General features: G+C 39.6%; 1 protein-coding gene across 1 annotated transcript; it reads left to right on the top strand.

Moving 5' to 3' along the window:
- Positions 1–28864: 28864 nt before the first annotated feature.
- On the top strand, positions 28865–56362 carry COLEC10 (collectin subfamily member 10). The gene is made up of 6 exons (XM_060775817.2): positions 28865–29189; positions 41478–41549; positions 47223–47294; positions 49247–49300; positions 52645–52740; positions 55158–56362. The coding sequence occupies exons 1-6, from the start codon at positions 29051–29053 to the stop codon at positions 55547–55549; spliced, it is 825 nt and encodes a 274-aa protein (XP_060631800.2). The 5' UTR covers positions 28865–29050; the 3' UTR covers positions 55550–56362.
- Positions 56363–57785: the final 1423 nt, after the last annotated feature.

The raw sequence follows: 57785 nt of genomic DNA, 5'->3' as shown, positions 1-57785 counted from the left end.
CAGATTGAAAGTATCATAGTTTTGGAAAGGACCACAATGGGCATTAATTAACTCAGTTCATGTGTTGCCTTTCAACATAAAAGAAGGTGGGTAGCTTTTGACATTTTTCTCTGTTGTCATTCTAGATTTCTGTGAAGACTATGTGTAAGCTTTACTTTCTTCTTCCTTTGGTGAGATTACTTCCTTCTTCTTTCCCAAGCTAAACACATTCAGAGAACACATGAAAGCAGGATGGTGGATGCCAGAGCGCACGTGCACACATGGAAACCAAGTTTAGGGCTTCTGTATTTGAGTTAGGAACTCTGCTTCTAAACAATGTCCACCTAATCTTAAAGATGTCCAAACAGACCATACTACTGTTAATCAACTCTTACACTCAAGAAGTTCTTTCTAACGGAATCTCTTTTTAAAAAAAAATTGAATCCAAATCTGTTCTACCTTTGGAATAATTATCCATTGAATTAGTGTTTCTACTTTCTCCCAGTATGAGCCATTATGAAATAGACCTATTGAAATCCGTAAGGCCCTAGTGAAGCACGGCTCCCCATGTAGTTCATTGGGTCTTTTTCAAGTATGATTATGTTTGGATCCAACTTCACTGAGTGCAAGTCTTCCAGACACTTACAATCACTTTTTCTTATTATGGAGACCCGGAATGGAGCAATGCAGACTATGACTGCTCCTGATTTGGCATGCAGATGAAACGTCATACATGAGCAATCCTCTAAGCAAGTACTATCCAGACACTCTATACTTCTCATTTCCTTAAGTCAAGGAAGTCACCAATTTTTCTTTCAAATCACCTCCCTTTCCCAGCAGCCATAATGTGCATGACAAGCTACAATTAAATCCAAAATACAGGTGCATTTCCGGAAGGAGAAAGGAAACTAGGGAAATTTGACTCCACCAGCGTCAGCCCTCACACTCCCTTTGAACATTTTCCACCTGGCCACTTCTATCCTGGCAACCAGAGGTTCTGCCATAGCATCTCACAATTTGTATTCATTGGTTGGTTCCCACTCCGACTTTAAGGGACACCAGAAAGACATCATTATGGGATTTTCCACGCTGCTGTTGGCTATATTTAGTGATTGTGTGTAGTGAGTCAAAACATCCACCTGTATCTTCCACAAATAGACATTATAAATAGCCTTGACTGAAGTGACTAAATCCCAGCTTCTGTTCTCCACTTTTAGCCTGAATTCAAATAGTGTTTTAGTTCCAAGAAATGTAGGTTGAAAACTTTAGGTCAGGGGTGTGTGGAATTCTGGAAAATCTGCAGTTGTGACTCTTACTACCAGCTGTGGTGGGAAAGCCAACTTACAGTAATTTATTCATACTGTGATTATTTCTTTCCTTTGCACCTTCTCTTATCATATTTGCCTTTCCACAGAGATCATTGTGAGTACTCATTACAGTGTTGTTAGTAGAGCTAGATGGATATCTCAGTTTTGCATTGTTTTTAGACCAATTCTTTTGGTTGAACTTTGCAAATGTTGGTTGTTTTTTTCAAAATCAAACCCAGTGAAATTCTTGACCATATGCAAGAGCTAAATTAAATAGGTACAGCTGTTCACAGCATAGGTAAGACTATGCGGTATCTACTGTCCATCTTGCTATCAAAGATGAGGAGCAATTCAGATAAAAAAGAATAGATGTGGAATTCTTAACTTGGAAGCACAAACAAACATGATTGAAATTTTTTAAAGCTCTTGTTTTAAATTCCAAGTCCCTTATACTTGAGACAATCCCTCATTGTCCAAGTATGATGGCCTTCCAAGTGTAGTGTCTTGGTAGTGGATATGTAGTTGACTGTAGAGCTCTATTCTTGACCCATGTGGTCTTCCACAGTGAGGACATTGGTTTCCAGGTGGAAGGCAGTCTTGGTCAGGGTTGTCTTGACACGCCTACTTCTTGGCACGTTTCTCCCTTTTGCCCTCCATTCATGCCTCTTTGAATTCCGCAGCACTGCTGGTCATAGCTGGCCTCCAGCTAGAGCACTCAAGGGCCAGGGCTGCCCAGTTCTCAGTGTCTATGCCACAGTTTTAAAGATTAGCTTTAAACCCATCTTCAAATCTCTTTTCCTGTCCACCAACATTCTGTTTTCCATTCTTGAGTTGGAGGTATAGTAACAGCAGTAGCAGCAAATGGATCCCATTTGGTGAGATGATGAATCACTATGAATTTGAATTCAAAAAGTGTTATCCAAAATGTTGAATTTACTAGCTCCCATGCTAGTGGGAAGGTGCATTCACTCCAGATCTTAGATTTAACTTTAAAGGAACTGTCCAGGGTGCTGAACCCTTCCCTCCAATAGGCTCTGGATAACTCCTTTAAAGTTCAAGCTAAAACCAGGAATGGATTGGGTTGTTGTAGGATTTTTCGGGCTATAAGGCCATGTTCTAAAGGCATTTTCTCCTGATGTTCCACCTGCATCTATGGCAAGCATCTTCAGAGGTAGTTAGGATGCAACCTCTGAGGATGCTTGCCATAGATGCAGGTGAAATGTCAGGAGAAAATGCCTCTAGAACATGGCCATATAGCCCGAAAAAACCTACAACAACCCAGGAATGGATTCACAACTGGCATGGGTCCTGCTAACTGCCATTATTTTCTGAATCTTTACAAACATTCATTTTTTTTTTAAAAAAATGCAATTATTTTCCACTGGATTTATTAAAATATCTAAGTTTTAGAGAAAATCCCTGTCAAAAAATGAACAAAGTTAAATTTTCATGGACAACTGGTAGCCACAAGAGGGAGCCACATTTATTGTGCTTTTGACAGATGGTTCCTAATGCTATCACGACTGATTATTGCATAATTTCCCCCTTCTTTTCCTTTTTTGTGGTCTTTATTTTTTACCAAGAAAATAAGTAGTGCAAGAAGATGAGAGGATTATAAATCAAATATACTATCATCTTTTTCCTGCCTCCCAAAAACCCTGGAAAATGTCTTTGAATGAGGCACTTATAGAATAAAACCCTATCTGGAATTACTCTGAGACATATTCACAAATAACACAAGACAAATTAGAAACAATGTGTGTGGAACAGTCCTGTGATCTCATTCTTTTAACTTGTTCAAGCCCTTTAACTGGCTGGACTAAAAACTACATTTTATGTCATAATTTAAGCAACTCAGGACAAATGCAGGAGTCTTAGAAATGGAAGATGTGGATGATCAGCTACAGCATAAGTTCCATGGTTAAAACACTTTACATGGATGTATAATGGAGCCCAAATTTCTACATCAAGAGATGTATGTGTCTGGTGTAGCTAAGCCTCTTGACTGACCCGCACCCTGAACTCACCATATAAACAGTGCCCTCCATAACTTTGCCATTTTTGGATTGTCAGTAAATGAGGGATTCGGCAGGGATGCATTCATCTGTTTTCCTTCAGCTGAACAAAGTGTGACAGGCATCATCAATGACCTTCAGGGATTCTTGGGACATCCCTGGAAAAGACATTCTGGCAGTGCATCCAGATAAAGGAAAATAGCTGGATACATTGCCACTCTGTCTAATACATGGCTTGAAACTGTGACTAATTAAATATTTGTCTCTGAATCAGGTTTCTTTAGGGCTGTTTCCAAAATAATACTTGGTTATTTCTTTAAATCAATTACACAAGTGTTTTCATGTGGAAACATTTTGTGTGTATTAATAAAAGTTTAGGAAAGTTTTTTAGTCCCAGAATCCTTCAATCACCATGGCAAGTAACTTCCCCCAGGATATGGTTCCTATAAGAATAAAACTTCAGCTAGAATAGTCGAACAATTTGGAGAAAGGTAATCATGCCGGCTGAAGGATTCAGAGAATTATAGTCCAAAAAAGCAACTTAACTAATACCAGAGCTACAATATTTAGTTATCCATCCAGCTTTGTAGAGGGCTGGTGCAAGAAGAATTGGAGATTCAGGTTCTGTGAAATCTTGTAATATACATGTTACAATTCAACATGAAGAGTTAATGTGTCCTCTTATAGCTGAATGGCAATGCTTATTTGAGTTTCCCAGACCCTTTCACAGTGTAAATCAAGGAGGCTCTTGTTTCAAGGAGTCCACCATATCCTAAGAAGCAGGGGGCACTCCCATAAATCGCTGCACCAAGTACTAATTTACAGCCAGCTACCCTTGGGCTCCAGCATAGTTAGGTTCTTAGAAACACAGCAGCTATTATAATGGTGCCAGAAATGCCACTCAAACAGATGGGGAGGAAATAAAGAAGAATGAGTCTTGGCCAGTAAGGGCATTGAGGTGATTTTTCCACAGAGTGGTGTGGCCAAGAGCCCAGGGCAGACAATTCTATTCTTGCAAGAGGCATTCATTGATCTCTTATGAAGTGGTTTTGGTGTCGGCCTGAGGGTCCCACTTTAGCTATTCCCCTGAAAGATCCCCCCTCCACACACATGCACAGGAAGTGACACTGGACAACTGACTCATGTGGTCAGCCTCTGAATCACCAACAACTTTGCTTCCTGTAGCTCTGTTTTGGAATCCTTCAAGAATTCCCATATGCATGTTGAGAAGAAGCCAAGAGGGGGTGGAATGACAATTTGGAATGGCCATGGATTATGATTTTGGGTAACATGATTTTAATAGTGTTTTAAGGTTTGATATGTTTGTAATGATTGTTTTAATATACAGTATACATTTCTTTTATTATGTTTGTATGTTTACATGGCATTGAATCGTTGCCTATATGTAAGCCACCTTGAGTTCCTTACGGGGTTGAGAAAGATGGGGTATAAATAGGGCACACAAATAAATAAATAAATACAAATCTCAAAGGTGGAGCACACAGTGTAAGGCAGTGTAAGTCCCTCTCTTGAATCCCAGTCTATGTTGATTATTCTGATCCAGACAGATCAAAGATATAAGTCAAAGTGTCCTACCTGACACCCAGTCTTTGTGGACAATTCTGAGCTAAACACATCAATGGTATAAGGCAGCTTTCTATCTTGCCAACAGAGCTTGGGTTTTTTTTTTTTCATGAACTACCACTACCAGAATCTCCCAAATATTTTTTTAAAGGAACTTAGTTATGGGGAACAAAACATAAACAATGGTTCTGATAGTGAACTGAGAAAGTCCCAATGGCTTTGTCATAAGTTCACTGAGTGGCCTTCAGGGAACTGATATCTATATATAAAAATGCTGTGTGTTTTGAGTGACATCATAACTCAAAAACTTCTGGACTAATTGCCACCAAATTTGGCCACAAGACACCTACTAACCCAAGGAGTAACCATTACTCAAAAATTGATTTTGTTATTTGGAAGTTGTAGTTAACCTACGTTCAAAGAGCATTCTGAACTCCACCAATGATGGAATAGAACCTAACTTGGCACATACAGGACTCCCATGACCAACAGAAAACACTAGAAGGGACCTTGAGTTTTGGAGTTGTAGTTCACCTACATCCAGAGAGCACTGTGGACTCAAACTGTGAACGATCTAGACTAAACTTGGCACGAATACTCCATATGCCCAAATATGAACAAATATGGGGAAAATAGACCTTAGCATTTGGGAGTTGTAGTTACTGGGATTTATAGTAAACCTTCAATCAAAGAGCATTCTGAACCCCACCAGTGATAGAATTGGGCCAAACTTCCCACACAGAACCCCCATGACCAACAGAAAATAATGTGTTTTCTGGAGATCTTTGGCAACCCTTCTGACACCCCCTTGTGACCCCCCCCTCCCCCGGGTCCCGACCCCAGGGTTGAGAAATGCTGCCTTAAGGCCATCCAGTCCAACTCCCTTCACCAGGGCAAGAAAAAATTATCAAAGCTCTCCTGACAAAAAGCCATCCAGCCATACAGACAGACAGATAGATATGATTCACACATCCACACACATATATGTATATGACAGATATAGTATCATAGATTTGAAAGGGACCCCTAAAGAAGAAATTCCAAAAAGGGACATATAAGGAACACCATTTTACTATGCCACTGTATATTATGGCACTTGAGTATTCATGAAGTTCAATATCTATGTGTCATGGATGTGTCATTTTGGAACTAAACACCGTGGATACTAAGGGCTAACTGACAAACTGTTCAGGCTGTGGTTGGAAGACAGGTGGGCAAAATGTATTCCCCAGGGAATTAATAGAGGCATACTTTCTAGTTCAAGGGAAGTCACACTATATTCTGCATTGTTTAGGCATCATCTGGTATACTAATTAGCCATGAGCATAATGCCAGAGACGGCTTGACATGTGTATGGTTTTGCATCAGTGTGAAACTAACTTCATGGAAAAATGCAATAATCCCTTTTAAAGTGTTCTCTGTATTTTTGCTCAATTGTTCAATAGAACCTTCCTCTTCAGAATTGTATCTTATCAGAACTCTGAAGAATGATGACTGTAGAAATTAATATATTCAGAAGAAATCATTTGACATTTGAAATGTAGTTCTATTGCTCTTGTTATGAGCTGCATACCCTGAGCAATAGTTCCATCTCCAGTATCAGACTAAATTATTTTTGCATTCACAGTTTCCTGTTTTGTCTTATCTAGTTTTTCAGAAGCCGAAGGCACTTATAAAGGGAAAAATGAAACCACATGACTTAATGGAAAGTTTCAAGGTGAAATGGGTTTAAGAGTTCACTGATTTAGCCTTACTGGTTGCAGTACTGTGAACAGACAACAGTATGTGAAGTCGCTTGCTCTAAGTTTTTTGGGTTGTATGACCATGTTCCAGAAGCATTCTCTCCTGACGTTTCACCTGCATCTATGGCAGAAATCTTCAGAAGTTGTGGGGGTATGTGAAGAGGCCCTTTCAGTGAAGTCATTTCTATTATATCTCCCCCACCCACCAATCCAGCCTCCCAAAAAACCTGAAACTCAAGGCTGCTTACCAAACTTAAAACATTGATAGAAGCACATATAGATAGTAAGTGATTTTTTTTTACAAAAAGAGTAGAATAAACACAATTTAAAACAAAGTCAGGTACTGTTCCATTATCCATGCGGAGGCCACAAGGGGGCACTAGTGAGAGAAGGATAGTCCATTTTAAAGGGGCAGGAGGAGTAGAAGGTGGAGTTGAACCCTGTTTTTGCCAGTTATTCCCCCACCCTACTTCCCAAGTAAGCGTTGCTTCTATGATGGGGACTTGGATTGGGGGGGGGGGGAATAACAGAACCATCAATTGGTTCCAATAGGGTTGTCAGGTAAAATTAGGAGCAGGTACTGTAACTCACCTCTGGAATCAGAACATTCAGACATAGAGGAGTCAGATTGCCAGATATTTATGGCTCTAAATAACAGTGGACTCACTAATGCAAGGAGCTGGGAGATGAGGCAGTTGGGAGGTCCATTCTCTAGCATGAAATGGTAGATTTGAGGACTCACCCTTACCCTTTAAAGTTCATTTAAGACAGTGGTTCCAAACCTTTATTTTTACCAGGGACCACTTTGACCAGGGATCACTCTCCAACATTAATATCAAAATGGTTATGAATCAGTTTGTGGTCAACTTTAAATTCAATTTGATTATTTGGGGTGCTGATTCAGAAAATCGCATTGGTTAGACCACATCAACTCTAGTTTCTGATACAGAACATATGCCATCCAGTAGTTGCCATCTGCTCACCCACAAAAAACCATATTTAATAATCTAGAAATGATGTGGTAGTAGTAATCTTTCGTGGGTAGTCAGCTTCTTCCGTCTTAACATCCCTGTTGCCTCGGCACTGTGAGAGGGTTTCATGAGACCAGTTACTCTCATTGCTGCATGGTTTTGAGGCAATAGTAAGGCAACAAACCATATTTTTGTTCTTGTGGACATTGGTGCTCCATGAACCACAGGTTGGGAACCACTGATTTAAGAGATAAGGAGAAACTGTACAGATCCCAGCATCTGTTAAATAGGAGATGTAGATGCATTAGACAACTGGTGTTATGAGAAAGCTTCCTGGAAATTTCCCAGCACTTCCCTAATGTCTTTGTTGCTTGCAGCCATTCTACCTTGGTGACTGGCAGTACTCTCAACATTTTGTGGGATCCTGACCATGGACTGGCTATGAGTGAGACCTCTGCGTTTTACTCCCTGTTGACTTCATTTGTCTGGATTAATGACCTGCTGTAACAGTGTTTGAATCAATGATGACTTTTGTTTCTTCTTTTATCTTGCTGGACAGCCTGTGACTGAATTAATAACTTGCCTTTGACAATGCTTCTTGACAGTTCTTGCCTTACAGCCATCTTACTCCTGGATCACTTGCTGGCTGGAGCATAGGACAGCACTGCCCTTGTGTCTTTAATGGTTATGCAGAAGAGGGATTTCCAGCAGCTGTTACTTGCCTAATATTCCTTCTTCTACACAGCTCTTAAAGGTAGTTATTTACCTGGAAACCCTACCACAGAAAGAATAGTAAGAATGGAGCCATTGTACTACACTGGCCATTATAGGGAAAATATAATTCAAGAGAACTCTTCTGATTTCCTCAAAATTGTCATCTTTTGTCATTTTTCTTGTCAAGTGAATCCCCCTCATTTAGGACCCAATCACCCCCTACAATAATAGCATTATAATTCCAATTTAACTGCCCATGACGGCATCCTATAGAACTGGGGGCTTTGTAGTTTGGTGAGGTACTAGAGCTCTCCAGCACAGAATTCAAAATACCTCTCTCTAAACCTCAAACTTTTGAATTCCATAGGATGGAACCACAGCAGTTAAAGTGGAATCATACTGCTAGTGTGAACAGGTAGTGTGAATGGGTTTCAATCCCAATTCTAACTATTTTAAATGATTCATTCAAGAAAAATAAAATAAACACCCTGAATAATGTATTGTCAAAATTTTTCATGGTGGGAACCACAATGATGAAGCCACAATGATGAAGGCTCATTGAGACTGCAGTTCCCAGTATCTAAGAGTTTTCAGTTGAAACTACTGTATTTCTTTCCAGAGTAATGATAGTTAACTAGTTCTTAAGCATTAACTATCCACAGCTTTAAGGATATTCTGCATGAACAATTGGTTTTCTTTTTCTCATGCCACATCAAAGGCAAAACACCTTAGAATTAGCAACATTAGCATTCCTGTAGTCGCTAGTTGGTGTTGATGCTCACCTTCTGTTAAATTAAATTAAATTACTGTCTTGTAAGATATTCTATCATCTCTCACATATCTGAACAAAACAGGATTACCCGAAATAATGCTAAGACCAAGAAAAACATCACACAAAGAAAGATATACATGGACAGAACACAGAGAAGACCAGTGAACAGAAAAGACTGGTAGACATTTGGAATATATTTACCAGCAATCCCTTTTAATTAAAATTGTATCTTTTTCTGCAAACACTGCAAGTCTTCGGGAAAGAAAAGCCCCTTGTGCCAGCACACTTAATTAGCAACAGCTTATATAATACTGTTAAGCACTCCCTTCTGTGCAAGCAGTGAAAAATCCAAGGATAACACTCTGGGGTTTTGTTTCCTTTGGATGGGCACTTCAACAATGGTGTCTTCATCATATTTGTTTAATTCACAAATATATACAAGCAGAGTCTTGGGAAGTAGGCAGGAAACAAACAACTGATCTGGCAACAGTTCCAATCCCCTTTTCCCCCCAGCTATAGGACTCCTACCGATTTACTGTCTTCCTCCAAATTAGTTTAGTCCATCTAAACTCTCAGCACTTGCCCCAAGCCAAACTGGAACTGTTTATACTTGGCTCATGATCCTTCTATCTAATGGGCTATTGCATTTCCTAAGCTGAAGAAAGATTCCATGAAGACAATTAAGAGCTTTTCTCTCTTACACTCACACACACCCCTTAAGTTGCTAGGGTTTAAGGAAAGTTCTTTGCACATAGGGTGCAATGCCTTACTAAGGTCTGAAAATGCCCATAATCATTACGGCAGTTACAAATACATAACCCAGAGTTACATATTTGTGACCAGTTTATATACATGATCCATATGTAGATTACACATAGGGACCATGAAAATCTCCCAATCTCACTTAATGGAAAGCAGCCACTGTGAGTGACAGGGTTCTGTTTCCTGTCACTTGAGAACCTTATAATCCACACAAATGCGCAAGAAAATTAGAGTAAGCATCTGTTGAGGAAAGCAGTATTTCACGGAATTTTCCATATGGTGTGACTTCCCTTTTTGTGCACAGTTTCTAACCAAAAGTCATTTCCTATTAGCTATTCATCTCAATGATTTTATCTCTATGCTGGAATTACCCTCTTGGGTAGCTTTAGATTTTTTGCTCTCCAGAGCAGATGGAAAGAACAGTGTTGTAATATGTCCTGAAGGTCGGACTGTTGATGTTACTGTCATTAACAAAGATAGAAGAACTGGGCAGAGCTTGGCAAATTTGCTTTTTTGGACCATTGTCCAGTCAGCATGGCTACTGGCCTAGCCAGATGGCCAAAGATTGGTCAAAAGATATAATCTTCAATATTTCAAAGTTAAATACTTACATATTTGGGTTGGAGGTGTGCATTGAGAGACATTCCTCTAAAGCCTGTGTTTAAAAAACAAGGCTGGGAATTATGTGACCCTCTGGATGTTGTCAAGTTGCAACTCCCAGCATGTCTCATGGTGGGGATTCCAGTACATCTTAAGGGTTAAATGAATCCCACCCTGGCTGTAAGAGATGCTTATATTAACAAAAAATGAATCAGGATGTTCATGGTTGCTTGAACTGGAACACATACAGTTTTTCTTTTTTTTAAAAATTGTAAGGGTTGTTAGCATTTAAATGAAAACAGGCTTCAGTTATTACTGTAGGAATGTTGCATAACTTGGCAATGGAACCTGGAGAGGAGTAAGGAAAAAATAATGCAAGATCTATTCCTTAAATATGAAACTGTCACCACCACCATCCCAAAGCATAATTTTCCAAGTTTAGATTAATGGGAGCAAGGCCTAATTGAATAATATGTGAAACTGAGCAAGGTGACAACCCAACGTAGAAGTAAGTATTGACTGGCTTACTGCAATACTCTGTCTCTAGAGCTTCCTTGTAAAATTAATTTGGACTTTTCAACTGGGTAGAATGTGGCCATTGGAGCACTAATACAGTAGTAGGCAACTGTTGAGGGACAACAAGCTGAATTATCAAACCGCATTATGTGTGGATGGGGCCTGAGTCACAAGTGATCCATGACCTACACAATTCTCATCCCTGTACTAATGACTTTCTTTCAGTCTTTCTGCAGTTGCCCAACAACATTTATACAAAAATAAAGACACACTCTACAGTGGTTCTCAACTTGTGGGTCCGCAGATGTATTGGCCTTCAACTCCCAGAAATCCTAACAGCTGGTAAACTGGGTGGGATTTCTGAGAGTTGTAGGCCAAAACACCTGGGGACCCACAGGTTGAGAACCACTGCTCTATTGGGATATACATGTGTCTTTGTACATTGGAACAACAAATCAATGCAAGATTGTGCACTGAGCACTGTAATGTGCATTTCACCTTTTGTTTTTGCATATTTAGTTCTACAGTTTTGCAATTCATTAATGAGGAACTGTCACATAATGCCATCAGCTTGATGTAGGATGCTGGTCAAATGTTATTATTTAAATAGTAAAGTAATGCTAAATATATATAAAATCACATTTTTTTAAGTCAGTAACTAGATCTTTCAACAGTATATTTATTATATGCCCTGAAGATTTTTCTGACTTATCATGTTCATAAAATAAACCTATCAAGGGGTTTTCCTAACCAAATTTGTTCTGAGGGAGTTTGGGTTTGCCTTCCTCTAAAGTTCAGAGAATGTGACTTGCTCAAAGTCCCCAATGGTTTTGCATGTCTGAGCAAAGTTCAAACCCTGGCCTCCAGGGATGTAGTTTGTATTCAAACCAATACATCACACAGGCTTTTTGGAAAGTATATCTAAATTCAAAAAGGAAACAAACTAAAAGGCAATTAAATAAATTATTCACTGATCCAAAATTAAGAGAAATCATAGCATTAAAGAGTTGAAAAAGGCCACAAGAGCCATTTAGTCCAACACACTTCCATGCAAGTATACACAATTTAAGCACTCAAGTGAAGTGCCCATTCTACCCCTGTTTAAAGACTTCCAAAGATAGAGTGTGTACTCCCTTCCATGGAGAGTGCATCATTGCTTTTAAAAGGTTGTTTTATCCTACAGCAGATGAGTATAGCTTTGCATAAAATACAGAAAGACGGCTAAATTGATAAATGGTCTTCACCATATAAATGGTACAGAGAAAGGGTGATCGGTTACCTGAGGGCCCATAGTCTTTGAGTACAGTACTTGGATGACAACATCTAGGAAGACAATAATAATAATAAAAATGTCAGGAATCTAAGGAAAATAAGATTCATTTAGGTAAGATGAATACAAACTGTATAGGATTAGGACATTTCCAGTGTAACATTTCATTAAAATTCACATTACGGAAGCCATTTTTAAATTATACTAGCTTGGGTACCTGGCAGTGCCCAGGTTATTTGAAAAAGGCATTGTTCGATTTGGGCTGTTAGGTAATATCATTTAGTTAATTAGTAACACTATTTATTAGGGGGAAAGCTAGTCATTGATTTCATTTTTTATGAATGCTGTCATTAGAAAATGCATAATATGGGTGAATTATAGTTCCCAGAATCATGGGTCAATCCTCCCCAAACCAGACCTGTATGCACAGTTGGCCATGTTGGGTGTGTGCCAAGTTTGGTCCAGATCTATCATCGGCTGGGTTCAGTGCTCTCTGGAGAAAGGTGAACTACAGCTCCCATATGCCAAGGGCAGTCACCCCCAAATCCTAACAGTTGGCCATGTTGTGTCTGTGTGCCAAGTGTGGTCCAGATCCATCATCAGCTGGATTGAGTGCTGTCAGGATGCAGATGCACTACACCTCCCAAAATCAAGATCATTTTCCCCAAACCCCTGCAGATATTCACTTGGTCATGGGGCTTCTCTGTGCCAAGTTTTGTCTCAGTCCATTGTTAGACCCCTCCAGTCTGTTCAGTTGCTGATCAATTCCTCTGTGTTTGCTGTATGCCATATGAAAGGGTAGGAAAAGGTTAAGGGAGAGGCAGTGGGCAGGGTCATGCAAATTCCACTCAAGGAACCCTGTGATGCCTGCCTGTGGTGGAGGAAACATGTCAAATCTAGGATGAAATTCTCTCTGAATGAAAGCATTCTTTACGTGGTGGGCTGTAGTGTTTGGGGAGGACATTGGCAGCATTTGGGCTTCGTGTTCATGGTGCTCGCTGTAACCTGCAATGTCAGTTGAGGAAGTGCCTTTGGAGGCTTCTCAAGACTTGGAACTATAGCCTGTTTGTGGAGGTGGGAGGCTGTCTGTGTAAGTGGGCACCTCCGCCACATACACATTTTTCACTTTTATTATGTGTTAATAATAATAATTTAAGAAAAAGAAGAGAACAAACATTCCACTCAATTTGTCAAAAAGAAACTTTGATGTGGGAGGAGCTTCTTCTTCTTCTTCTTCTTCTTCTTCCTTGGCCCATGTTCTATGAATTTCCCAGAGTATTTCAATCGATGAAGATCAGATTCAGACATAAGAAAGATTCTTGCCCACATGTCAGTTCTAAGGATGATTTGGATTTTCCAAAGTGTAATTTGCAATTACACTTTCTTTTTCCAGTTAGTCAGTAATGCTGAAATAATAGCAGGGCAGGAGAAAGACCATGCCCACCATTCCGGCCAGGAACATTCATTTCATGCTGGGAAATCTGCCATTTTGGTAAAAGGATTAAGATGAAAATTGCATTCCTTGTTGCCTAGGATGTGATGCAGTGCTCCAAAATAAAAGGGTAGAAGGAACCATATTCCTTTACTCTGTGGGTGGGCTCCCATTTGGACTTCCACTCCAGGAAGCCCTAGTCCATATGGTACATGATTATGGAATAGCATATTGAATAGAAAGACAGGAACCTGATACACAGGAATCTGAAGTGGACCACTTTCCACCATTTTAGGTGAGTTGGGTAGACCCACAAATAAACAAACATGGGTGTTTCCATCACAACTAATTTGTGTTAACCCATTGTTTTAACTCAAGAAGACACTTCTTCCTTAGCTGAAAAACATCTATTTACTTTTCTTGTACTTCTATGAAGCAGTCAACTTCCTGGAATCTCCTCTTTACTCTCATGTTTATAGCAATGACACACCTCTTGTCATCTTTCTTCACGCACAACACCAGGCGAATCCTCTGTTCAACAACGAGAACTTTGTTTCAAGGATGAGGTGCAAAACTTAATTTGGAAGGAAAACTTTCCTGATGTAATCTTTAATATAAACTATGCTTTAATTCAAAACCTCAGAACAGCAAACCTTGGCTAGTGAAGTGAGTGTTTCCTCTCCACTAGTAAATTGAATATTCTAATGGATTTATCTGTTTGCTCCAAAAAAAACCCAGGGATTTTCTCAGAAATGCATATCTGAGCAATCAAATGTTCTTATCTGCTTCTTCTTATTGAGACAGGAGAAAACAACATCAGTTTAAAAGAGTCCAATGGCATCTTGGTAATTGGTATAGTTTAGTTCCCGGACCCCACTGTGGATACCAATAACCTATGGATGCTCAAGTCCCATTAGGTACAATGATGTTGCAAAATGGTTTCCCTTATACAGAATGGCAAAACCAAAGCCATGAATGGTTGAATCCTTGGATGCAGCATGTGGAGGGCCGACTGGAACCAATGCACATTTCAGTCAATTCATTTAAAAAATATTTGGATATATCTGATGGAGGAGACTGGTCTGTACCACAGTTTTAAATGCAGACACAATATCTCAGCCAGTGATTCTAGCAGATCCTTCCACAAGATGGTGTGACTGAATAATAATAATAATAATAATAATAATAATAATAATTATTTGAATTCTGCCCTATCTCCCCAAGGGTACTCAGAAAATGTCCTTTGAGCAACAGTCAACTAGTTTTGACTGTCTGAAGTAGATGTCCCCTTGAGAACTTCAGAGTACAAAAAGTATTATATGGGGGGAAAGTGATCCTAGAGGTAACCTCCATTGATCAATCATAAAACAAAATATATGAAATGCAAGACATAACTAAAGAAAAATGCACGCTATACGAAAGTGATATTTTGTGTCACTTCATGGAGATCCTCCTCCAAATGTTCTTGGTTACTACTATTTTGAAGATTGCAGAGAAGAAAGGACAGAAAAAGTTTTTACTTCCACACAGTCCAAAGTATGTCTTAATAGGAAGGGAGGAAGAGTTTGAATCTATTACTTCTTGAGTTGTATCCATGAAAGTATGGATTTATGTGTGCAAACATGCATGTGGAGGAGTCGCTCCAGGTTCTCCAGACAACATAGAACTGAAAAGCTTATGCTTTAAGCAGGAGGCTGTTACATCAAGTGGCTTGTGTTTTCTGGGGTTTCTCTAGGGTGGAGCTCAGAAGACAAATTTGGAATTCCCCTGCTCAAAATCGTAAACTGTCATGGATAGGTGCTTGCTCTCTCTCCCATCTGGGATAACAACTATTTTCATAGTACTTGACCTTTGTAACATGTTGACTTCTTGGCCTATGCTTCTGCATTTTCCATTGGGTCCAGTGCTTCTGACCTCACTGTCAATAAGAAGACTGCAAATACAAGAATTTTGTTGTTTAACAGTTTCATACAGACAGCTCTCTAGGGGCTTAACGTCTCATTAAAAGAATGAATTCTTTATTACTGGAAAGCAAACAAACATACCTTCGGCCAAACCAAGACATCATGCTGTAAATGGGAATTTCCCAGTGTTGGGCTTTCTAGTTAACATAACAGCTTGATGGGAGAGAAAAAATTGCATACGGGGAGGGAATGATGCTTGTTTTTTCTTTAACAACCACTTTTTGTCACCAAAATCTTCCATTTAACTGGGATACTTCCTAGTCCTGTAATGCAACAAAAACAGGAAATGCCCTTGCCTTCCATCATTTGGTGCAAAATGAATACAAAGTACAAAAGTACGAGTTTGTGTTCAGTTAATTCAGCAGGTGGAAGAGGAGACGAAGAGGCAGAATCTTGCCCTTTCCAAACAGATCCAGGCAAAAGGAAACTTCAGTGGTCTCTCCTAGCTTATGAGTTCTTCCTCATTATTAACTTTTCCTAGCTTGACCACATTCTGATATTTCACTGCACATGTCCTGACTTTTATCTGTGAAATGTTGAAGGGTATGCTATTCCTTTAGCTATGCTGTCAGTGTTGTTGTGGTTGTTTATTTGTTCAGTCGCTTCCAACTCTTTGTCACCTCATGAACCAGCCCATGCCAAAGCTCCCTGTTGGCTGTGGCCACCCTCAGTTCCTTCAAAGTTAAGCCAGTCACTTCAATGATACCATCCATCTTCAAGGATACCACCCCATCCTTCAGCTATACCATCTCTTTATGTAGTGGTCATTGAGTTGTGGTGACATGTAGTTCTCAAGAGGCATGCAAAGGGAGCATTTTGTTGACTGTGTATATATTTCCATCTATCTGCAGTAAAACCGATCAATAATACATATATTAAAAAGACATTTCCTTCAACATCTCCCCAACCATAGACTAATAGGACTGCTCATAGTAAATGGCGACAGCTAGCAGTGGTAGATGTACACCACATCTATTCTTTTCTGGCTCAGTTATTATCTTTGAAGCTTCAGCTTGCCTGAGTTTTATCCACAGCGAATGCCAACTGAAAGAAGCCTCAGTTCGTTTCGGATTCCAGTAACAACATGAGCACGATCTTTTAATTTTAAATTGCCATAAGGAAACCACTGAAATGTCTTATGATGGAAGATGATGTGCTCTTTACATTCTGCAGACTTACTTTGCTTTCACTCTAGATTTTGGTTAGGAGGCTCTGAGGTCCAACCATTTGTGCTTACTGTAGCAACTTCTTCCTTTTTAGTTGTTCCAAAGCTATTTGCATGGGTGGCTTTCCGTTTTCCACCGAGTCTCTAATGTGGTAAGACTACCAAGAGGTTGCCTGTTCTCAATAAACCCAGTACTCTTACACCACCCAATTTAGGGCCTTAAGAAAAAAAAACAGCTAAGAAGAAATGAAAACTGCATCCACCAGGGAATTGTCTTGTGCAAACCCATTTCAAACAAAGTTAGCTTGCCTTTATGGACCAATTATTAATTTGAAGAGGGTGTGTTCAGGTGTCAGTTAATATTGCTTGTGCAGAGCTAGTGAGGTCCAATATCTCAGACTCTGCCAGGCTGGACGGCCATCTGCTTTGAATGCCATTTTCCTGCTTCTTGGCGGGGGGTGGGGGGTGGACTGGATGGCCCATTAGGCCTCTTCCAACTCAATGATTCTATGATACTATGATTCAATATATTAATCTCGGTGCCTTGTCCACCTGCAATATGAAGATGACAATCCTTATTGTACATAAAACATTTTGAAAACTCTTAACCCAGGCATTCAACAAGCTCTTCTGCCACTCTACTCAGAAACAGGGATGGTTCCTTTTTTTAAATGAGTAAATACTGCACCTTATATTTGGCAAAAAGAGGAACCATCCCTTTGTCAGAGTAGAGAAGGAAAACATATTAGTCTGTACTGGGAGAAGCTAAAAGAAGCACAACCCTTCTACTCTCTCAATGCTCCTTTGAGGGAAGTTACCAAATGGCTGCCACCATTTTCCTGCCCAGGTATTCAAAAAGGCCAGAAGTGGTACTGCAGTAGAGAGTAAAGAGGGCCAGTGCTACTTTTAGTTTTTCTTGGGATGGATATTTCTCATCTTTCACCATTCTGTCTAGAGATGGGAATTGTTCCTTTTCTGATATGGGCCAAAAATGCAGGGCCTGTTGCACTTTTACCGGAGACATCCAAATGACACCTCCAGTAAAAGCGAAATAATTCAGAACAAAGCAAAATTTCCCACTTTGTTCTGAATTAGTTAGTCACCTGGTAAGACCTGGGTCTTGGGTAAGATCTGGGCCTTACCAGATGCAGGTCCTGTGTGTGGACTGGGCCCGGGGACTGTGTTATGCCCAATTCACAGAGCCATCTTGGTTTTTTGGGCCCCAAATGACCCTTAAAATTACAAGGATATGGGGGAAGGAAAAATGACCCCCCCCCCCCCCCCCAGTCTCCTGGCACGTCATTTCTACACACCAGGAGGACTCAAGGATTTTCTTAATAATGATAAGTCTGGTTTTTTTTAAAAAAATTAAGGGTAGTTTTTGGGTTCCTCTGGGTGTCTGGATGTTACCAGGATGGCATCTAGACACCCTACCTGGGACAAAAACCCATGACAAAATGGGTTTTATAAACCTGCCTTGGCGTGCATTTTACCCCTGTCTGGAAGTGCCCCTAGTCTACACTGCCATATAGTCCCGTTCAAAGCAGGTAAGGTGGAATTTATACAGCTGTGTAGAAGGGGCCTAAAGGAGTCAGAGCCACTTGGAAGCACAGAAATTGTTACCCAGAACATACACTATTTGTTTAAAAGTTATGGCAGGCTGACTCACCACACTCTTGAAGTTGTGTGCCAATTAAAAACACTATAATTTGGTCAAGCGGTAGCCTTTTCAGTGGTTATCATTTTCAGCCTGATGATTTGTTTTGATCTGGCAGTGAAAGTTTACCCAAATTGCACACAGCTACTAGTCATGCCTAAAGGGACAATGTCATCTTGATGCTGAGTTCTTTGTGCTATGATTCACATCACTGATTAACTCCAGTATCTGTCTAGGTCAAGAATTTGTCCTTGGGGTTGTTCCTAAAGAATTGAATATTAAAGTTTTAAAGAAGCAACATGTTATACCAGGATGAAGAACCTTGGACACATCTACATGGGCACTATACTCCAAAGTAAGTGAGAATCGGCTCTATGGCATTTATTTACATGACACAAAATATCTCACATCCAACATAGCACACAGTTGCTTGAGTTTGGAAAATGCTTTGGACCTTTCCTGAAGCTCCAAAGCAGTCTCACATTTCAGCACATTGATTCAGAACCGGCCCCACTGTTCATATCTGCTAGTTCTAACATCCCACTTTCCCCCACACTCTATGATACATGGAAAACAGTATGACATTTACCTGTGTCATATTATTATTGCTATAGTGCTGATCACCCCTGTCCTTTCCCTTTTCCCCTCTCTGTGCAGGTGCCTTAGCTTTCTTTGGTAAAGGTGTGCAAGGATGGCCAGGAGCGCTTTGGATTTCTGTGGCTGGTGCTATCAGTTAAGGATGGTCTTCCAGTGTGGCCAAACTGGGTTCAGTCTCAGTCAGTGTATACTCTGTCCCAATGTCAGTGTAGGCAGTGTAGCCACCCCTGAGGCCAATCTAGAGCACTGCCTCTCAGGGCTGGTCCTGCAGTAAGTGCTCAATTTAGATAGATTCAATCGCATGAACCTGGCAGTCCTGAGTTATGAGATAAGGGTGCAGGCTTGTGAGCTGATCCTATGAATGCTTGCTCAGAAATGGATTTTAGTGCACTCAGACACCTGAAGCCTATTGTTTATTCCCAAGTAAAATAGTAAACAAACATATATGCAAATCATTTTTATTCAATGAGTTTGCTGTAGCTGAGGTTAACAATAGGATTAAGGCCTCATGTTTGGGAACAAACCTAAGTACAGTAAATGTATGTTATATCATTACTACACATCTCATAGATATGTCTACAGCAAAGAGGAGATAGTCATGGCATATCCATGACTATCTCCTAGACTGATAGGAAAAAGAGAAGGAATGATATTTAGGTTTAGATTGTCATCTGGCTACAATATGCCAGATGCAACCCAGAGGCAATTTTGTCTGGCTTCCAGAATGTCAATCAAAATGTTAACAACTTATTCAATGAATCCAATCTCCCTTTCCCTCTCTCTCTCCCCCCCCCCCCCCTCATTTTTCTCACAAGGAAAAGTTTTATTTCCCAAAAACAAGTGGTAGATATATTTAGTTGTACATCTGTCTGCTTGCTTTTAATATGATAGATATGCATTCTGTAAATATATGAGAAATATTGCATTTTGCAATATGCCTTCTGTTAGTACCAATATGGCAGCTGCTGCTTTATAGAACTTGATCTAGTGATGGAACGTATTTTCAGAAATATCCATAAAATACATTTCTTGAAAGAGGGGAAATCCTGATGAGGGAAACCCTGGACTGATGGCTGCATCTATACTGGAGAGTTATTGTAGTCTGCTGCCACTTAAACTGCCATGGCTCAATGTTATGTATGTTATGGAGTTGGAGTCTCACACAGTCCTTAGACTTCTCTATCAAAGAATGCTAGTGCCTGACCAAACTATAACTTCCAGGATTCCACAGCACTGAGCCATGGTAGTTGAAGTGGTGTCAAGCTGCATTACTTACAGCATAGGTGCAACCTGGTGAAGATCTTTCCAGTTTGGAATATATATTATGTGAAAAAGTTGTGTGTGTATGTGTGTTTGTGCACAGACACCAACAGGATATTATTTTCTGGAAACGTAACATTGGTGGACAGGAAAAGAGATTTAAAGATGGGCTAATCTTAAAAACTGTGGCATAGACACCAAGAACTGGGAAGCCCTGGCCCTTGATTACTCTACCTGGAAGTCGGCTTTGACCAGCAGTGCTGCAGAATTTTTAAGAGGCACGAATGGAGGGTGAAAGGGAGAAATGTGCCAAGATGAATGTGTGTCAAGCAAGCCCTGACCGGGACCATCTTCCATCTGGAAACTGATGCTCTCATTGTGGGAAAACGTGCAGATCAAGAATAGGGCTCCACAGCCACCTACAGAGTCGCCCTAGGGCTGAGAACGGCGGTCAACAAATGCAGGAAATAAATGCAGACCCTCTGCTAATACACTACACTTGAGGACCATCATCCTTGGGATGATGGTCCACAAGGGATCGTCTAAGTAAGTAAGTTGTTTTCTGGAAATAAAGGGCGTTTTATTTCATAAAATGGCTGTTCCTTTTGCAAAACATCAACATTGAAATTCTGTGCAGAATAAAGCCAAATTCCAAATAGTTTTTGAAAACAACACAGTTTTTACAGAATTTATTGCAGGGGAGGAAATTCACAAATACTTCTTTTGAGAATTAAATCATTCATCTCTGTAGCTTGATATTCTACCCCTTGAAGGGTTGCTTTATTCCTTTTTGTGGAATAAAGACACATTGCTGTGAAAAGTGAAGCATGTATAAAGTTAAAACGAATTGATTTTGTTTTATGTCCAAGTTTTAGCAAAATCATCTAATTGCATTTGATTAATGTGAAGGCTGAATGTGATCATGAGGGGAAAGGGGGGTGGAGCAAAGGTGTTAAGAACAGTACTTAAAATAAATTAATAATTTAAAATGACAACTCATTTGGAAGACCAAAACATCAATTCAGTATCCGCAGGATGAATATACTTTTTCTATGCCCATATGTCAGTTGCAGATAATTAAAATGGGTCAGTCTAAAAATTCAAGAGTTGATCTGAAAGTGCAAATGATTTTGTTTCACATTTTGTGAATACACTAAACTGTTACCAAAATTAAGCAAACCTATCTGTGTTTATTTGTCCTCTTGATGCTTTTATTGGGTGGAGTAACGGCAACAAGATTTCCCAAAATCATTGAAGTCCAGAAAACATCAGAGTGAGTGGACAAAACAATGCATCAGCCCAAAGTAAGCAAGAATCAAAGAATAGACATAGAAACTAAAGTTTTCTGCTCTTACTTTGGGATCTCTTTGATAGATAATTTTTTGAATAGAAAAATAGGACCCAATACCAAGATGGAATTCAAATGTGAAACAAACTCCTACTCACATCTCCAAATTCTCTTCTTGCGCCTCAGCAGTCTTGTTAATGGCCTCATGAAATTGGAAGAGAGACATTTAAATTCAATTTAGTTGAGCCATAACTGCTATTTTGATATTGGGAAGAATAGGATAAAGACTTGAATTGCCTTTGGAATGACATCCAAGTGCTTAAGCATTCCACAGGATTTGTGACTGATTTATCAGTGATCACCAACAGACATATTTGGAGGCCAGATGATGCAGAAGTGACAGGATATGATGGTACCAAGGCTCTTTTCAGTAAAAATAGAGTTGAGAAACCAATGGCCCTTGAGGTGTTTGAGTCTATAACTCCCACCTTATCGAGTGGCTTTTGAAAGCTGAAAGTTTCTCCACCTCTGCAGCAATATATTTGTATACTGCAGCTTAAAGGGAATGTTAATAAATGATGGTTCCTGAGTTTACAAGTCTCGAATGCCTCGTCTTGCTGTAACACCTTGGAAAACTACCACAGAGGATAAAGATACACTTTGTCAAAGTGCCCAGTCCATATGAAAAAAAAAGTCCACATTAATGACACTGAGATGTGGAGGAAGCCAAGTGCTGTCCTGTGGTGGGTATCCCATTGCCCACACATGATGGGGAAAGACTGCGGGTTTCTGAGTCATGCAGTTGATCCTCTTTAGAGAAGAACACACACATACATACCCATTCAAGGAAATTCTTCCTGTGCTGACAAACCATCTTAAACTGTGCTTGTTTATGAAGCGTGCTAGATACCAGAAGTGGGCTCGCTTTTGAGCCACAATTGGTTGGGCTTGCTGGAGATTGCCAATCCAAATCCACCTCTAGTGGATACTGGCACCTTACAGGAATTGGTTGACCGCACTTGCCCAAAGACTTTGTACCAGGCTGTGTGCTAGCATCTCTATAACCACATATGGGCACTGCCTGGACCAAACAAGGAAGAGCTCTAAACTTGGAAATGTGGTTTAGCCTGCTTGGTTTTACACTACTATACATACATGGTCATTCATGGGTCACATTCAGCAACATATTTATGGTTTAATATGTACTTAATGGAGCAAAGTGGTCAGATCTACACCACAGGAGTACACTAGTTTCTTATAACCCAGAAGTGTGGGAGTCAGGGTTGTTTAACAAGCAATGTTACTACTCATCAAACCAAAACACCCACACTCTTTTGGGGAGGCCCCAACAGTTTGTGGGGAACTACTAAATCTAGAAGGAACCAACAAAACTGCCCTATGCAGTGAACCAAGGAGTCAGCAGCTTGGAACAAATGCTGGGAAATAAAAGAGTTGGTGAGTTTCAAAATGACTCTCAAAATGACTCTACCCAGACTGGCTGTTGATTCTCTGTGCCAGGCTTAGCGTTACTTAATCTGTGACTCATGGTTGACCTGATAGAACTGCCTGGTTTGATCTTTGTTTCTATCTTGACCCCTGGCCTTGACTTTTGATTGTTGCTCAACAAGTAGTTGCAGCCTAATTCTGAAGTAGTCTAGTATGAAATAACTGTATTTTATAGGACAACTGTGTTTGCGGAGTGTGGTATTTCCCAAGGTGTGGTCATAACCGCCATAGCTAGTGATGACTCTTACAGTTGGTCAGGTGTTCACCTGCCAAAAAGAAACAATGGGTTACTGAAAATGAGGAAAAAGAGGATATAAGTGTGCAGAATTTCAATGTATAGTGACAAATCTTGATACGGCTGACATAACTGAAATAGATACATAAATACAGCACACTTTATGGGGAATGTTATTACCAAGTGATAGATGTGCCTCTTTAGTTTATTGTCCAGGGCATAACTGTGGATAGTAACACCAGAGATTCTGCTTTTCCTTTCTGACATCAAAATGGAAGGAGAAAAAGACTCTAGCACTGCTTAAGGCCAACTGATATTTTAGCATGGGGTTTCTGGGATATCTATCCATTCTTCAGATGCTTTGAGTCATATTAAAGCCACATGTTTTCAAATATAGTAACATAGTTGTGGGACTACGATTGAATAATAGGGTACAAAAATATGCAAATCATTACTTGCATCATATCACAATTTGCATCTGAATCTGATTTTTCCTGTTTCTTTTGTTCCTTTTCATGCTACAACAGAATTAAAATGGCTGCTTCTTTGAAAACTTCTTGACACCTTTTTGTATCCTTAAAACAGCTTTAGATTGCACAATACAAAGTGCCTTTTTAATAGTTTGTTCACATGAGAAACACGGGAGGGAAAACAAAGATAGCTCTACATCAGTCTCTGCCTGAAATAAAAAGCCAAAATAGTCCGTGTGCATACTATTTTGGACCTTTAGGTCCTACTAATTGTGATTCTGCATATCACTGATCCAGATCTTGCATGGGTACCTGTGTTGATCCAACTATGGTGATACATTTTTTGAGCTCTCCAAAAGGCATCAATAACATCACACTCGCTTTCAAGGTTTCACAGCTTCTTTAGCATGCACAGATGTTAAAAGAGTACACAGAGGAAATGTTAATAACTATTGCCCCAAAGAAGAACACAAACTTGTAGGCATTTGTATAATTTTTTATCAACAAACAAATCCCAACAGGGTTTTTTTTATCACCACAAGGAAAGTGGACTTCTTCTTTTCCTATTGCCTTCTACTTAACCAAGTGGCTATGAAGCTAACAGGTTTTCATCTTCCAGTCAAGACCAGACCGTCTCATTTAAAAAGGGATAGCTCACAGCAAACTTAGCCCAACCAAGCTAAATTATGTTTATAACAACTAGGTTTAGAGGTGGCAGGAAAAGCTGAGGTGGGAAAGACAGATAATGCCATTGTCCTTGGTAATGACTAGCACTTGGACCCTGTAAGCCCTGACTCTACTGTTCCACTGATCACAATATCATTTCCTAGGGGGCTGGAAGGTATTTCAAATGAGTTATGGTCAAGTAGCGGGAGATGAGAAAAATATGCATTAAATGGACTTCTGCTGTATTTCACTCCAGACACATGCTCCTCATTTGTTGTGGAAGAAAAAAATCATTGTACTCATGGGACCTAACTGAATCTTCTTGGCTTCTAATCAAACAATGCATCTTTGCAAAACAGATTTGGCTTCTCCCATTTGGATTGCTTCTGCTATTGTTTCTCCTATGGACAGATTTTGTGATGGTTCAGTGGCATTTAGAGCTGCTACCAGTAAGTGGGGAGAAGGGACAGGGGGAAGAGAGAGAGGGAACCATGGAAAAAGAGTGGCGGGGGGGGGGGGGGGAGGTGATATGGAAAGGTTGGAGGAGGGAAAATCTGTTCCAAGTTGCCTGGGAGATTTGTGGAACTGTAGCCCAGAACAAGCTCCACATCTTGTGAGCTTTCCACACAACTGATCAAAGATGGTGTTATAAGCAAATAAATATTCCGAACAGGGAAATGGGGGTGACAGTTTTCTTTCTGATGTGGTCTCTTGGCATCTATAAACACCTGAATTTTAAATTCTGTGCTAACATTTCCTATGCACAGAAATTTGGAAGAAATGCCAAGAGAAAAACAAAGTTCTCAAGGTGCCTTTATTTAAATACTCATTTCAGTGAAGTCAACCATTCCTTCATGTGGGCAGAGTGTAAACAGAGTTTTTAAAAACATTGCATCCTTAATTGTTTTGTTTACAGCAACTTCCCCATCTCACATTTCTCTGATCCCATCATTTTTGACTAAACAGAAGTCAAGAAAGTCAGGCCAGGTGTCTGCACTGCCATTCTGGGGCATTTGCCAAGCCTAACCATTGCACCAGGGTCTATTTGGGCAGATGCCTTGCAGCCATTCCCAACTCAACTGGAAGATAATGGGTTTATTTATTTTACTTATTTTTCTAACTTATATGCCGCCACTCCCCTGGGGCTCGGAGCAGCTAGGGAAGATGGCCATAGAATATCATGCATGATTGTGGTGGAATGTGCATAGAGTATTCCCAGATATTAATGAAGTTTTCACCCATTAAATATTGGGTATATGTCACACCCTGCTTTTTAAAACAATTATTCCTCTCTGAAGCCATCAACATTCCCAGATCTCAGTACCTGGCACTTTTCTGATCCTGCATTCAAGGGAGAAGAATCTCAGGGCAAGACTTTAAATATTATCATTTTCTATCCTGTTGTTGGAATGGCATTTGAAGCTGTGGCTAATGCTTAATGTATCGTGCTAAATGATATCACCTACTCCTACACCCTTTGACATCCCATGAGACCATCTCTAGATCTTTGGCTTTGGCCCTGAGATCTCAGAGCCTGGGATGGTTAAAGTATCACACTAGAGGTTAAAGAGTAGGCAAAGGATATGCATCCCATTTGAAAACTACAAGCCCCAGAATTTTGCAGGAGGCAGTCACAGAATTTCAGATGAGATGCATACTCTTTACTGTCTACTCTTTCAGCTCTAGTTATAACACAACACAGTGGAGAAGTCTGATTCAAGCATTGGAGGAAGATTTAACTTTTATGTAGGGTTGCCATATCAGGGCTATTCTAGAACCTGCAATTTCAGGGCCACAACCTGTAACTGCATATATCTTCTTGTGATCAAAGGAAGGTGGCCCTGGTAATTTGATCAAGCAGGATATGCTACACCAACCACATTTGCAGAGAATACGCCATTCAAATGACAAACACCAGGTGTAACAAATGAGGAAAACATATATGCACACGTTTTGTCCTCTGTGAGTTTGCCCTAAGATTCTTCCCCATCATCCTGAGAGTTGAAGAAGGACCAGGTTCCAAGACATGGGCACTTTACTTCTTTATGCAAAAGGTATGTGTTTGTTCCTCATCTTGTCCATTGATTTAGGCAGCAAAATGCCCGGGACAGATATAGTTTTGCCCCTCAATATTATTTATTTATTTATTTGCTTTATTTCTATACCGCATTTTTCAGCCCTTAACAGGCGACTCAATGCGGTTTACATGGTACAATTATCAAACAGTGTCAGTGCAATTAAAACATAACAATGCAACAAACAGGATCAACAGCATCAATCCACAACAGTTAACAATCAACAAGACAGATCAACAAAACAGACATAACATAATGCCTCAGTTGAAATCAGATCCGTTCTCAATTGAGATGGCAAACTTTCTAGATATTGTTGGACTCCATTCTCAGCAGCTCTCACTGACAAGGAGTTATAATTCAACAACTAACTTTGGGAATGTGTGAAGTTAAAACAAATATCTAGGGAACATTGGTTGCCGAGCTATATCCCTAAATGTTTCCAAGTCCAAACAAACAAGTCCATGTCTAAATAGTTAACAGGAAAATCTGTGCTCATTTTTCTTAAGGCAACATGTATTCCAGAAGGAATTACACAAATATTTACATAAATGAAGATGGAAATATTTTCCCAGGGTAGTTTTTTCTCTTCAGAGCTTTATCGGGTCATGATAGTTGGCATTTATTTTAAGTCAGATGCTAATGGCTGTACTCTCGTTTGCAAATCTCTGACAAAAAACAAGCTGGCTTTAAAAACGAATCTGGATTGGTTTGTGATTTATAGTGGCTTAGAGAGAAGTGGGAATCATGTTACTTTCCAACTACAACTCCCAGTGCGCCTCATCATTGTGCATGTGTTGGTTAGGGATGTCTGAAGTTACAGTCCAACAACATTTGGAGAGAGACATTATTCCCATCAATGATGTAGAAGTTGAGTCTAAGGTGCATCTAAGGTAAAGGTAAAGGTAGTCCCCTGACATTAAGTCCAGTCATGTCTGACTCTGGGGTGTGGTGCTCATCTCCATTTCTAAGCCGAAGAGGCAGCATTGTCCGTAGACACCTCCAAGGTCATGTGGCCAGCATGACTTCATGGAGCGCCGTTACCTTCCCGCCGGAGCGGTACCTATTGATCTACTCACATTTGCATGTTTTCGAACTGCTAGGTTGGCAGAAGCTAGGGCTGACAGCGGAAGCTCACGCCGCTCCCCGGAATCGAACCTGCGACCTTTCGATCAACAAGCTCAGCAGCTCAGTGCTTTAACCCACTGCGCCACCGGGGGCTCCAAGGTGCATCTACACTACAGAATTAATGCAGCTTGACACTACTCAACTCCATGGCTCAATACTATGGAATCCTGGAAGTTATAGTTCTGTAAGGTATTTAGCCTTCTATAGTGAATGGTATTTATGCCCCAAAAACTGCAACTCCCAGGATTCCATAGCATTAAGCCGTGGAGTTAAAGTGGTGTCAAGCTGCATTATTTCTACAGTGTAGATATACTCTAAGAGATGGAGAAATCAATGCTTTGGTTCTCTTTTATATCATATCCTCCCCCCCCCCCCCCCCCGCCAACTCAAGCCAGTTAGGGAAAGAAATAGTAGCACAAAAGAAAAAAAGCAGGCAAAGCAGGAAATGGGGAAATGGCACCCACTCCCTCATCCAAATCAATATATGTGTTTCTTGGAAGAAAATTTCCTTAGCTCTAAGCAGAGCTTGGAAAAGTTTTTTCCCCTTTGCACTACTATTTCCTTCACTAATTCTCCATCTGAGACAGAAAATTCCACATATCAGCTTCTCTATGTAGAAAGTATGCCACCTTGTCCTTTGGCAGCTCTGCACACAATCTCTTTTCTCCCCACCCCTCACTTCCAACCACCAGGGAGAAAGCTTACAACAGTAAAAAATAAATAATAGTTTCGTACATTCCCATCTTTCTTGACTTATAACATTTATCACCATATAGCTATCTCACTGTTCCAGATGTGTCAGGAGCATGGCCCTTGAAATACAATTGGACTGCAAAACCCAGAATCCTTGTTCAGCCTAACCAATGGTCTAGGAATGTCAATGGGTTGAAACCTGTAGATTGTGAACCTGGAGTTTTGCTTGACTCCCCTGTCAATGTCTTTTGATGTGCAGGCTTAATGCCTTTTCTACCCTGTTTCTCCCCCCCCCCACCCCCATGATTTAAAACACATAGTAAATGGCTCTCTCCATTGCCTCTGATGCTGGCAGTCAGACGCCCAAGCAGAGGCAGACTTAAGCATTCAAGACATCTGCTTGGGCCTCCACACTTAATTATTTCACAGCCAATAGATAAACTTTAATAAACAACTGTCACTACTGTATAAACACACTGCACAATCTATGATCCAGGAGGTTCACTTTTTCAAAACATGCACTCCATTAGGGCCTCTTCAAGACTGCCGTTCTTTATTTAGCTTTAGTCAAGTGGGATCTTTCATTTAGTTAGCTCTCCAGAGTTATATGGGAAATCTTATTTTGGAAATTATTAAAGCTGGGAACAACGAAGGGCATTTCCTGTAGAGTTCCACAGCCAGCAGCATGATGAAGCTACTTTGCAAACATGAAACTTGCCTCTTACTCTTCCTTGTCCTTGTCCAGATCTTTGGGTTGGAGGACGACAGCAGCCGAACTACAACAGAGATCTGTTCAACACACACAATTTTACCTGGACCAAAAGGTGAGCCATTGGGGAAAACATCCAGGAGAAGACTGGTCTCTTTCTTTCTTTCTTTCTTTCTTTCTTTCTTTCTTTTTGCAATAGCTTGTGATTTAGGGGAAATCCACATAGGATTTATTATCCTTCCACACCCACAGTGATTTTATGCCATGGGAGCAGAAAAGTAAAGTTATTGTGCCAACTTTATAACTAACTCCTGTAGCAATGCTTCTAACAGCAGTTAATGGCATGTAGATGTAAACTGTGCTTGTTTATTGATATCAGGGTTAAGGAAAGTTAGTGCAACTCTCTGAGTCTGCCAGGCAGCTTTTCTTGCAAAACAACTGGTGCCAGAAACCCACATGGTGATTTTGTACAAAAATCATGGATTTGGGGAGATATAAATCACACATTTATCATATGCTTTTGCAGGGACGATTAGAATTTTGTGTACAGAACATGGGTTTTGAACTAATTGGCTATTTATCTGAGATTAGTGCAAAATTCTGCATTTAAAATGAATGGCAGCTCCTAAAACCTACCTTATGTATTGTATTGTATTGTGTTGTATTAATTATGTTGTGAGCTGCCCCAAGTCCCATTGGGAAATGGGCCAGGATATAAAATAAAATCCATAGTATGCTCCCAGTCATGGGGTGCCTTTGGACAAGCAGTTGTAGGCAGACCCCAAGATATTTCTCCAGTGCTTCTTCTAAAGGCACATCACAACTAAGGATTTGCTGAGAGGCCACCATTTCTTGGAGCTGTAATCTCCAATGCCACAAAAATGGTTAGTTTGGAGCAAAGGTTGTTGTTGTTGTTGTTGTTGTTGTTATTGTTATTGCTGTTGCTCCAAACCAAGCATTTTTGTGGCATTGGAAATTACAGCTCCAAGAAATGGTGGCCTCTCAGCATATCCTCAGTTGTGATGTATCTGCAGAAGAAGCACTGGAGAAATGTTTTGGGTTCTGCCCACAAATGCTTGTCCAAAGGCACCCCATGACTGGGAGCATATTATGGATTTTATTTCCCAGACCTTCTGAACTGCATAAATACATGCCTTTTGGGGAAAATGCTGTTTTTTCTTTGTTGAATAATGGCAGATAGGAAAAGAAAGTTTGAGGAGTTATATTCAGCCATTCATGACTATAAGCATGAATCTTCAGCAGTCGGGGCATTGTTTCATAAAGCCAATGACATTGTAACTACTGGACAGGATGCCAGATATGTGTTTGGCAGGGGGAAATGCATGATTTCTGGAAGTGTTGTGTAAAAAAGAACAGTTTTTTCACCAAGACATGTGACTACAAGAAAACAGTGAGTTTTGACCTAGAATGTGGGTTTTTGCACAATACCAAAATATTATGGGATGTGCAGATGCTGAGCAAAAAGTGTGAAGAACCCATGCCACTGTGTTCTTCATGACCAAAGAAACTCAGGAAATATTATATATTTTCCTATCCCTGCCAAGAACAGGCTTGCTATGAAATATTCTGTTTGTTGGTTTGACAATAATCCTTGAGGGAGGTGATTTTCAACTTAAACTAAGAAATTTTGGCATCTTAATTATGATGAATTCAAAGGTCAGTTACATAAATGAATACATTTAACCAGTGTTTATTATGAACTACATATTTAATCTAGTTAACTGTAGTGATCACAAATGAAAGTTGCAGGAAGTGATGAAGGGAAGCAAAAGAAGGTCGTAACATGCGTTTCAGATAAAGAGCTTAAGTATTTGACAGACAAATCCATTTGGCAATGGTTTAATTTTAATTAAGTCTGGGGCAGAGAACCTGAAGAAATGTGGGAACAATTAATATCTGTCTGAAGTTACTTGGGTTCCAGCCGCATTCAACAATTAAGATTTCACTTCTATTATAATTAAACAGTATATACAATGCTTAGAGCACTGTTTCCCAAACTCTGGTCCTTCTGGTGTTTTGGACTTCATCTCCAAGAATCTCTGACCATTGGCCATAGTTTATGAAGCTGCTGGAAAATGAAACCCAAAACACTTGGAGGACCAGAATTTGGGAGTTCAAAATACATCAGTACGATCTTTCTCACAGAATTATTTTGCGCAGCTAAAATGCTGCTTTTGGATTTTGAGAAGATGGATGAGATACCCTAAATGTTGTATTATTATATCATCTATCACAAACCCTTGATTGGTGTCCATCTACTTTGGACTTTGGTCCAAAGCTTAAAACAGATATGCAGGATGCTGAAACCTGGTACAGAATAGGTTCAGTAGTTGGATAGCTCCTTTCAACTTCAGACAGGCAGTTGAAAAAAGCCATTAAGGTGGGAACCCAATGGGGTCTCTCTAGCCATCTGTTCTCAAGGCACTCTGCGATTGAAAGTGGACTATGGAAATGATCTCCCAAGATTGTGATTTCCAGCATCTCAGAAATGCTTTGTTTGGGTGCTGCCAGGCTGTGAAGTTAGGTCTTCAAGGGGAGGGGAGCATGCAAACCTAATTTCACAGCCTGGCAGCATCTTGCCGTACTGGATCTTTATCCATGTTCCTTTGGCAAAACCCAGGTATTTCACATGCAAAACACTTTTCAAATATTTATTTATTATTTATTATTTCCTATATTTATATCCCGCCCTACCCACACAAACACACCCCGGGGGGGGGGGGGGACTCAGGGTGGCCTCACAGAAGCACCATATGATGCCAGCATCATAAAACATTCAACAATACATTAAAAAATATTAAAACAATAATTAAAACAATAGATTAAAACATGCCTATTAAAAATCAGAATCCAAAATTCAAGTCTGGGTCAATTCATTGTCATGAGTTGCTTAAGTCTTTTTTCACTTGCTGCCAAGTGAAAGAAGACTTAATAGCCATGTGGATGCTTTGGTGCAACATTAGTATGCTTCTGCTTGAAAATTATGTGTTTTTTTGTGTGAAAAACTGATTTATTTTCTCTCTCACACACACAACCAGTTTCCAGGAATGCTTCAAATTGTATTCTATAGTCGGTGTAGATTGGGGCTTAGTAGTAGCATGAGCAGACTCTAAGATCCATGTATTTAGATAGACATTATGACTGGGAGAGAAAAAATATATGTTCACAATCTGGCATTCAGGGGTGTAGTTATGGGTGTGCATGAGGCATTGACCCTCAAATAAAAAATCTGCCCCTCACCAATGAAATTTGGAGACTCAAGGCAAGTTACGTCATAAATTTCTTTGCTTATGGAAATGTGAAGCATCTCCCACTTCCTTCATTTGCTTCAGGACTTGCCTTCCTTCTACATACACACTAGCTGTATATTGGCCAGTGGAGGGTGTCTATATGATGGATGTGTGCGTGTGTATGCCCAGGAAAATCCAGCTTTGAGAATCCAAAGCTTTACTTACTTACTTACTTACTTACTTAGGTGATCCCTTGTTGTCTGAGTAGGATAGTTTTCTAAGATCAGTGTACTGGCGGTGGGTCCCTAGGTGACTGTGGAGCCCTATTCTTGATCTGAACCTTCTCCCGCAGTGAGGACATTGGTTTCCAGGTAAAAGGCGGTCCCAGTCGGGGTTGGCCTGACATGCCTTCTTCTTGGCATGTTTCTCTCTTTTGCCCTCCATACAAGCCTCTTCAAATTCTACAGCACTGCTGGTCACAGCTGACATCCAGCTGGAGCTCTCAAGGGTCAGGGCTTCCCAGTTCTCAGTGTCTATGCCAGAGTTTTTAAGGTTGGCTTTGAGCTCATCTTTAAATCTCTTTTTCTGTCCTCCAACAGTCCATTTTCCATTCTTGAGTTTAGAGTAGAGCAACAGCTTTGGGAGACGGTGGTTAGGCATCCAGACAATGTGGCCGGTCCAGCAGAGTTGATGGCCGAGGATCATGGCTTCACTGCTGGTGGTCTTTGCTTCTTCCAGCACACTGACATTTGTCTGCTTGTCTTCCCAAGAGATTTGCAGGATTTCTTTGGAGGAAAAATCCAAAGCATACAGGAAACCTTCTACATTGTAAATCTGCATTGCATACACTGCATTGTGCAGTTGTGTAGCCAGATGCTTCTCAGTCATGCAGTGGTTTCTACTGGTTACAGCATGGCTGTGGAAGGGTGAGAGATAGCATGTGAAGGGAGGATATTTAGTAAAGTTTGGTTATAAAACAAGACAAGCAACAACAACAAAAAAGCCATATGCAGATGTAGTTGGACTCAGAGTGGTGCATATCACTAATTGGATGCTAGCCAATGTATGTGGCATGTATGTGTTTGCATTTTGTTGTGACTTTAAAGTCAGTTCTCAATAAGAGCAGGTGAATGAGAGCTCAATATAAAGGATTGAGATTATTTCCCAAATTGGTGTGCAAGCCTGCCCCCTCCTGGTGAATGGGAAGTCTGAACTGCAAGCTATGATGTGGAGAGACATCTTCCAAGATAACAAGTGGCATACATATTTATCACAATGAAAACCATATTTTAGTTCCAGATTTCCACCACACTCTGATATACATATTCCTTAGTAAAGAGTTGAAATATTTCAAACTTTTTTTTGCTTACATGGACTCTTGGATTTTTTTTCCTTATTTTGTCATGTAGCTTAGGAGGAACTTCTAAGGGGAACCTTGGCCTCTCCAGACTTTTGGGTTTTGATTTCCAGAAGCTATTACAAACATACTCAATACTAAGGAATATTAGGTGAGTTATTGTCCCAAACAGCTGAAGGTCTGAGATATCCTTATCAAAGTGTTTCCCATCCAGTCACTTGACACATTTTGTACAATGGATTCTTATTCTGGTACAAAGAGAATTGTTTAATTCCACAGTGATTTTCTAATTTCTGCTGGAATTTGGGACATTGTTTTAATTCAAAGATGCCTGGCTATTCTACATAAAGGAGCAGTGTGTACAAAAGGACTGTGTTTACTACTGAGCAATGACAATAGGTCCTTCATAGTCATTTAAAAAAAACCAGATATGAAATGACAGATCTGCCAAACATTTTTACACTACACAATTATAGTACTTTGAAATCATTTTAATGTTATAGTTCAGTTCTGTGGAATCTTGAAATTATAATGTTGTGAGATACTAGATTGCCCTGGCAAGGAAATTTAGGCATGTCATGAAAGAACAAAATCCAGAATTCCATAGGATGGACCCATGTTAGGTATAGTATGACTATAAGTAAACAAGCTTGTGCCTTCTACATGACATCCCTTCAGATATTTAAACACAAGTATTCTTCTCTTCACCAAGCTAAACATACCCAGATCTTGGTTTCCGCATCTTTGATAATTTTGTTCACCCTTGTCTAGACATGTCCCAGCTTGTCAGTATCCTCCATAAACTATGGGTCCCAGAATTGGACAATGCACTCCAAATGAGGTATCACCAAACCAGAACAGAGTGATAGCTCATGTCTTGATCCTTTTCATATATTTCATTGTCAAGCCAGGTGTCCCCATTCTATATCTGTGCATTTCATTTTTCTGTCTAGATATAATACATATATCCCTATTAAAATTCATGGTGTTCGTTTTGGGCCAGTCTCTTCCAACTCTTTGATGTCTCTTCCAACTGTATGATTCTAGGATTCTATCAGAGGCTGGATGGCCATCTGTCAGTGGTGCTTTGAATGCAATATTCCTGCTTCTTGGCAGGGTGTTGGACTGGATGGCCCATGAGGTCTCTTCCAACTCTATGATTCTATGATTCTCTCAAGGTCATTTGAATTCTAGGAGCCCCCAGTGGCACAAACCCTTGTGCTGGCAGGACTGTTGACTGAAAAGTCGGTGGTTGAAATCCGGGGAGAGGGTGAGCTCCTATCTGCCAACTTCAGCTTCCCATGTGGGGACATGAGAGAAGCCTCCCACAGGATGGTAAAACATCCAGGCATCCCCTGGGCAATGTCCTTGCAGACAGCCAATTCTCTCACGCCAGAAGTGACTTGCAGTTTTTCAAGTTGCTCCTGACATGAAAAAAAAAATTGAATTCTGATCCTTGAAGTATAAGGTCCCCTCCCCTCTCTCAATTTAGTGTCAACTTCAAATTTGATGAGCATGCCTTCAATTCCATTCCATAATTTAAATAATTCATGAAAAGGTTAAACAGCACTGGGCCCAGGGTAGAGAACCTATATTCTCCTTGAGGTTTTCCAAGAAACAATCTGATTGGACTGAGGGAAATAAGATACTGGGCTAGCTAATCATTTAGTCTGATCCAATTCATCTCTTTGTGGGCATCTGAAACAACCAATTTATTTGAGGAAAAGACTAGTAGCCATGGTGGCTTGGAGACTATGGCAGTTACAGTGCAGAAGGGTAATTTTCCAAACTCTGGCAATGATTCCCTCAAAGAGTCTTTGTTGGTTTAGTTGCATCAAACCAACAAAGCTAATCTGGAATATGTGAGAGATGTTTCTAATTCAACAGAAGCCCCAAAATATCTCATGGTGACCTCACAAGCTTTTCCAGATATAGGGTGTTCCAGCTTTGAAGGCACAGTGAAGTAATTGCAGGATTGGTTTGCCATATCAAAAAATGATCCAGAGGGGTGTGAATTGGAGTGAGATGGGGATAAAGATAAAGAAGTTTGACAAAGGTTGACAGGAACTTCAAAGCAATTTGAACTGGGTCCTAGGGGTTGAATAGCTGGTTTGGAAGGCAATATGAAAGCTCATAATGGGAGTTTACCCTGCAGTAATGTGGTGTATCTGGAAAGCTCTCCTTTCATTATTCTAACAAATGTCAATTATAAACTCCTTGACATCATTCACTGCCTCTGAGTCCTGTTTCTTGTGGTCACTGCTACTGCTGTTGTTGTCCACTTTCCAAACCTAATTAATGCATTTGCACAAGTCTCCTTTTGGAAACTGGAATGGGCTTCCTGCTGGAAATGCAGAAGGATTTCAACCTATCTTTGAACCTGGCCGAACTACTGGTTGTGCCATCTGTATAGCTCTCATTGCTCCATGTGTTCTCCATGTTTAAAATAAACCTTGAATTCTGGGCCAAGTAGGCAACACAATGAAAAAAGCCAGATTTCACAAAAGGTATTATTTATATAGGTTTGCATGATAATTTTGTTTTGCATCAGTGATTCCGCTTAGGGAATGCATGAGAAATCAGGTTTCAGATGTTTCAACAAATTAGCCGGAGTGGTCCATGCCTTGGTCACCTCTAGGATGGATTACTGTAATGCACTCTATGTGGGGCCCTTGAAAACGGCTCAGAAATTCCAACTGGTTCAATGAGCAGCAGCCAGGATGTTGACTGGCGCTCCCTACAGAGAGAGGTCAACTCTCCTGTTCAGGGAGCTCCACTGGCTGCCATTTATCTACCGAGCCCAATTTAAGGTGCAGGTGCTTACCTACAAAGCCCTGAACAGTTTGGGAACTGCCTACCTGCGTGATCACATCTCCGTCTACAAACCCACACGCTCTCTTCGGTCATCTGGAGAGGCCCTGCTCGTGATCCCACCTGCGTCGCAAGCGCGCTTGGTGGGGACACGAGACAGGGCCTTTTCCGTGGTGGCCCCCCGACTCTGGAACACCCTCCCCAAAGATCTTAGACAGGCCCCTACATTGGCAGTCTTCAGAAAGAACTTGAAGACCTGGCTGTTCCGATGTGCCTTTCCCGAATAGGAAACTTTTCATTACCAAGTCCCACAAGCACTTTATTAAAGCCAAGATCGCTGCACACTGCACACTGCACTTGTCCATAAGTCCCATTTCCACCTGTCACATCAGCACTTTTAACCCTTGTACCCTTACTCTGGCCCGGCCCAGTTTTATTGTGACTTAATGGATTGTTCATTGTTTGTTGTTTTAGATTGCTTTAGTTATTTTAATTTGCTTAGGTTTGTATTGTTGTATTGTTGTTGAGGCCTTGGCCTTTGTAAGCCGCATCAAGTCCTGCGGGAGATGCTAGCGGGGTACAAATAAAGAATAATAATAACAATAATAATAATAATAATAATAATAATAATAATAATAATTAGAAACTGCATTGGATCAGATGGAAAAGTAGTTGCAGATTCTGAAACAAGGGAAATGGAATTGCCAGTCCTCAAATGTTTGCAGAACATCGCATAAATGCTTTGACATAAGGTCATGATGGTTTTTGAAATATTATCTATCTTGGCGCAGAAAAGTGTTCCTAAATTAGCTGGGTATCTCTCCCTCTATTTAAATGCAAGGAAACACTGTTCCCAAAAACAATAACTACCTCAGCATCTATGGGAGCAAAGTGAAGAAGACAACATTTGATGTGATATTTTCTCTTAAAAGCCCATTTGTTATACATCCCTTTGATGGCATTTAATTTTATTTATTTATTATCTTGGTGACCCGGTGGTACTCGGGTTATTTGAAAAAGGCCTTGCTTATTTTGGGGTGTTAGGTAATACCATTTAGTTTTTAAAGAATGCTCCCATTAAAAATGCAGAAGGATGTGGGTAAACTACAATTCCCAGAATCGTTGGTCAATATTCCCCAAACCAGGCCTGTATGCACAGTTGGCCATGTTAAGTGTGTGTGCCAAGTTTGATCCAGATCTGTCATTGGCTGGATTCAGTGCTCTCTAGATAAGGGTGGATCAGAATGGACTACAACTGGAGGTGAGGGTCATAGTGGTTTCTGGAAGTGAGTGAAGGTACTGCAAATCCCATCATCCATGGTCCATCCTCTTCCAAATTTCACCAGGACATATAGTGGTCATGGGGGTGCATGTGTGCCAAGTATGATCCTGACCCATCATTTGTGGGGTCACAGTGGTCTCTGGAAATGAGTGAAGGTACTGCAAATCCCATAATCTGTGGCAAGTTTGGTCCAGATCCATTGTTGGTTGGTTTCACAGTGCTCTCTGGATGTAGGTGAACCACAGCTCCTATAAATCAAGGTGAATTCTTCCAAACCTGGTTATGGGGGTTCTGTGTGCCAAAATATGAACCAGGTCCATTACCGAAGGGGGTCACAATGCTCTACCTTGATGCAGGGTGAACAACAACTTCCATCCTGTTGAGTCAGTCCCCCAAAGCCCTCCAGTCTGTTCAGTTGCTGAGCAATCCCTCTGTGTTTACTGTGTGCCATAGTAAAGGGTAGGAAAGGGTTTAAAAGGAGACAGTCAGAGGAGTCATGCAAATTCCACATAAGGAACCTTGGGATGCCTGCTTGTGGTGGAGAAAACATAGTCCTCAAACAAAAGCATTCCTTGGGTGGTTGGTGTTCGGGGAGGACACTGACAGCGTTTGGGCTACATGTTCACAGTGTCCACTATAACCTGCAATGTCAGTGAAGGAGTGCCTTTGGAGGCTTCTCAGTACTTAGAAATATAGCCTATTTGTGGAAGCCGGAGGCTGTCTGTGTAAGTGGACACCTCCACCAAATAAACACATACACATTTTTCACTTTTATTATGTGTATAGATACAGATATAGATGTAATGTATATGCTGCCCTTTCCCCGGCTTTAAAGACAGCTAAACCGGAGGCCTTTGTTGGTGCCAATTTCAAATTAATGTAATGAACATGGTTTCAATAGCAAAAATGGTTTCACAACTTCTTCAAGTTGTGAATAGTGTATAGATCCCCGAAACAAGAATATTGTACCCGGGATTACTTGTTGTTGTGTTATGTATATAATCCTGACAGTTGTGTTGTGTATATAAATTTGACATGTGTACTATTTTCCTTTTGATATTTATGTAGACTATGTCTAGGAGTTATGGTATAGTAACAATTAGGACCCAGCTGGGACTGTAAAGCAAGACTAAAAATTGTTTTTGAATTGTTAATTGCTATTTAAACCATTTTCATTACATTGTTATATAGATATCTGTGCATAATAGGAATTTCAAATTAATGACATCCTGTTTTAAATCCAACTCCAAGTCCCAGTTGTAAAAGACGGATACTGGTTCACATTTCAACAAGGGCCTAGTATAGCTGGGACTAAAAGTTAGATTCAAGTCTCTATAAAATAGAAATGTTATCTCTTTGCTTATTTCATTTTCACATGAAAGAGTGAATAATTAACACTATTTATCCTTATTGGGCAAGGCGATGTGAATTTCTGCATGTTTTTGATTAATTTTACACTTTGATACTCTTTCTGAAAAGAAAGCTGTTTTCACCCCAAAGTTGCCTTTAGACATAAAGCAAGATTTTGTGGAGAAAGTGAGATATTTCATGCAAAACTGTATTGTTTTCTGAGAAAAGCTTTTTTTGCACCTTTTCTTTTTGGCAGACTTGCCCCCTTCCTCTGAACTTGAAAAAAATTCTCATGGCAATTTATTATTTCCATTATATGATCTCCATCAATATACTTTTCTTATGAGAAAATATGCAAGTTTTCTTTTTATTCCTACTATGAAGAGTAATTTTGTCAGTGAACAGTTTTGGATGAAGCCAAGTTCCACTGTCATTGCAGAAGAAGAGAATAGATTGAAATCTATCCACTTTCCTCATACTATAATAACTTGATCAGCAAGCCAGCCAGGCTGAACACAACAGATTGAAAACAGAAAATGCAGCGATTTATGCAATATAGAAGACACCACATGGGGGCAGCAACACTCAAATATTGGTGTCTCTTCAGATGATGTTTTGATATATTATTAATACTTCATATTTCTTCCAGAATGATACTTTCTCATAAACAAAAAAGCTTTTTAAAAGCAATTTTAAACATTCATTTAAACCTTAGGAAAAGGTAAAGGTAAAGGTTTCCCCATTAAGTCTAGTCGTGTCTGAATCTGGGGTGGTGGTGCTCATCTCCATTTCTAAGCCATAGAGCCAGCATTGTCCATAGACACCTCCAAAGTCCATGCATGACTGCATGGAGCACCATTATCTTCCCACCAAAGTGGTACCTATTGATCTACTCACATTTGCATGTTGCTAGGTTGGCAGAAGCTGGGTCTAACAGTAGGAGCTTACCCTGCTCCCTGGATTTAAACCACCAACCTTTCAGTCAGTAAGTTCAGCAGGTCAGTGGTTTAACTCGCTGTGCTGCAATGGGGCCCAAACCTTAGGACAGGCATCTTTATTGTAAGAACTGCTCAACAGTGAATAAATTGGCTCAAATAGATATGAACCTTTTCTAGCAGGAGGTCTTCAAACAGATGTTATTGATAGACATATTTTGGAAATGCTTTAGTATGTTAGTTTAGGAGTGCTGTAACAGCGCTGACCATCAAGAAGGTGTCCCTAGATGAATTCTCTTTTCCTCCAGTGTCTGAAGCAGCAAAAACCAAGTTTCAAATACACTACAATGCCACCTCTTAGCCGTTTCTTCTCCAGGATAAACACAACCAGCTCCCTAAACTGCTCTTCATAGGGAATGGTTTCTATTATTTCTATGAATCACATTCACTTTAGCTGATGCTAACTGGAAGCAGTGAATCTTAGGACTTCATCCCATGTAGTTTTCTCTCCGTCTTCTCTCCTTTCCACCCCATTGCCGAAACAGAATCCCACAGAGGTCATCACATGACCCAAAACTACTTCTGATGGTTGCCCATGAGACTACATTGTGGCAGCACAGGGAAATGGAAGAAAGACTGCATTTTCAGGACTCTGATGCTTCCCAACTCCCAATGACATAAGAGAGAGGGAAATCAAGTAGAAGCAGGGAAAGGTAGCGAAAGGACATTGGGTGGCTACCATCCCTGAAGATGGAAAGGCACAGTAGGGAATGAAAGAAGCCAGTTCCTGCCATTTCCCCCCCACTTTTCCTGCTTGCATGTGATGAGGTCCTCAGTGTGAAGCAACAAAGATGTTCCAAGGACACAAGACTCCCAGTTTACGTTACTACCTAAAGCTGACATCTTCCAACTCTGGGCCTCCAGCCATTTGGGCCTCTAATTCCCAGAAACCCTAGCCAGTTTGTTCAATGGTCAGGCATTCTGGAAGTTAGAGACCCAAATATCTGGCGGTTCAGAGTTTGAGGATGCCTGACCTAAAGCACTTTTAGACTAGAGTCAACTGTAGCAGTGGTCATCAAAATGATGGTCACCCTATGGTGTTGGTCCCTGAGCCATTGGCTGCTAGTCCCTGGCAAGTTTCCAGGAAGGAAGGAAACACAATTGTATACAATGGACAAAAATTTACTGTCTAATAATAATAATAATAATAATAATAATAATAATTTAAAAAAACTTTATTTATATTCTGTCCTATCTCCCTGGAGGGACTCAGGGTAGATTCCAAAAAAATCATTGCTAGTCCCTCATGTCAAATGATGTAAGTAGTATATTTTTTTCAAAGGTCTATTCAGGCCTTTTTAAGCATAATAGTAATCAAGAATCTTTTTTTCTTTCCTGTTTCTCTTTGTTTCTGAAGGAGATGAAGGTCAGAAAGGAGATCCAGGAGATATGGGAAAACAAGGAAAACTTGGCCCAATGGGACCCAAAGGTAAAGAAGTGTGTAATTGTTAGCTTTCCTATATGTGCATACAGACAATTGCTAAAATTGGCATTGTTATATTTCTTACCCTTCAAAATATTGACAGATGGTTTTCAACCTTTTTTTAAAAAACAACAAAAAAACCCGTATTTAATTTATTTTTAAGGTGCACATTGGTTTGTCAATATGAGCAAACTCAGCACCCTTCATAATTCATTCTTCATCTGTCAGTTCTTCAGTGCATCTCCAAGTTTGAGAAACCATTATCTTTGCAGTTGTTATCATATAGCAAAGAAGTCGTCGATCTTTACTATCAAATGATTTATTGATAATACCCTGCAAAAACATTTCTGGAGACATGGGAAAATCTGTCTTTATTTTTTTAATTAACATGTAAATTTTATCCGATAGCTTTTTGCCTCCCTAAATGTTCTTTCAAGTCCACCACATATGAATAAAAGGACCTTTTCCTGACAGCACCAATATTGGTTTGATGCTCTTGCAGACATCTTTGACGTCTTATTTGGAATTAGTCACGAACTGCACATTCTCTTCTACATGTTTTTTTAAAAATTTGTTACGAAAAGTAAATGTGATATCTTTAGTCCACATTTTCCCATACATCCATTTGAACATTATACTCAAAGTTTTGGACCCGGTTTATTATGATATCACTTATCAGTTTATCTTCTGTTTCTAATTTTAATAGATATTTGCACAGTTTTTAAATTGTATGATTGTCATCCTTATACAATTACAAGTATATACAATTCATTTTCTCCAGGCTTTTGACTGGATCTCTCTTAATCTTGAATAAATCTCTCTTTAAATTGCATGTAAGATAACAGTTAAGATCTATGCTCTCTCTGAAGCTCCATCAACACTGCCATATAAAATCCAGATTATCTGCTTTGAACTGAATTATATGGCAGTGTAGACTCATACAATCCAGTTCAAAGCAGATGATCTGGATTATCTGCTTTAATAATCTAAATTATATGGCAGTGAAGATTGAGCCTGAGAAGCATCTCACTTTATTTAAGCACTCAAGTATTATTTTCCAAATATAAAAGATCATAAAAATTAACCATCTGCTTTTTAATCAATTATTTTATTTTAAGATCTCTTGCAATGAGATAATTAGGATTGGGTTGTTGTAGGTTTTTCCGGGCTATATGGCCATGTTCTGGAGGCAATTTTTCTCCTGACGTTTTGCCTGCATCTATGGCAAGCATCCTCAGAGGTAGTGAGGTCTGTTGGAAGTAGGAAAAATGGGTTTATATATCTGTGGAATGACCAGGGTAATGTTTCAGCTGATCACCTTGATTTGCATTCAATGGCCTGGAAGCGCCTGGTCATTCCACAGATATATAAACCCATTTTTCCTACTTCCAACAGACCTCACTACCTCTGAGGATGCTTGCCATAGATGCAGGCGAAACGTCAGGAGAAAAATTGCCTCCAGAACATGGCCATATAGCCCGGAAAAACCTACAACAACCCAGTGATCCCGGCCATGAAAGCCTTCAACAATAATTAGGATTGTTTTAAAGAAAAAAAGTTTTTTGATTTAAGCTATACTCTCAGAAGAGCAGTTCTAATCAACAGATTTTTTAAATTTGTCATGTGAGTTTATTTTATCCAACCGGACTAACCATGCCACCCAAATTTTAGATCATGATCTTTAAGTTTCAAAAATCTCTAATCTCTAAGCAAAATCACTTCCTTTGACCTCATGAAATAATGGGCCTTGCAGTACACTCTTGTTCTTTGTGATTATAACACCCAAATATGTAGAAGCGGGTATGTTTAAAAAAAAAAAAAAGCTTTAAGCAGTAGAGTGACAAAGAGTTAACTGGGACTCTCCCTGTGAAATCAGGATAATTGGAGAGCATGTAATAAAGAAGCAATGTGTTATTTACTAGAGTAAAATGTAGCAAAATAAGTTTTAAAGGTCTTTTAAAATACTGCATATTTTACTAATAGCCTCAAAGATCATTGTGCCAGCTGCCTATGTATTTCAAAGTAAGATTTCATGGCAAAAAGCTTCATGCTTCAGCCAGCAAATGGTTGTATGAATTCTGTCCATACTTTTACAATGGCCTACATGTTTTAAGCTTTTAATCAATAACATTTTATGACTGAACTGCATCCAATATACTGCTGTTATTTTTGAAAAATTAAACAAATACCTCGTGTGGATTTGCCTTATTTTGGAAAAAAAATATTTGTTCTACACAAGAGGAGAATGAATGAGCCAAAAAGGAACAATTGTTTGCTGCATAGTTTTATTGGCTCTTTAAATATATATATATATATATATATATATATATATATATAACTGTAAACTTCTACAAAATTAAAATTGCTAGATAGTTTAGCCAGCTGGTTTCTCGCAGTAAGTGATGCCAAGGGAAGATGCTGGGCGCATGTGTTGCAAACATGTGGGAGCAAAACTAATTGCTGCAAAATACACAAAGCTGCCACTGGGTATGTGTATCTGAAAACAAAAAAGGAATCCAAACATTGACCATCTGACACTTCTGCTTTTATATGGTTGATGGCCCATCATAGAGACAATTTGAGGACAACTGTGGAGCTTCATTATTTGAGGAGCCTTTCTTCTTAGGCCTCACCAATCTGCTGTTCACACTTTCCATTCTCCCAATTCTATTCAAACACTGGAGTAAAAACAAACAAAAGGTATTCCAGTTCGCACAGCTTGCAATCCTAACAACCCTTATTTTTTGGAGAAGGCCACACACTAACTCAAACCAGTTCTTCTAAAGTTGAATAAAGAAAAGTTGATTGACATCCAAGCTTTGTTGTTGTGTTCCTTCAAGTCATTTCCAAATCAGGGCAACCCTGATCAGGGGTTTTTTCATGCCAAGCAGGAAATCAAAACTTTATCTCCAGAGTTGTAATCCAAAGATCAAATTACCACACTGGCTCATTTACTCTTAAGAGTGCTGCCAGATATCTTTCCCCCCATCTTTTTACCTATCTATACTTACTAAGCTTAAGAACCTTGGATAGGACTTTTCTTCTTAGTAAGGAGAGAACTGCACTTTCCGTGAAATTTTGCTGTGCACTTTAAAATGGGCACAAACATGTCACCTAGATAGAAAAAAATGCATTACATCCACAACTGTTTTTTACTTTTACATGTGATTTGCCTTTATATTCCAGCGATAGATAGTCCAATAGATACTATTTAGGGGATGCATCTACACTGTAGAATTAATGCACCTTGGTACTATCATGGCTCAATACTATGGAATCTGGGGATTTGTAGTTCAGTGGGGCGCTCTTTGGCAGAGAGGGCTAAAGATCTTCTAAAACTCCAACACCCGCGATTCTATAGCATCAATCCATGACAATTAAAAGTGGTATCAAACTACATTAATTTTACACTGAGGATACACCCAGAGAATGCTAAGTGTACTCTCCATTTATTTCTTTTTGGCTGGGTCCCCACTTTTTTATGTCAAGAGAAACTTGAGAAACTGCAAGTCGCTTCTGGTGTGAGAGAATTGGCAGTCTGCAAGGATGTTGCCTTGGGGATGCCTGGATGTTTTGATGTTTTACCATCCTTCTGGGAGGCATCTCTCATGTCCCCGCATAGGGAGTTGGAGCTAACATAGGGAGCTCATCCACATTCTCCCCGGATTTGAACCTCCATTCTGTCGGTCTTCAGTCCTGCCAGCACGAGAGTTTAAACCATTGTGCCACTGGGGGTTACTGGGTCCCCACTAATAAAGTGGGTTTGAAAACATCTTTGCATGCACACTAAGAATACACTTTTCTCTCGCTCTGTTTCCTTCTATATGGAGGTCCTTGGTCCATCACTGTGGCAGGCATTGTGCTAACCATCAAGTACCAAGAACAACATAAAGGGAGCTGAGGATTAATTCAGTCCATTTAAAAAACAATTCTGTATCATCCTCAAAAAGAATGTTTCAGAGACAAAAAAAAATATGATGCCTTCAGGCATCTCAATCAGGAGCTTTTAGTTAAGCAAACAAGCAGTGAGATGTCACTCTATTTTCTTGGGCAACACTGTAGGAGCAACCATCTGCTACCAGTCGGCACAATACCTCCAACGGCACCCAATCAAAAACCATTGCTCTTCAAAAGTGAATCCAATCTGTTGGACTAGGCTGTCAAAACATATGTGAAACCTACTGAAATGCTGGGAAAAGAGAACTAAACAAGCACAATTTTAACAGCCAGAAGCTTACAGATGGCCACAGCATTGGCTTGTCCAAGAACAGAGATAGTGAGCTTTGCAACAATGGTACTGGAGTTGGGTTCTGCTCCCCCTCTTTCCAGAGGACTTCTGTACCCTATATAACTATCTGAAATCCTGTATCTTTTCCCCATTGTTCCAGCTGGATTTGTGTGCCTTTGAGCCCATTTGACTATCAGTGCTATGACTTTTTCCATCATCCCACTAGAAAAGGACATGATCTGTTAACTGTCCATGTTGATGGAGCTTTTAATCCCATTTGAGTCTGAAATATCTATCCAAGGTGCCAAGCCCTATCTGCACATACTGTCTTAAATATCTGCTCTAATGCTGAGACTAAAACTAAGCATAGACTCATCATCGCACTGGCATTGAAGCCAGAATCTGCCACTGCCTGTTGAATCTCTGCCCACCACAAAGCTTTCGAAAGAAGAACAGCTTACAGAGCAGAATAAAATCTCACATTTTCTGCTTTGAACTAGAATAAATAGCAATGTGGGCTCAGATAACCCAATTCAAAGCAGATATTGTGGGATTTTCTACCTTGATATTCTGGGTTATATGGCTCTGTGGAAGGGCCCTTAGATGAACCAATGGCACCTCTATTACTCAGTAGCCACCTAATGATCCTATCTAGCTCCATGATACCATCTCTCTACTATGCAAAGAAATGTTGCTATCTATCCATCTGAAGTAGTAATGTGTGTATGTCTAAGTGTCTGAATGTTACTAACTGACTTATGGTGCCTCCATGAATTCTATAGAATTATCATAGTCAGGAATAAGTAGTTTTGCCAGTTTCTACCTCTGAAATAAAGCTTACAGTATTCATTTGCTGGTCTCCAAGTACTAGCCAGTGTTGACTCTGCTTACTCTTTAAGATCAGATAGGATCTGTTATTATTAGGCTATTTAGGTCCACACACTGGCAACACAATGTGCAATTTTTGTGTTTGTGGCCATATGCACAGGTTTCGCTGAGCCTACGTTCACATATACACTTGCAAACAGAACCTAGTAAACTTACTCTTCTGGACTATATATTCTAGGAGTTAGAATGGAAGTTGCAGTTCAGCAAAGGAACTTCTATAAGTTTAAAATATGAAGAAAAACTTCAGATGAATCGCTTATAGATATGGCAAAATAGCATTCTGAAATAGTATATATATATATTTATTTACTTCACTTGTATACTGCTTTTCTCATCCCAGGGGGGACTCAAAGCGGTTCTCAACACAATTATGGCAAAATTCAATGCCTCACATACAGAAACCTAACATAATGATAATAACATACAAATATCAATTAAATCATAAAACATGACATCATTTAACATTATAACTTGGAATTAAAAACATGTTAATATAAACAATTAAAATCACACCATCCAACATAATGAAACAGGTACTCTTTTGAATTCTCTTTCTTTTCCAGGAGACAAGGGAGCAGTTGGTAGCAATGGTGACCAAGGAATGATGGGTAAAGTTGGACCAATTGGCAGAAAAGGTGTGTTTTCTTTTAATCTTCTGTCAAGCCTTTTGAACATATTATATGGCCCAGAACACAACATGAAAGAGCTGCTATTTTTGCTTCCCAAATGAAACAGATGGCTTTTATTTCCAGACAAAAAAGCTACTAGGATTTAGATTTGAGCTGGTGCCGCCTACCTGTGGTGAGTAGAACTAATGCCTTGTGACTAAACAGGCATTTCCTACACAGGTTTTCTAAAATGTCATCACAGCATCATCATTGTTGCAAAGGTTTTGGTGAATTAAAACTTATTTTATCAAGCAAAAATATAGACATTGGCCCTTTCCACACAGTTGAATAAAATCCCACATTTTCCGCTTTCAACTGGGTTATATGGCAGTGTGGACTCAGATAACCCAGTTCAAAGAAGACATTGTGGGATTTTCCATCTTGATATTCTAGGTTATAAGGCTGTGTGGAAGGGCCCATTGCCTCAAGAAAAGGAGGTAAAGACAGGTCACCAAATTGAAGTGATGTCAAACTGCACTAATTCCACAGTATAGATCTGTGTTTCCCAACCCCTTAATCCAGTTCCTCATGTTGTGTTGACCCCCAACCATAAAATTATTTTTGTTGCTACTTCATAACTGTAATTTTGCTACTCTTATGAATTTATTTATATCTAATATGCATAATATCTAATATTTTCATTCACTGGACCAAATTTGGCACAAATACCCAATAAGCCCAAATTTGAATACTGGTGGGGATGGGGGGGGGGTTGATTTTGTCATTTGGGAGTTGTATTTGCTGGGATTTATAGTTCACTGACAATCAAAAAGAATTCTGAACTCCACAAACAATAGAATTGAACCAAACTTGGCACACAGAACTCCCATGACCATCAGAAAATACTGGAAGGGTTTGGTGGGCATTAACCTTAAGTTTTGGAGTTGTAGTTCACCTACATCCAGAGAGCACTGTGGACTCAAGCAATGATTGATCCGGACCAAACTTGGCACGAATGCTCAATATGCCCAAATGTGAACACTGGTGGAATATGGGGAACATAGACTTTGACATTTGGGAGTTGTAGTTGCTGGGATTTATAGTTCACCTATAAAGAGCATTGTGAAACCCACTAATGACAGAATTGGGCCAAACTTCCCACACAGAACTCCATGACCAACAAAAAATACTGTGTTTTCTGATTGTCTTTGGTAACCCCTCTGACACTCCCTCGCGACCTCCCCAGGGATATTGCCCCCAGGTTGAGAAACGCTGGTGTAGATGGACTTCAAGACTACGATTGTCCACTCACCACCACCCAATGATTCCAGTCAAATTCTCTTATAGCAGCTATTATTTTAAATCTAAAAATAATGGCACATCAGCATTTTAAAAAATCTGTAGTAAAAACACTAAATTTTAAAAAATGCAGATGCAAGCTAACATTTTGGCCTTTCAAAATGTGGCCCTTAAAGCTTGCAAAATCTCTTTGGTAGGAAACAATAGAAACATCACATGAAATGCTTTTGTGCTCTGCATGCAACTATACTTTCTCTCTCTCTCTCACACACACACACACACACACAATTTCTTTCTCATATTATCAGTCAGCGAACTTACAAGCTCTTATCCATCTCCAGTGTTTGCTGGTCATCCATGCAAGAAGGAAGTACCAGTCACCATCTAACCTCAAAGCCTCTGAGCCTTTAATGGTTCAGCTATTAAAACATGAAGCTCCCTCCACTAAAACAAAAGCTTGGCAGGGTGGCTCTACAAACACGTAATCAGAAACAAGTCTCACTTTGTGCTTAGCCAAATTTACTTGCCTGTAAGTATTTCCGGGGTCGGCTGAAGTATTTGATTTGGCAACTTGGTGCATCTCTCAGATCCACTCAGCAAAGGTTGCTCAGTTGAGCCAATGTGTTTGCCACTGTTTGTACTTCCTGATATAAAGACACACATTTTCTCTTTTTATTCAGGTGACAAAGGACTGAAAGGTTTTTCGGGTGTCTCTGGAGGAAAGGGCAAAGCAGGTATACAATTTGCTTCCCATTATATTCCCTAAACAATTGGAATATTTTAAGTGAAAGATGATAGCTTCCACAGAGTGGTTTTCCCAGGAATTATGGAACAGAAGGGATATGTTATCTTGACAGTGGATCCAAACTTAGGCCTCTTCCACACAGCTGTATAAAATCCACATTATTATTATTATTATTATTATTATTATTATTATTATTATTATTTCATATATTTGTACTTTGTCCTTCTCACCCCTGGAAGTGGGAGGGGGGGGGAGGTCTCAGGGTGGCTTCACAAGAAGCACTTGTTTTAGTACAAATCATATCACATTAAATCATTACAATTGCTGCTTCTATTGTTCAAACGCTTGGTCCCATAACCAGGTTTTAAGTTTCTTTCTAAAAGATAGGAGGGAGGTTGCCAGTTTGATGTCACTAGGAAGGGAGTTCTACAGGTGGGGGGCCACCATTAAGAAGGCCCTGTCACCACCAGTCACGTTTCAGATGGTGATGGGACCAAGAGCAGGACCCTTCCAGCTGATCTTAAACTTCATGATGGCATTGAACTGGATTATGTGGCAGTGTGGACACAGATAACTCCGTTCAAAGCAGATATTGCGGATTATCTACCTTGATATTCTGGGTTATATGGCTGTGTGGAAGGGCCCTTAGAAAATGATTTTTTGGACTACTGTTCTCAAGAACTACTACCCAACATGGCAACTGGTTTTCCCGTACAAGTCTATGGTCTATTCTAGTAGAGGCTAACCATAGAATTGCATTGGAGGGCCAAGAAATGCCTAGAGAAGTGTTCTCTCTAGAAATCTCTAGGTCCTCCAGCATGAGTGGAAGGAGGTAACCATAAACTCACATTGGAGAACCAAGAGATTCCCAGAGAGAACATGTTGATCTTAAATCAAATCCATAAAAGTCAAAATCACAAATGTAGAGGAATGAGTGTATAGTCCTATCTCTTAGCTACCATGCAGTACCAGTTGCTATTTATGCAATCACAGTGTATAAAGTGGCACATTGAAGGCCCCAATGAATAACTATGCACCATCCAAGAATGTGCAGCTGCATGGCTGGATGCCTGTTAATCCCAACAAGACAAAAACCATTGAATGGTAAGTCAACATGTGGGTGAATCCAGTTGATTCAGTGGCTTTACTTTAGTTGAGACTAGCAATCATATTTAGATCATGTGAAATGCTACTTATGCAGCCAAAAAAACCCCACATGTATATGTGGCTGATACAAAATGAATTCCAGCAGTTGTATGTGCAGAGATTTAGCTGATGTTTAGCAAGTTGATTAGTGCTTGCATGGAAGACCTGGTTGGCCCCAAAAAACCCATAACCATAGAAAGAAAGAGGATTATGAATGAAATATTGCTGGTATGAATATGAGAGGGAAATGAATGACATATGTCTCAAAAACAATTTGCTCTTTCCAAGCAGATAATTTAGGCTATAGGTGGTCAGAGTGGAGGTCTGATGGGCCACATACATCCCGTGGGCCTTACTCTATCCAATTTTAAATAAGTAATAAATGGACAATGCAAAACTGAAATAAGCCAAGCCTTAAAACTTGGCACAAATTAAGTTCTGTTTTATTCTCTCTCAAGACATGGAATGTATTTTTAATCTACTCATTTTTTGTAATGTTTGTAACTTTTCTTGTTTAACTCCAGTATTTTCTTAAGTTTTTTTCACTCTCTTATTACTTTTACAGCCAATCTGGACATTACAATATGCAAAATATAGGCGCAGAACTATTAAAGCAGAGTTAAATATAATAAAATGCACTGTCAATAAATTCAATATCAAAACAGGCTCTTAAACAATTGATACCATGGCTATCACAAAATTTTAAACACATTGAAATGAGCGACACATTCAGATATACATGGATTTTAATCACTTAATGAAAAGGTGTGCCATAAAATGAGCAGTACAACTGATAATAGGTTGAAGGTTTTACTTTACCAGTCCTGTGTGGACACTCCCTTTCTTCAGGTGCCTTGAAAGAGATGTCAAAACACAAAACATGTTTTCTCAAGGTTGCCTTCCTAATTTGTTGGATTGCAACTCAGCCACCATGGTTTTTGGCCAGTGAAGAAGCACCACAAAGCACTTCAAAGGGAGAAACATCTCTAAAATAATGAAACCAGGGAAAAGAAGGTTGAAAGGAAACATCAAGGAGGCCATTCAAATCTCTCCAATATATTTGGAGATTGCTCAAAACTACAATAGGAGTGCAATTACAATGCATATTTTATGATACCTAGGGTGTAACTACACTGTAGAAATAATACAGTTTGACCCTACTTTAACTGCCATGGCAGAATACTATGGAATCCTTGGATTTTTAGTTTGGTTGGGACTCTAGCACTCTTTGACTGAGAAAGCCAAATTCCTTGTAAAATTTATTTATTATTTATTTTATTTACCTTACTTATATACCACTGTTCTCAGCCCGAAGGCGACTCACAGCGGTTCACAACAAATACAAACAGCAAAAATTCAGTAGTTGTAAAACTACAACTCTCATGATTCCATAGCATTTTGCCATGGCAATTAAAGTGGTTTCAAACTGCATTGATTTTACAATCTACATTCATCCCTAGTCTTACTCCATAGACCATTCAGGATCACAGTTACAGATGCCCTGAACCATATATAATGTGGCACCCCTGGATGCAAAGGCAGTGGTTCTCAACCTGATGGGTACCCAGATGTTTTGGCCTTCAACTCCCAGAAATCCTAACAGGTGGCCAACTGGCTAGAATTTCTGGGTGCTGTGGTCAAATTCTTCCCTCCAAAAGCATTCCTGCTCACACTCTATTCCCTCTCTCACTTTATCAGACAGGGCAACATGGGCAAGCAGGACTGGGAATGAAGCCACAGTTTCTGATTAAACAAAGTACCAGTAGCATTCTACGTTTTCTTCCCTAACAGCTTCACCCATTTAATTCCATTAAAAAGTTATTTTTATCTTCCCTATTCCCACAAAGGTTAAAGGAAGCTTGCCTTTACAACACTGACAGATGACAATAAAAGAAGCTGGAAAACACAACACACAGTAGCACAAGACAAAGGTCACACAGAGCTATAAATATGTTTTTCCAAAAATAGCTATTACCCAGCCAACTCTGTTGGACAGTTATTGGAGTGGATATTTTTATTTAAGGTTTTTTTTTTCACTTTTGCAGAGGCATTGTGCCCCTAACTTCTATGAATGTGGAGGACCTACTATACTATGAAATATTTCTAGAATATGGGTTTTTCTTCTACCTGCAATATATTATTAAATACTTGGGTGTGTATGTTGCTATTACATTTGTATCAATGTAGGTGCCGTCTGTGACTGTGGCAAATACCGCAAAGTCGTTGGACAACTGGATATTAATGTGGCTCGGCTCAAGAGTTCCATCAAATTTGTAAAGAATGGTATGTTTCATTTCCTATTATGTATAATGGCTATCTATTTCTTCCAGCGTGTTCTTGTTTGTCACAACATATAATCCAAATGTAATAGTAGGCTCTAGGCTAGTAGATTAGGGGAATTAAACATTTTAAGCCTGAAGGTTAATGATCGTATTTCCCTCAGAAGATAGGCAGTATTTCTTAGAGAGTAATGTGTTTACTTTCAATTACCACCTTTACAAGGTGAGAATCAAATACTGTACAGGTATTGCTAGGGAGAACATTTTTAATTAAACATGTAAATCATTAAATCTGCAAAACTCAAAAGCGTAAAGGTGGAACATGGTTTTAGTTGTGTTTTTCCACATTTGTGGGGGTCCTGTGGCCCTAACCCCAGCAAATGTTGAAAGATGTCTCTAGGGCTTCAAGTATTCCAAAAGACCTGGGAAATCTAGGTTAACATTCCCATGCAACACTGAAACTTAATTAGTGACCTTGAACCAGCTACTATGATCTACAGGAGTAAAAAGATATCAATGTAAAAACCATATTTGTTGCCTTAAACTTCTTCAGATAGAAAAGTGGATAACATAAATGTAAACAACAAATAAAATTCCCTCATTGCATCTGAGGTTGCAACTTAGGGGAAATGAAGTGGAAAGAAAGGAAAGGGTTTAGTTTGCTGGATGGCATGCTTTCATTTTGACTTAGTGTAATCTTAATATAACGATAATGTTTTTACTGTAACTATTGCAGTTTTTATAATTGCTTGGTTTTGTTATTTACAATTGTTGGAAGTAGTAGAGTAATTTCTTAAATTGATCTATCTATCTTTAGCTTCTTGGGTTAGGAAAGTAAATAAAATAATTTGGTACTCTTCCATTATCTGGGTGGAGGCCACAAGGGGCACTAGAGAAAGAAGGATAGTCCATTTTATTTGGGAGGAGGAAAGTTGAAGGAGGAAAACCATTTTCTCCAATTTTGCTGACTATCCCCCCCCCCCCCTTTCCCATTTCATAAATGAGGGTTGTTTCCATGATGGCAACATTGGTGGGGGAAATTACAGGAAAACAAGGGGAAATGGTTTAACTCCTTCAACTGGACTATCCTTCTCTGTTGAGTGCCCCCTAGTGCCCTTCACCCAGATAATGGAACAGTGCCTATAATTTTTAATCCAATGATGTCTCTGTAATTATAGAATTCATACCCATGGTTTCACTTAACACATCCAGGAGGAAATGATCTCTCTAGGAATTTGCTAGTTCTACTATAGTATGCTTACCCTGGAAGTTAGCATAGAGTTGCCCTTGAGGACCAAGCACATTCCTATCTAGGAATTTCTAGGCTCTCCCGAGTAATTCTATGCTGAGACTGGAAGTCAGGTAGTTTACTAGCATTCAACTGTATCCACAGTTTCAGGTAAAATGTGGTACAAAGTACTCACAGTAACTAATGAATAACCTGGCCAGTATAAAAGGATGATTATTATGATAATAAACTATATGAGAAGTAAGTAGTAGATATGTAACTGATGAAAAGCTTAAGGAGATGAATGCATTAAGGCAATGAAAAAGAAAAAAAAGATAGCTAAATTATTACATATATGTAGACATTCATGCTTCACAACTGACACAATGCATGTATGTTTGTAATCTGTACAAGTATACAAAAATGAATGACAAATCTGACCATAAAAGGATACCAGGTGGAAAAGGGTATTTGCACTTTGGAATAAGGAAGATCTGGTATGTGCTACCTGGAAGAAGCTAATGAGTTTGATCATTCCATGGCTGCTTCCACCTCTAGTTAGGATTCAGCAGTGCCTCAGGTGGCAAAACCAGGGATGCAGTGGAATAATCTGCCCTCTGTCTATAGTCAGATATGTGCAAACTACATAAATTATTCTGGGTTTACTAAATTTACTAACTGTATTTCTATAACCCAGCACAAACATCAATACAATGATAGAAATTGTTGGCTCAGCCAGCTCTGCAGATGTTAGGGAGGGATCCTTTGTCTTCTACACCAGGCAACAAAATATTTTGCAATAGAGCTTGAAATGTGGGGGTTCCTGTAGCTCCTACAATCCCCAGCCACTGGCCATGCTAGTTGTGAATTCTGGTAGCTATATTCCATGATATTACTTTCGCAAGCTTTGGCCCTACATTGCCAATTGAAATCCTGAATCAGTGAGGGAAAGTTTTATTTTATATGAAAATGGAAGTAAATCTTAAAATGTTTTAACTATGATATAGTGGAACAAATTGGTTAAGACTGCTGACATAAGCTCCTGATGTGTAAGGTAATCTAATTCCCATGTTCCTACAAAAATAATTTCTTAAATAAAACATAGTATCATAGGCATGCTGAGAAGACAGAGGTGATGATTATTGGTATGTTGGTGGTAATGAATTTAGTGAAAATGGCTTCTTTTCCCCAAGTGTTGGCAGGAATCAGGGAGACAGACGAGAAATACTACTACATCGTACAGGAAGAAAAAAACTACAGGGAAGCCCTCACTCATTGCCGGATTCGGGATGGGATCCTTGCCATGCCGAAAGATGAGGCCTCCAATGCTGTGATTGCCGACTACATCTCCAAGAGTGGCCTCTTCCGAGTCTTTATTGGGCTGAGTGACACAGAGGAGGAAGGCCAGTTTATATATGCTGACCGTACCCCTTTGCAGAACTATAACAACTGGAAGGAAGGAGAACCCCAGAATGTTACAGGGGAGGAGGACTGTGTGGAAATGCTGAGCACCGGGAAATGGAATGATACGGAGTGCCACCTCACTATGTACTTTGTCTGTGAGTTCCCAAAGAAGAGAAAGTAAGCACACGGGGGAACCAGCAGTGAACCATAGGTTCCCTTATTTTCTTCTGGTCAACCACCAAGCCAAACATCTAGGATGAAATCCCTAACACATTCCCTATGAGTGCTTCCTATGGTGTCTTCAGTGTCACCTAATGGTTTGAATTCTTTAAAAAAAGAGGGAGTGTTTGAAATGTAATGTATTTAGCTTGCTATTCACCACCCACCTCAAACAGCCTCTGGATCATAAATGAATCCATAAGAATCCCTGCAAAGTGAATACAGCAGGTGGTTGTAAATCAGGTGCTTCATTTTAAAGGTTATTTATGACCCACAAAGTGATTTTCAGGATCTTTTAACCCCAATTTCTTGGATGTTTTGTGACTAGATGCACCCATACAGCAGCTATATTAGAACTGAGCAAGCCCTTTGTGATAATGTTCACTACTCTTTTTGGATTGACACCCAACAGTCCCAAAATACTATGAAATTCTGGTCTAAGAGAAGAATGCATGGACATCATGTTAAGCAGTGGAGCTTTACTTCCAAGTGAGCCTTTTTACACCACAATTCAAGATGGGGGTTTATGGCTTCCCCCTAGGTCCTGCTTGTTAAATCTGCATTATCTTCACATAGAGAATTTTTTTCTATTATGCTTTTTTGCTTCTTACAAAAGCTCAGCTCAAGTTCCATAAACCCAGATAGTTAAAAACAAGCCCCATCAAAGGTAATGCTAAACAGAGCCTACGACAGAATGAGGAAATGTCAACATGAACACAGCTCTTATCTGGCATAGCTACTCATAATATTTACATTAAAAACTTATACAAATTTACTTGGAGGCGTGTTTTTTTTCCCCAGTGGGATTTAACTTAAGGCTGCTACACATGCAGAAGAATGAAACAGTAGAGGAATGAAGTAGTGGAACAGACTGCACCATTTCAAATGACTAGCTGTCAGGGAAACATGTGTGCTCCCATATTCCAATATAGATGGATTTATAGACAACACAGAAAGTACAAAACCGGCAAGGGCCAAGCAACTTGAATGGATTAAGTTTGCATGTATACAAAATAGGTATCTTTACTATACTTTTCGAGTGCCACAGTTTAAAGTGACATAGCCCATGCTACCATGTCAGAAGGTGATGGTGATTAATCATTTTTGGGTTTAAATCCAGATGTTCAATGAGCTATCCAAGGTGCTGAACCCCATCCCACATGATAGATTCAGCAATATCAATAGTTCCTTTAAGTTCAGACTAAAACCCATATGTTGGCCACAACTGGACTTAATGTCAGGGGAAAATTTTTACCTTTACCCTAAAACCCATACTGGATTCACCATTCCATTTGCATGAGACCCACCAGTCATGGCTTCTATGGCCTCATTCCAACCAAACATGTACATTTAACCTTACTTCCTGTTAAGTATATTTAAAATTGCTTGAGCAGTTGTTAGGTGCACTTCTGATTTACCTGACTGAAAGGTGAATAAGATTATTTCCAGACATCCAACTCATATGATGTACTATTAAGCACCAGCATGGGTACAGTACTTAAAATTGTTTGATTGGCACTTAAGAAATCTGCTTTAACATTTCACTAAGGATGTATATACACTGTTCAATGAATACAGTTTGAGACCACTTTAACTGACCGTCTTAATGCAATAAAATTATGGAGTTACAGTTTATAACAGTTTAACCTTTGCTGCCAAAGAGTTCTGGTTCCTCATCAAACTAAGACCCCCAGGATTCCATAGCATTGAGCCATGGCAGTTAAAGTAGTTTCAAACTGAATTAATTCTACAGTGTAGATGCACCCCAGGCCATTGAAAGTATAAGATGGTCCTGAGTCAGTCTTTTCCTCCCTTCCTTTTTCCTTTCTCTCTCTCTGCCTGACCTGCCTCACAATGTTGATGTTAGGGTCAAGTGGGAAGGTAGGAAACCAAGCATGTAACTTTGAACTTATTTTGAAAAGGCACAATATAAATGCACTGAATAAATACATACCATATATTGACCAATCTCACAGGTCTGTTGCAAGACCGTTTTTCAACAAAGCACACAGTGATATGAAGTGTTTGATTATAAACAGTAAGTTTGAATGACATTGACTTTTATTTTTAGAATTAACTCAGGAGAGTTAAGTCGATATTCTATTCACCATGTAAACATGTAATTTTTCTATTTCCTTTGAGTTGTTTTCCAAGACCTATTTAATTTGTCTTGGCCTCAAGAAAAGAACTGCAGAACT

The sequence above is a fragment of the Anolis sagrei genome, chromosome 4 (genome assembly GCF_037176765.1).
Source record: "Anolis sagrei isolate rAnoSag1 chromosome 4, rAnoSag1.mat, whole genome shotgun sequence".
Classification (NCBI taxonomy): Eukaryota; Metazoa; Chordata; class Lepidosauria; order Squamata; family Dactyloidae; genus Anolis; species Anolis sagrei.
The sequence above is the reverse complement of the archived record's forward strand: the minus strand, read 5'-3'. Positions and strand labels throughout refer to the sequence as shown.

Coding starts and splice junctions, on each gene's coding strand:
- COLEC10 (XM_060775817.2), top strand. CDS start 29,051: ATGATGAAGCTACTTTGCAAACATGAAACTTGCCTCTTACTCTTCCTT. Junction 41,550..47,222: donor TGGCCCAATGGGACCCAAAG/GTAAAGAAGTGT, acceptor TTTCTTTTCCAG/GAGACAAGGGAGCAGTTGGT. Junction 52,741..55,157: donor CATCAAATTTGTAAAGAATG/GTATGTTTCATT, acceptor CTTTTCCCCAAG/TGTTGGCAGGAATCAGGGAG.